The 72,089-nt window shown below is 33.7% G+C and overlaps 5 protein-coding genes and 1 long non-coding RNA gene across 25 annotated transcripts in view; 3 read left to right on the forward strand and 3 right to left on the reverse strand.

Annotated features, from left to right (window-relative positions):
* Window positions 1–2,885: 2,885 nt before the first annotated feature.
* On the reverse strand, window positions 2,886–11,463 carry LOC114264518 (uncharacterized). 19 transcript variants are annotated; one of them, XR_014333092.1, is made up of 6 exons: window positions 10,815–11,463; window positions 8,879–8,909; window positions 8,733–8,775; window positions 6,103–6,170; window positions 3,841–3,907; window positions 3,029–3,736 (listed from the first exon to the last, which is right to left on the reverse strand). XR_014333092.1 is itself a non-coding variant. In XM_082874787.1 (5 exons), the coding sequence occupies exons 1-5, from the start codon at window positions 10,928–10,930 to the stop codon at window positions 3,893–3,895; spliced, it is 276 nt and encodes a 91-aa protein (XP_082730913.1). In that variant the 5' UTR covers window positions 10,931–11,463; the 3' UTR covers window positions 2,886–3,892. The 19 variants fall into 19 exon arrangements, 5 of the variants coding, with proteins under 5 accessions (XP_082730913.1, XP_082730912.1, XP_082730910.1 ...); XR_014333091.1 differs by having other exon boundaries at window positions 8,733–8,778; XR_014333089.1 differs by adding an exon at window positions 5,566–5,684 and having other exon boundaries at window positions 3,029–3,907; window positions 8,733–8,778.
* Window positions 11,464–18,559: 7,096 nt separating this feature from the next.
* Window positions 18,560–20,674, forward strand: NDHT (Chaperone DnaJ-domain superfamily protein). The gene is made up of 3 exons (XM_082874790.1): window positions 18,560–19,057; window positions 19,343–19,647; window positions 20,281–20,674. Exons 1-3 carry the CDS (start codon window positions 18,687–18,689, stop codon window positions 20,343–20,345), a joined length of 741 nt encoding a protein of 246 aa, XP_082730916.1. The 5' UTR covers window positions 18,560–18,686; the 3' UTR covers window positions 20,346–20,674.
* On the reverse strand, window positions 20,146–43,126 carry LOC114264519 (uncharacterized protein At4g06598). Of its 2 annotated transcripts, none has more exons than XM_082874789.1 (5): window positions 42,811–43,126; window positions 22,750–23,311; window positions 22,022–22,097; window positions 21,774–21,900; window positions 20,146–20,641 (listed from the first exon to the last, which is right to left on the reverse strand). In XM_082874789.1, exons 2-5 carry the CDS (start codon window positions 23,292–23,294, stop codon window positions 20,472–20,474), a joined length of 918 nt encoding a protein of 305 aa, XP_082730915.1. In that variant the 5' UTR covers window positions 23,295–23,311; window positions 42,811–43,126; the 3' UTR covers window positions 20,146–20,471. The 2 variants fall into 2 exon arrangements, with proteins under 2 accessions (XP_082730915.1, XP_028060957.2); XM_028205156.2 differs by lacking the exon at window positions 42,811–43,126 and adding an exon at window positions 24,400–24,676.
* On the reverse strand, window positions 26,870–27,340 carry LOC145793601 (protein FAR1-RELATED SEQUENCE 5-like). The gene has a single exon (XM_082876465.1). It carries the CDS (start codon window positions 27,338–27,340, stop codon window positions 26,870–26,872), a length of 471 nt encoding a protein of 156 aa, XP_082732591.1.
* Window positions 43,127–43,220: 94 nt separating the features above from the next.
* Window positions 43,221–47,670, forward strand: LOC114264521 (late embryogenesis abundant domain-containing protein / LEA domain-containing protein). Its single transcript, XM_082874788.1, has 4 exons — window positions 43,221–44,092; window positions 45,007–45,579; window positions 46,364–46,692; window positions 47,264–47,670. Exons 1-3 carry the CDS (start codon window positions 43,352–43,354, stop codon window positions 46,682–46,684), a joined length of 1,635 nt encoding a protein of 544 aa, XP_082730914.1. The 5' UTR covers window positions 43,221–43,351; the 3' UTR covers window positions 46,685–46,692; window positions 47,264–47,670.
* Window positions 47,671–69,864: 22,194 nt separating this feature from the next.
* Window positions 69,865–72,089, forward strand: part of LOC145792912 (uncharacterized) — a 3,498-nt gene continuing 1,273 nt past the window's right edge. Inside the window, exon 1 of the long non-coding RNA XR_014333103.1 lies at window positions 69,865–70,066. This is a non-coding gene — a long non-coding RNA (uncharacterized LOC145792912). The remainder of the gene's footprint in view (window positions 70,067–72,089) is intronic.

The raw sequence follows: 72,089 nt of genomic DNA on the forward strand, positions 1-72,089 counted from the left end.
CCACATTCCTTTCTAATCTACTCCACATTCTTTCCTCAGGTCGAGCCTCGTACACGCTTCTTGTTCAAAACTGGAATTGATGCTATTACGACCACAATTGTATGCAAGTTAGTCGACATAAAACAAAAATGCACTACATAAATATTTAGTAAATAAATTCTAAGTATATGTAAAGGGTCATATATTTCTCACATCACGTCCACTGTTAGTGACAGCAACTGGGCTTGAAAGTTGCGCAGGTTGAGATGCTAAGGTAGGGACCTGATCGAACCTAGTATATGAGGTGTGAAGATGGGTTGGTTGGGCTGACACCTCGGGTGTGCTCTCTAGATGATTAGCTCTTGTTGCTAAAGGTTGTCATGGTAGAGTAAGTGTGTATCTTCATCGGTGGTATTTCTCTTCCCAAGGTGTTCATGGAGAGTAGGCAAGCTATAGACCTACTTTTTTTTCTTACCGGGACCTACTTTTTTTTTTTATCGGGACCCATATGAATATCCTGTCATAATATAAAAATGAATTATTAGTGTAAAAAAAAAAAAAAGGAAATAACACAAGTAATATAACAAGTAAAAAAATAGAGAAATGACTTTTCATTAAAGAATACAATAAAATATTATGCACATGTATTGCCTCAATAGCTTGAGAATCAAAACACTCACCATCATCACTTGAAGAACTTAGTTATTCTTCATCCTCAAGCGGTTGATAGTCCTCATCATTGTCACCTTCACCCACCTTTCTCTTTCCCACTCTAGTTCTTTAACTATTATCCGTTTGAATCGAACCAAACATTGAATGCTTGATGGGCTTTAACCCTAGAGCATCAAATCTGATTTTGTTTTTTCCAATTTTTTTTTATTTTTCTTCCTTTCCTTCTCATGTTTCATCATCTTCTAGAAACAATTTGTCATCTTTCGACATCTTTGCAAGTATATATATGGCATATAATTAAATGAAATGAAGTGTGAAATAGTTATTAACAAATAAGCAATTCATGTGAAAAAATGTGTGCTGTATAGTAGTACTCAATTGTTAAATGTTCTTGGAACATTGCTCCACACTAATCACTAACACAAAAAAGTGATGCACCTAACTGTATTTTATTCGAACTCTCCTCATATGTAATTTTTCATGTGGGATAATAAATTTTACAATTTTTTAGACACACCGCATACATGTATATTTCCTTTTGTTTCTCCTAAAATCCAACATGTGACTAATTGAAAAAATTGATATACATATGAATCAAGTCTTTACAATTTCCATAAAAGTAATTTATTATTATTACCAACAGTGGCAGAACAAGAATTACAATGGGAGTTTTTAATTTTGAAAATAAAAATTGTAATCATTGTAATTTTTTGTCACTGAAATATTTTATGTGGCAGTTTTTCCTTCAAAAAAAAAAAAAAAACATTTTGTTTGTATTTTAATATAGTGTGAATATGTTTAATAGCTCAGGTTTGACACATCTAAACTTGTGTTCAAATAAAAACTCATTTGGTTTTTAAGAAAAATCATGGGATAAGAAACTAATTTCTTGAATATACAAAAAAAGCCATATTTACCATTTTCTTTTCTTTTAATTTAGGTTCAAAGCAAAAAGTGCTTAGTATTTCAGACTTTAACTAAAACCCTTAGCCAGAGTTGTTTTTGAATTTACTTACATAATGAATTTATAATGCAAAACTAGAATTATATTTCTCGAAGGAAAGACTACGTGAGCAAAATTTTCTTATCAATCGATATAAGTTATCATATTCAAATTCAAGAATGAGAAATAAACTAGATTCAATATTACAGACATTATTTTGTGCATTTTCTAGTAAGTTGAAAATTCATAATAGAAAAAGGGAAATTTTATAACATACACCTTTAAAACGGTGTGTACCATATGCTCCAATTATGTCCGTTGTGACTTTTCATTATGACTCATTATGATGTTGGTTAACTTAGTTATAACCTATTGTGATTGTTATTTTGATTATGATCGAAAAGATCTTTGATAATATGTTGTTTTTGATTATGACATATTGTGGTGTTGGTTATGATTTGATTATAACCTATCGTGATTGTAATTTGGGTAAGACCGAAGAGGCCTTTGGTAGTTCCTCAAAGGTATTTGGTTATGATTCATTACGTTATGACATAAAGTGATTTGATAATAACACTTTTCGATGTCCCAACTAACATATGGTACACCCCTTTTTAAAAGATGCATATTATAGCTTTACCTATTAAAAAATGTAAGTTAAAATTTATTCTGCAACTTTCTAATAATCAACATTTTTAGCTTCTCGAAAAACAAAAAATGTAAGTTGTCCCTTGACATATATATACATATATATATACACACACATATATTGGTGTTTGTTATGTGTAAAGAAAGTCTCATAATTAAGGTTAATTTGATTCTTTTAATAAAATACCACAAAATCTCATAACCAACACGTATTCACCAAAAACACCACAAAGTCTCATAAGCATGTTCACTGCAAATTTGATCACTACAAAACTTTATACGAATTTGATCACTACAAAACTTTATACGTTAACCCTAGGTGATTTATAATTAGGGTGTATAATACACAGTTGTGTACCATAAAAAAAAAAAAAAAAAAATTTTACAAAATTTTCTTAATTAAAATTTATCCTTTTATATTTATAAATGGCATAAGCTAAATTTCTTAATAGCTACGGAGGTTATGTATTAAATGGAAAAAATATATAACATAAAAGCCAATGTAGAAGTGGAAATTTTAAGAGATGTCGGGCTGTTCTTTCTGTCCCAGAATTTTTTGTTCTAGTTCATGACAATCGGGTTAAAGCTCATCACATCCCTTCAAACAACATGATCAATTATCAACCCCATCAAAACACATAACTTTATACAAACAATGTATTCATATCAACAAGTTAAATTCAAAAATTAATTGAAATAAATAGAGCTGCAGTTTTTGAGGGGCAATGACTTGGGTTTAAAATAGGCAGGGTTTTGAAAATGAGTAAAAAAAAAAGATAAGAAATAGAGGCAAAATGAGATAGTGATAGAGAACCAAGACAATAAACTTATATTGGAATAAGGCAATCGACAGAACCGAAAGAATACAACAGCGGAATGCAGCAACAACAATGGAGGAGGGTTTGCGTGTGCGATTGAGAGAGAGACCTATAGGAAACCGTATTGCTACTGTGAGTAGGGAAGAGAGAGAGAGAGAGAGAGAGAGAGGCGTAGTTGGGAGGTGGATTACACTGATATGTTTCTTTATTTATTTAGCTTATAAAGATTTGGGATTTTCTTCTGTATTTTTGTTTTTTTTTTAGAACACATCAAAACGACGTAGTTGCATAATCTTCATAAGTGACTGACTTTCAGCGACACAAATTTATTTTCTCGCTAAAAGAAAAGCCCTTTATCAACGCAGAGTCATTGTCGCCAATACAAGAAGACTAACAATGACACATAATGCGTCGCCAAAACTATATAATCCTCCCTAAAACTAATTCGCTTTTGGCACACATCCCAGCTTTTGGCGCCAAGTGAATGTTTTGGACCTTTAGCAACGAGCAGGAATAACATTGCTAAACACTAACCTTTACCAACGAAATTGATCCTTGTGTTGGAAAAAATATGGCTTTTACTACGAAAAAATGACCTCGTCGCCAAAAGTAGTCTCCAAACTGCAATTTCTTGTAGTGATGCGAAGATATCATCATGTACTCCAAAGGATTGCATTTGCAAAAAGAAACCAAAAAAAAAAATCATTTACAATATAATTAATTTCAAACTTACAGAAAATGTAAAATATTGAATATTTATTTCAATAAATAAATAAATACATAAATAAGATTGTAAGATCCAATATCGATATGCGAAAATATCATCTCGTACTCAAAAGGGTTGTATCTGCAAAAAAGAAAACCCAAAAAAAAAAATCAGTTACAATATAATTAATTTCAAGCTTACAGAAAATGCAAAACATTTGATATTTATTTCAATAAACAAAAAAATACATAAATAAGATTGTAAGCTCCAATATCGATATGCGAAAAAGGGTTGTATCTACAAAAAGAAAACAAAAAAAAAAATCATTTACAATATAATTAATTTCAAGCTTACAGAAAATATAAAACATTTGATATTTATTTCAATAAATAAATAAAATAAAATAAAAAAGATTGTAACATATACATGAATCGAGCGCTACACAATGTATCTTCCAACAGCTTCTCCAGCTGTTCTTAGACCTCGTAATGTTGTTTCCAAAAGAGCGTTCGGCTTTTTCGCTTTTAAGACAGAGACTTTGTATACGTGAACTATTCAAAGAAACTTTAATTACATCCTACAATTATGATAATACTATTAAAATCAGGTAGTGATTGAACACATTGTGCTAATAATCGAATAAACAAAAAAGATGAAAAGAGTTTGTAAAGAATAAGTTTTTATAAACGGAAATTAGGCTCTAGATTCAAAATCGGGAATCGGTTTCGAGTCCCGTCTTCTCCTACAAGTCATTTGTGCCTAGTTAGTCGTGTGTGTCAAGTTTCGTTAACATCCGACGCCGTTTGAACATTTTAGTGAGTCAACCAGTTCGAAAAAGAGTTTCTAAAGAACAAGTTTTCATAAACGAAAATTAGACTCTAAATTCAAAACGGGAAATCGGTTTCGAGTTCCGTCTTCTCCTACAAGTCACTTGTGCCTAGTATGTTGTGTGTGTCAAATTTCATTGACATCCGAGCCCATTTGAGCATTTTAGTGTGTCAACCGGTTCAAAAAGAGTTTGTAAGAAATAAGTTTTTATAAATGGAAATTAGACTCTAAATACAAAACCGAGAATTGGTTTTGAGTCCCATCTTCTCCTACAAGTCATTTGCGCCTACTATGTTGTGTGTGTCAAGTTTCGTTGACATCTAAGCCCGTTTGACCATATTAGTGAGTCAACCGGTTCCGAAAAAAAGTTTGTAAAGAATAAGTTTTCATAAACGGAAATTAGGCTCTAGATTCAAAATCGGGAATCGGTTTCGAGTCCCGTCTTCTCCTACAAGTCACTTGTACCTAGTATGTTGTGTGTGTCAAGTTTCATTGACATCTGAGCTCGTTTGAGCATTTTAGTGTGTCAACCGGTTCGAAAAAAAGTTTCTAAGAACAAGTTTTCATAAACGAAAATTAGGCTCTAGATTCAAAACCGGGAATCGGTTTCGAGTTCCGTCTTCTCTTACAAGTCACTTGTGCCTAGTTAGTCGCGTGTTTCAAGTTTCGTTGACATCTGACGCCGTTTGACCATTTTAGTGAGTCAACCAAATGTAATAGCAGCTTGTAGCAATCTGAGTAGGAAACTACAAGGTACACTGCTTTTCTCATCGGGCAGCAGCCAAACTATGGTCTCAACCACCGACCGATTCTTTATGGCGTCCCCACCTTGTATGGTACCCTTGTGAAACCCTGGCAACCTTCTCAGGGCATATGCTTTTAAGGATTCTCCAATCACATCACTGAACAATTTGCTCTTTGTTTTCATCGTTGTTATGGCCCATTGTATGCATTGAGAGTCACCGTCATACCATAACAGAATTTTGCACATATTTCAAAGGCAGCAGGTCCACCGGGAATCTCATGGATGCAGATTTCATTGTTGTTTTCCTCATTTGTATCTGCAACCAACTTCTGCAAGCAGGCACTCCTGGACTAAGACGGGAAACTACGGAACATGCAGTATGTTGTTATTGGATAGCATACATATAAAACTAAAGTGCACACAAATACATAGACTAGATTTGAGAAATAATGATTGATAATTTTCAATTTCCTCCCATATCAGGTCTTTATTACTAGTCAGACATATCTAATTGGTCAAATAGGTTGAGCTGCTACCAGATACAATATGGATTACATTACCTAGAAATGATCAGACCAGAGAAAGTTAGAAATCAAAGATTTTCTATTTGGCTTTACAATTATAAATTGGTTGATGTGGTTTGTATTTTTAATTTGTTCACAGCCCTTTTGAGTTTTTACCAGCACAAATTTGACTTTAAAATGTAGTAAGCCATTTAATCAATATATAATGAACTCTACACAAGTATGCATGGATTTCATACCTTATGTAGATAAAATTGCACCTCTCCCACATTAATGACTGTCAGTTGCCAAGTCGGTTGCGACATACCTGGACACAAAAACATTCCTCCAGTTATTATATTATGTATGAACAAGCAGCACAAGGAAATCTTAATGTGATTGTTCTATAGAAAAAAATTGCAAGTCAGAATGAAGTTGGACAATTCTCCCAATTGATAAAACACAATGACAAAGTAAGGCTTCATGATATCACAAAGTTAATTAGAACTTAGAAGGAAAATGAACACAAAAACAAGGATAAGAAACAACCTTTTAATAGTACAAGAGTCCATCTCAAAGTTTGAGGGTAGTCTCATAAAAAACATTAAAAATAATTTTGGAGTACCAAAAAAATTCATTAAACTGACAGAGAACCTTGTACCGGACAGTTCCCTTTTTCAGGATAAATGGCTAATTAAATTTTTAGAAAGCTCAGAACTGCAGTGTCATTGATGTCTACCAGGTGACAGACAAGTATTGCAAGAAATAAGTGAACTAATTCCAATCACTGCAAGGGCTTCCATGGTTTAAAATTCCCCAAAACCCTTATAAACTCAATTTTTTTTATTTTTTGACAAGTCTTATAAACTCAATTTTTTGGGCACATACTTCACTTGAATAAGTAGTTTTATGTGACTCCATACCATGGACAAATTGATCAAGACGTGTGAGTATGAATAGAGAAAAATCAAAGTTGAAATTACAATCTCCAAAGGTTCTACTAAGACTGTCGTATAGAGTCATAAAACCAAACCAGCATCGTCGACCAAAGTGGATGGTTTGTCACACTACCAATCATTAGACTATCAACAGTCATTTATTACAAACTCCAAAAGGTTCTAAGAGTGATGTTTTGTCACATACTATTTTTTCCCCTGGAAACCTTTTAGATAATGAAAATGGCCACATACAGTAAATATAAAACTGGGAAGAATTTCTCAAATTCTGAACGTAAATAGAGATTTCAGAGAAGTTTGATGAGAAGGATATTTGAATAGGAATCACTAAAAGAATGGATGTCACTTCAGAATAACAGCTCACCACCATTGACACTCAATTCTCATAACAAAAATCAGTCCTTCCATTCAAATGCTAAATCAATAAAGAATAACAGCTCACCACCATTGACACTTCAATATCAGAACAAAAATCAGTCCTTCCATTCAAATGCTAAATCAATAAAATAAATTGATAATTCATAATAGTAGCAAAATAAAGCAGCAAATTTCATTCCTTCGTTGATCAATATATTCACATAGAACAATCTGCTTGCAAAGGCTACCAGTTTCAAATTGATAACTTGGAGGTGATACTAGGGCAAAAGTCAGAATCAAAGAGTGATAAGAAACATTTAATCAAAGAATAGAAGAAAAAAACAATGTCTGCTGCATAACAGTGGAGGGACCCAAATGGCATATTGTCCAAAAAAGAACATATATAGACAAATAAATCCAACTGAAAGGAAGCCGCCATTAAACAATCTTGACAGTTAAATTGGTTCTTAAATATCTGATTTTTTCTATTTTTTTATTTTTGTTGCTTACAAGAAACAAAGGTGTTCTTTCTTGCTCTATGATTTTGTTTCCAAAAAAGAACATATATGGACAAATAAATCCAACTGAACGGAAGCCCCCATTAAAAAATCTTGACAGTTGAATTGGTTCTTAAATATCTGATTTTTTTAATTTTTTTATTTTTGTTGCTTACAAGAAGCAAAGGTGTTCTTTCTCGTTCTATGATTTTGTTTCCTTGAGTATCTGTTTTAATTTTTGGGAATGAGAAGACAAAACTAGACTAGAAATTTGGTACCATAACTGATTTAGGTAAACTCTATTTTGTCTTTTGTGTGTTCTATTCGATAACTAGCCTCTAAAGCTCGTTATGCAATCTAAGAACCAATATGTTTGTTGATGGACCTTATACTAGAGTTTCAGAGACAATGCCCTTGCATGACATACTGAACGAGTTTCAAAAAGGCCTCAGCCATATGGCTGCTGTCGTGAAACAGGATAGTGACACAGTGGAGCAACCAGCCAGCAAACACACAGCCAATGGTGAGTACTGAGTTCTCTTGGTAAAATGGCTTTTGTGTATTCTTTTTGTGGTTTCTTTAAGTTGCAAAACTCTTTTAAGCTTTCTTACAACTCTTGAACTTGGCCTTTATATGAAATTTTTTTCTTCTCTAATTTCCTTAAATTTTGGCAAGTAAATTTAAATGCTTTGAAGTTATTTACTTAGCTATGGCCTTCATTCAGCTTGTACACAAGAAGTGGTCAACAAGGCCATGGAAACAGCGAAAACTGCACAAAAATTGTGGGCAAAGACCCCGCTCTGGAAGCGAGCAGAGCTCCTTCACAAGGCTACTGTTATTCTCAAAGAACACAAAGCCCCCATTGCCGAGTGTCCAGTATATATATATATATATATATATATATATATATATATATATATATTATTTGGAGCAAAGGGAGTTAAAAGGGCAAAGAAAAAGAAAATGGTTTTGTTCTTGTGATGAACTGTTTTATTCTTAATCAAAAAGAGTTTCAATCAACTGATGAGGACGGAGAACACAGGCGATAGAAGACCAAAGGAGAGCAGATGAAAGCTATACCTGGATGCTGGAGGGAGAACCGGTGAGGAAATCGTTGCCGCTGCTGCTACAGACAGTGTGTGAGGAAACGCGAGAGCGAGAGAGAGATTGTGAAGGTCTGCGTGAGCGAGAGAAAAGAAGAGAAGAGGGGAGGAGAGGAGGGTTACCTGGACGCTGCCCAAGATGCTGTTGTTGCCGCTGCAAGAGAGAGACAGAGTGACGACTGGGCGAGAGAGAGAGAGAGAGAGAGAGCAGTGAGATTAGGGTAGAATATTAAAGGTTTTTTTTTTTTTTTTTTTTTCAAGAGAATACAGAGAGTTTAGGAAAAGTGGGAAAGAGGGAGGGTGGGAGGGGTGGGTGCGAATTTAGGAATTATCATTTGCGACGATGTTAAGGCCCGTCGCAAATGAATGAGCAAAAAATAAAAATTTTGCAAAAGAGCGTCGAAAAAAAAATATATATATATATCCAAGGCCAGAAAAATTTTGCGACGTTTAACGTACCATAGCATATAATCTTACTTTTTGCCACGGGCTTAATTTCTCGACGTCATTAATTGCTGTCGAAAAAAGCTTGCTCTTTGCGACGATTTTTAAACCATCACAAACTGTTCCGTGTCCTATGCCCATTTTTCTAAGTAGTGTGACACTCATTTTTTCTTACTATAACACCCAACAAAACCCAGCTGATGTAATATGTGACATGTTTCACCACAAGAAAGGATTCCAAAAAAGCTATAGTGTACTTTTTCTTATTGTGACACTCATTTTTTCCCACTGTAACACCACAAGGAAGGGTTCTAAAAATATTATAGTATACTTTTTCTCACTGTGACACTCACTTCTTCCTACTATAGCACCCAACAAAAGATTAAATTTGTCATTGCACATATAATAAGACCAAACAGAACATAAGAAAAATCTTGGAATTATCTAGATCACAATTTCAACATTTAAAATTTATTGGTCAATCTTCCTTTTTTTATTGAGCACTATTATATATCATCAATTTTTTTTTCTATCATTTAAATTACCAATGCAAATATTCATTATTTTTTTAATGATGATTTTTAAATAAGTAACCAACAACAAATAAAATAGTTACAAAAATAATTGATATAGCATTCCTTTTATACTTCTTTTATTCTTGCATTTTAATCTTTATTTCTCTCTTATTTATTCAGTTTTCTTTTTTTCTTTTTTTTGGCTCTATTCTTTAGTCATAGGGCGGAGACAGAAAACTAAATCAGATAGAGCACTCATTAATTACAACTTCAATTTTTTTTCCATAACCAACAATAAAAAGATAATAATAATTTTTGAATTAATATTAAGTAAAAGTATTTCACATAAAATTTTATAATTAATTTCAAAGTAAAATAAAAAATAAAATATTGCGTATAACTAGTATATTATGAATAATGTAAAAAGGTCTTATATTTAAGTTTTAAAATAAATTATATAATGGTAAGATAAATTACAATTTTATAAATTATATAATGGTAAAATAAATTATAATTTTATAAAATTTGAGTAAAAATTTCATATAATAATGATATTAGGTCATCATTGACATATGATATCACCAACCAATAATAAAGCAACATATGAATGGTGAATTTCCTATGCAAATATAACTAACACTTTTCTTTTACAAGTGAGACTAATTATATTTACATATCAATAATGCTGATATTACCTTTATATTGAGATTTTTTTACAAAATTTTCATACATAAAAATATAATTTGTTGTAGTCCCTTCATTTTCAATAAAACAATCACTATTGTTCTCACAAATTTAGAAATGCCATTGACATTTTATTCTAAATATTATTTTTCTTTAAAATTTTATTTATATACATATGTAAAAAAATTAAAAATTTTAAAAAAATTAAAAAAAAAATTGTAAATCCAACGCGACCTCCCTAGCCAGGCCTCTATGTGGCTCCGCCACTCACAGTGTCTCTGTTTCCTTTCTTTAACAAATTGACACAACATTTTCCTCATATTTACCGTAATTAAAAGAGTACAAACATAAAGATCAATAACAGGGATTTATTTAATTTAATTTTTGAGGAATAATTAGGGTAAAATGGAAATTACCTAGGAAATTCAAGAGCAGAACAAAAAGCTTCCCGCGGTTCTTTGGATTGTGAAATGCACAAGAAGAAGAAGGGATAAGGAAGGTGTTGCGTCGACGCCCATTCTTCACCACCCATTCTCTGAACCACTGTCGCTGATCGACAAGGGGGTGTGGGACCAAATAAATAATTTCACTTTTATTCTTTAATCTATTTTTTTTTAGGACTAAAGCAGCTTAGAGATTGCATTAATTATCATAAGCAATTCTTACAGAAGTTGCAAGAGAATGAGGAGAGTGTACCTCGGCTCTGTCTACTTTTTCTAGGACAACATGTACAAATTTTTTAGAGCATAACAAAATATCACTCAATAGAGAGTGAAGCTGCCAATCACTATGTTGATTAGAGGTATGCAGAAGTTGCACCAAAACCAGGCAATCGGTTTGCAAGAGGAGACACTGGATACCTTGTTGGGATGCCCAACGCATTGCATGGAGAACTGAAGCAGCCTCTGCTTGTTGAGGAGAGAGCATAGGAGGCCCCAAAATGGCTTCATGCTTGACAATGTGGTTATCGGCATCCAGCCAAACCCAAGCCAACCCAGTTCTGTCCGTAACCGAGATCCAAGAACCATCGACAACAATCCGTTGTTGCGGAAAATCTGCAAGGGAAAAGGCAACATTCTGCAATACAATTTGTGTATCAGTGGGCCGAAAAGCAGCAGAAGCAGCAGATGACATGTTATGAGGAACATAAGGGTATGGTGACAGAAAGGTGAATAACAAGTCCCGAGCTGTGGCTAATGTATGCTCAATGGACACAACTTCAGACCGAAATTCAACCGAATTACGCTGTAACCAGATGGCCCATAATAAGGCAATGGAATGAACTAAAATCTCAATATTTGTAATTTGCTCCACCCAATTCTTGAACCAGGAGGAGAAGGATAAAGGGATTCCCACTCCAAAATCTAATCCCAATATAGACCCACGCCAAACCCGGTGAGAAAAGGGACAGTCAAAAAATAGATGTTCAATAGTTTCCTCAGATTCGGCGCAGCGGGAGCAGAGAGGTTCAACATTGAGCCCTCGTTTCTTGAGTTCGTGCTTAACCGGGAGAATATTGTGTAGACATTTCCACAAAAACAAGGTCCATTTGGGAGGGATATTTAAGTGCCATAATTTTCTCCAGAGTGACCAATCCGGATCAGGCCTACAACAGTCCGGGAACTGTCGCATTAAGGCCTGCTTGTAACCTGATTTAACCGAATATTGGCCGTGTTTCAATGGGCTCCAAACAAGTTTATCCTCAAGCGCCTCATGTGGAATATGAATTGATAAAATGTGAGGTATAACATGGGCAGGAAAAAACACATTTAATAAATCCAGTCGCCAAGAATAAGATGAGGGATCAATGAAATGTTCTACCCGCATTGCAGGACAAAGATCAGTCAACCCTCTTCCTCTACAAGGATTGGAGACAATCGGAATCCACTGATCTTCAAACGGGTTGATACTCCGACCATTACCCACGACCCACTGAAGCCCCGACAGTAACAACGAACGTCCCCATAATATACTCCGCCATCCCCAAGATGATGACGAAGAAGGCTGAGCCGCAAGGAAAGAACTTCGTTGACAATATTTGCCGAATAGAACTTTCGAAAACAATAAATTGGGTGAGGACAAGAGCCGCCATGCTTGCTTTGGTAGTAAAGCTTGATTGAAGCAAATAAGGTTTTGAAATCCGAGACCACCCCAAATTTTTGGAAGGCATAAAGATGTCTATTTTTTCCATGGTAAACCCGGACCCTTGGGTGAAGCCCAGAGAAACTGGCGGATTATAGCTGTAAGCTTATGTTGGAAACAGTCGGGCATGCGAAAAATAGACATGAGATACACAGGTATGGAGTGAAGCACATGTTTCACCAAAATTCCCCTACCTGCAAAATTCAAAAATTCACATTTCCAGCCTTGAAGCTTGGATTGGACTCTGCTCAAAAGAGAATTAAAGATCTCGGACTTAGAACGCCCCGAGAACCCCAAGTAAGCGCCCAAATAGATCCCAGGTTTTGGTACAACTTTAACACCAAAAAGAGAGACGAGCCAGTCCTGGGCTGAAAGTAAAAAATTTGAACTTACGAAAAGTTCCGATTTATGAAAATTTATGCGAAGCCCAGAAAAGAAGCAGAAGGCATTTAAAAACCAGTGAAGGCACCAGATATCCGCTGGGTTATAGTGTTGAAAAATAAAACAATCATCAGCGAAGAGCAAGTGAGAAATGGGGGGGGGATTTCCGGCTAATGGCAATTCCTCGACAGACATTAAGAGACGCCAAATGAGCAAAGCCTTCCGACAATACTTGCATGACTATCAAGAATAAATACGGCGAAAGGGGATCTCCTTGACGTAACCCCGCCTTTGGTTGAAAAAACAATAAAGGAACTCCATTAACGAGAACGGCAAATTGGACAGTAGAGACGCATTGGGAAATTAATTGTATCCATTTAGGTGAGAATCCCAATTTAGCCATGACAGCCTGAAGAAAAGCCCAACTAACGCGGTCATAGGCTTTATTCATATCCAACTTTAACCCAAAACTAGATAAACGCCACCGCTTATATTTTTTGATATAGTCAAGAACTTCATGGGCCAGCAAGACATTATCCGAAATAAGGCGACCCTTCAAGAAAGCACATTGATTGTTTGAAATTAAGTCCGGAAGCACCGAGCTAAGGCGATTAGCAAGAACTTTAGCGCCGATTTTATACATCACATTGCACAAACTAATAGGCCGATAATCATTCACCGTAAGAGGACTCTTTGTTTTAGGAATAAGGCAAATGAAGGTTTGGTTGAGTGGAGTAAATAAGTTGCCTGAATTAAGAAACCCCAACACCGCTTCAGAAACCGATTGTCCCACAGTCGCCCAATATGTTTGATAGAATCCTGCTATATATCCATCTGGCCCCAGGGCCTTAAATTTCCCCATTTGAAATATAGCAGATCTAATTTCCTCCAAAGAAAAAGGTTGGTCCAGAAAGGTGGAGTTGTCAAGAGATAAATGACTATTCATGACACCAATTAAATTGAAATGGGAAGGAAAAGAACATGAGTCCAGAGAGTCCATGTGCAAGTTGTCGGAGTCCGGTAAAGGTGAAAAGAGTTGCTGGAAATGCTCCACAAAAGCCCGTTGAATGTCCTGCGGATGAGTCAGCATAGTCCCATCTTTGTCCTGAATACACGAGATACGGTTTCGACTCTGCCTCCGGGAGGCCATTTGATGAAAAAATTTTGTATTGCGGTCTCCCAAATGCAGCCATTGTTGTTTAGAACGTTGAGCCCAATATAATTCCTGCTTTTGTAACAAAAAATCCAGTTGAAGTCGCAAATCCATCTCAAAGGAATGAGAGCCCGAAGATTGTAACGATCCTTGAACTTGCTGTAAGCGAGCTTGGATGTCTTCAATTTGACCCTTCATGCTTCGAAAAGACAAAGCATTCCAGTTTTTGAGATGTTGAAAGAGTATAGTTTGATGACGAAGACATGAGTCGGCACCTTGAATGGGCATCTTCCAAACTTTTTGTAAAATTTCCTGAGTTGTAGGATTTGTCAACCACACGGCCTCAAATCTATCCCATTTTTTTCCACGGAGTTCCATTCGACTAGAATCAAGAAGCAACGGACTATGATCGGATCTTTGAATAGGCAAAGTCACCAACGAAAAGGAAGTAAATTTTGTTACCCAACTGGAGGAAGCCAAAACCCGATCGAGACGCTCATAAACCATATCGGATTGCCGTCGGTTATTGCACCAAGTATACCACACCCCTTGAGAGGGGAGATCGACCAAACGATTGCGAAAGATTAAGTCATTAAAGGCCGAAGCTCCTGGAATAGTGCGGCGATGAGAGCTTATTTTTTCTGACCACCCACGGACTTGATTGAGGTCCCCCATGATAATAAAAGGCTCTTGAAGGTGATGAATACGAGCTTCTATGAGACTCCACACATTGCCCCTATTAAGAACCAAAGGTGAGCCATACATGAAAATAATAAACCATTTTCCATGCACTGAGTCAAGAACTTGTAACAAAATAAAATTCCAATCCCGCTTGCAAATGTCAACTAGAGAATCATCCCGCCACCCAACCCATAAACCCCCGGATCTGCCCGAGCTATCCACTCCACAATTATACTTGAAACCCAAAGAATACCCAATTTGATTAACATGTTGAACCGAGCGTTTGGTTTCCATCAAAAAACAAATATCTGGCTTGTACTTCTGGGTCAAATTGCGAGCTGCTTGAACTGTCAGGGGATGACCGAGGCCCCTTCAGTTCCAGCTGAAAAGTTTCATGGCGAACAAGGAGGTTGTTGTGGGACAACCTCCTGCGAAACCCACTGATTAGAGACCCGAGTTCGATCCAAATCTAAGGCCATAAAACGATGTGTTTGTTGTTGGACTCGATCGAAGTCCGGATGGACTCTGGACTGGAGACTCACATAACAAGACCCGTGGCTGTCCGAGGAGCTGGCTCCAGTATCGTAGCCCGATTCCGACGGCAATCGGGTTGAAGCAGATAGAACATTGGGAGCTGGAGAGCTTCTACGCTGTCGAGAACTCTGCCCCCGACATGAGCTTGATGGGCCCGTAGCTGCTTGGAGTTTACGCTGTCTAGACCGTAACTTCCGACGCCGACGGAGAGATGAAAACCTGGTGGACTTATCTCGGACTGCCCACGGAGGTGCATGGCCATGCACTGGAGTCGGCAGAGCAGGCCGAGCTCGCTTCAATCTGCTGAACTGATTGCGCAAAAATAACCCAACCTGTGAGGATAGCATTGTGAATCAGAAACAATCCCATTCCGATGCATGGCCAACTCGGCAGCACAGCCCTCTCCTGGGTCACGTAACTCATGTCATGATAAATTTTTTAATTTTGAAATTTTAATTGAGCTTTAATGACGCGTTAGGAAAAAAAAAAACTAAAATATCATATTAATGTTTGGAGTCCATCCTTTAGAGCTCCTTTAAAACTCTTATTTTAAAACTCTCAAACATTTTTGTATAGGCTCAATTGGAAAGTACCAAAAAAAAAAAAAAAGTCAAAAGTCAAAAGTCAGCTTTTAACTCATTTTGAATCATATCACTTCACATTTTTTACATGTTTTTCAAAAAAAATAAAAAATCAACTTTTAACCATTTTCTCAAAACACTTCCTAATATGTTCTAATTACTATATTTGGTTTTAATTTTCTAGATTCAATTTTTTAGATATTGAATTTTTTGTTTTTCGTAATTTTTTTGTTTTTAATGAACATTTTTAAAATTTTAAGTAATTTTTTAACTTTAATAAATACACAAAATACGAAAATGATTGATTTTTTTCTGGTATTTATTATTTTTTTTAAAAAAAATTCACAAATATTTTACTTTTTAAATGTATTTATGTTAAAGTATATAGGCCCAATTTGGGAAGCAAAAAAAAAGAAAAAAAGTCAACTTTTAACTCAATTTTGGTCATATCACCTCACATTTTTTACACGTTTTTCAAAAAAAATCAAAAAGTCAACTTTTAACTCTCTTTTCAAAACACCCCATAATATGTTCTAATTACAGTATTTGGTTTCAATTTTCTAGATTCAATTATTTAGATATTGAATTTTTTATTTTTTGTATTTTTTTGTTTTCAATGAATATTTTTAAAATTTTAAGTAATTTTTTAACCTTAATAAATACACAAGAATTCGAAAATGTATTAAAAAAATTTTTGGTATTTACTGATTTTTTTTAAAAAGAATTCACAAATATTTTGCTTTCTAAATGTGTTTATGTTAAGTGTATAGGCCCAATTTGGGGGGGAAAAAATAAATCAAAATTCAGCTTTTAACTCATTTGGATTCATATCATCTCATATTTTTTACACGTTTTTTTCAAAAAAAGTCAACTTTTAACCATTCTTCCAAAACACCCCATAATATGTTCTAATTACTGTATTTGATTTTAATTTTCTAGATTCAATTCTTTAGATATTGAACTTTTTTGTTTTTCGTATTTTTTTATTTTTAATGAATATTTTAAAAATTTTAAGTAGTTTTTTAACTTTAATAAATACACAAGAATGTGAAAATGTATTGAATTTTTTTTCTGGTATTTACTGATTTTTTTTTTAAAAATTCACAAATATTTTGCTCTTTAAATGTATTTATGTTAACAGTATCCAAAAAATTTTAAAAATTGCTTAAAAGCAAAAAAAAATCAATTTTCTAAAACATAACAGTCCCGTTTGGTAGCTTGAAACTAAACACGGCTCGAATGGCCCGAGTCCAAAATGACGCCCTTTTGAAATTTATTTTTTTTTGTTTCTTTCTTTCTTTCTCTCTCTTTGCCCTCTGAAACAAAAACAAAAGAGCTTAGAGGAGAAACAGAGAGGCTAGAGGGGGGAAACTAATCATTCATCAACACAACAATAACAACACATTCATCAACAACACAACATCATAATTTTTGTCGAATCTTAAAAAAAAAAAAAATTCAACCACACAACATCATACATTCATCAACAACGAACAGTGACAAAAAAAATTAAATTGAATCTGAAAAAAATAAAAAAATAAAAAAAATAAAAATAAAAAATCCAACAACACAACATCATCATCAACAACAATCATCAACATCTTCATCTTCAGATCCACTAGAAAATAAAAATAAAAATAAAAAAGTAGAGAGAATAAAGACGAGAGACCTACCGACAGATTTGTCGCCATCACCGTCTGTTGTGTGTGTATACACAAATCTGTGTATACACACACAAATCTTCCTCCTCTTCCTCCTCTTCCATCATCGTCTTCTTCTCCGCCATCACCATCTTTTCTCCTCTCTTTTCTTCTCCTCCTCTTTCTCTCGCCTCTTCTCTCTTCCTTTTCTTTTCTTCTCCTTCTCTCTTCCTCTTTTCTCCTTCTCTCTCTCTTTTCTGTCTCTCTGTATTCGAAAGCAAAAAAAAGAAGGAAAAAAAGAAGAAAAAAAAGACAGAAAAAAAAAGAAACCCAAAACGACGTCGTTTTGAGTTTCGAGCCAGTGAATTTCGAGCTACCAAGGATTATTCAAAAAATATATCCTGAATTCAGAAACCAAACAAGCTAAATAATTTTATTTGCTTGTTTAAAATTTTAGTTTCAGCTTATGCAGCCCAATTGAGAATCTGCAATCATCGTTAGCACTTAATTTGATAGTTAAAAGGCATTTTAAAATTTAAATAATTTAAATTATATAATTGAATCTTTTTATTCATTATTTTGAAATGAGCGAAGAAGAACATGAATACTTAATTGCAAGATATCTATTGTTATTTAATATACTGTGAATAAGAAGATAGGTTTTTTTTAATGATTTAATTTGTTCAAATTGTAAATAGATTTGGTTTCTACCATTACTCAGTTGGATATACCGTCTCCAATTGAATATTGGACCATATGAACTAAAATAAAAAATTGAAAGACTAAATAAATAAAATTGATAGTTTAGTGTTGAAATAGAAAGAAAAAAAAAATGACAATAATTAGGAAATAAAAGTGAAATTAACCTTATGTTTCAAATAAGCAAGCACAATCCTGCATCCAAATCATTGGTAATATAATCAAATTAAATTAAAACTTATGTCTCTGAGATCATTGCATGAATAGGAAAAAAAATTATTTATTTTAGAATGATTTGTAATAGAATCATAAAAGGCCAAATGATGCAAGGAAGTGGAGCCCTCTGTCCCTCCCCACTTGCAAATTCAATTCTCAGCCACAGAAAGAAGTGGTGATGAAACCATCTCTTCTCATCATCATGAACTTGTTAAAACCATACCAGACCATTGGCTCTCAGTCTCTCAGTCACTCACTCCCATGGCTTCTGCAGCTGCAGCTGCTCCAGCTTCTTCATTCTCTCTCCTCCGGCTGAGGGCCCGAAACAGTGGCAGCAACCAGAGGGAAGATCAGCAGCTATGGAGAACAAGGGTAGTATGGCAAACAACAAGAAGAGGAAGAAAAACAAGGCATAGTAGTTTGGGAGTTTTTGCGTCGGCGGTGCAAGGGTCAGAAGGAGGGAGACAAAGGGCACCTCCAGGCGTTGATACAAGAATTCATTGGGAGAATGAAGATGAAGGCTGGATTGGAGGAAGTAACTCACAATCAACAGCAGCAGAAGAGGACCAGAGCAGCCTCTTGGGTGAAAAGTTTTCTGAATTGCTTAACAGTTCATCTGATTCCCATTATCAGTCAGTCTCTCTCTCTCTCTCTCTCTCTCTCTCTCTCTCACCCACATGGAATCTTGACCGAAAGTACAAGGAATTGAGTGTTACAATGAAATATGAAAAAACTAAATTGAGATTTAAAATAACTTGCAAGGATACAAAATGTATGCAAGCATTATTAGAACGGTTAAAAAATATTATTAATTGATAGATATCCTGAGTCTAGTTGTGTGATCCATTTCTGTGTAAAAGATTTATTCTCATTTGAAAACTGTTTTTGGGACTGAATATTGATGGAAACCAAAACAGGTTCTTAGGAGTAGCAGTAGATGCAGACATGGAAGAGATAAAAGCAGCTTACCGTAGATTATCAAAAGAGTACCATCCAGACACAACTTCGCTGCCGCTGAAAGTAGCCTCCGACAAGTTCATGAAACTCAGAGAAGTGTATGATGTCTTGAGCCATGAACAGAAACGCAACTTCTATGACTGGACACTGGCTCAGGAAGCCGCTAGCCGGCAAGCTGAGAAGATGAGAATGAAGTTGGAGGATCCATATATGAAAGAAATAGAGAACTATGAATCAGTCCCAGATTTGGTGGATCAGCTCGGAGGTAGGAACTTGAAGCTGAGTGATCAGGCTATGACGGCTCTTACCTTTGATGTTCTCAGCATAGTTTTCGCTATTTGTTGCATCATTTATGTGATTTTCTTCAAGGAACCATATTAATAGCTAGCTAATAAAGACACTTGTATAGTTAATGAAATTGAATCGCTACAGTTTAATTTTGGAAAATGTTATATGAAGTATCCGATTTTCTTACCATTAGACACGAAATAATGGATGCCACGTGTATTTATTAAAGCAAGTCTTGCTATCTTTTGTGAGGGAGGCGAGGCAGAGAGAGGCTTGGGAGGCATAAGGGTGGGAGGGAAGGGGTTGCGGAGAGGTGGAGGGTGCTGGGAGGGTGGGGAGGGGGCTGACAGCACCGGGGAGAGGTTGGCTGACCGTAGTTAAAGGGTTACCAGTTTGGCTTCAATCTCAGCTTGTCACTTCACCTCTTTGGTTGCATAGTCACTTACACACTGGATATCAATACATCAAATTCACATTTATTTGTTAGAAATTGAATTTAATTGATTGACTTTTGCATAAAGAAACATCAATACAAATTTAGGAACCACCTCTGACAAACTTGCTTACAACATATCTAAGCCCTTTTTTTTTTTTTTTTTTTTGTGCGCAGGGATGATCGAGCCCAACACTCCAGGCAGGGGGGCGGACTATTGTTATACAATGTGTGACTTTTGAGTATAATCCATCAAGAAAATAACAAATAATGAATATAGAGAATGAGATCTAAATTAAACAAGGGTGAACCACTGACCGAACCACCACTGGACCAAGATCACCAATCATAGCAAGACCCTTCACCATTCAAGCCGTGGAGTTTTTAATAGATAGGTTAACAAAATGACCATCAAAGTCTGGACTTTTTTTTCGGTAATTTTTGGAATGTTGGTGCTTTTGCTGCTGCTGCTGCTGCTGCTGAAGCTGGTACAGCGTTTGAAGCCTTGCAATCTCTGTCTGTAACACATCCTGTTCCACTGCACCAATCAAGAACATGTTAGTTTCAAACACTTGCTGTAGGTTTTAAGAATTGTTGCAACACCATGATCCGAATCACAAGTACAAAAAATGATTTAACCATCAAATAATATAAGTAGATGCTGTCAAACCTATGAGAAATATTTTCAAGATTGTATTTGCAAAACTGGTGCATCCACACCCAAGGATAGTGTACAAATGCGAAATTTCATTACGAGTAAAACCATATGAATTAGGTAATGATATAAACAACAAGTTTCATGAGAACCTAACCAAAAAGACTATGTGATGATAAAATACATAAGATTAGGGCTGAGCAAGTGATCCGTGAAATCCGTAATCCGATCCAGTCCAGTCCAATCCGATAGGTTTGGATTGATTTTTTGAATCCGCGGTTCGGTTCCGGATTGAAGAATTAAAAATCCGTAGTTTACGGATTGGTTCCGGATTGAACCCCACGGTTCCGGATTGGAACTGATCCGAACCGTATACAAATAGTCTATATTTTTATTATACATCCCCCCCATAGTATCTTCTCTTAATTCTATATAAAATCTAAACTCAAACCTAAAATCGTATAATATTTTCTTTTATTACTCTTGTTTGTTGGTTTTTAGTTTTAAGTTGTAATGGTTTAAATACTTATAGTGAAATCAATTTTCTTATGGTTGTTTAAATTTTAGAACAGTATGTCGCTATTATAGAAATATATGTTGTTATTGTGGAACTAATATAGCGCTATGTTTATATTTTTATAAAATTAAAGTGTTATAAATATATTTTTGTTATTTAATTATGTGAATCCGTGGTCCTAAACCGATCCAATCCGTATTTAAATGGATTGATTCAGATTGGTTCCATGATTTAAACGGATTGGATTGGTTCCAATTTTTTAGGAACCGTAGATAACGGATTGGTCCTGGTTTTATCCCAATCCGGTCCAATCCGGACCATGCTCACCCCTACATAAGATTAACTCCCTAACTCGAAAAGAAGATAAAAAATGGAAAAGAAAAGTTTGTTTGAGAAACAAATTGGACAACACGAAGAATTTCTGCATAAAAAACACATAACAAGTTGCGGACCTAAAAAATAAAAATAAAAACAAACCATTAGGAAAAAGATACTTACAGTGTTTTATAAGATACACCTGAGATAAACTGTCTAATCTCTGCCTTAGTGCTCTGTTCTCCATACCTAATATAAGATTCTGCTGGTCAAGAAATTCTAGCTCAGATGAAGCTTTAGATCCTACAGCCTGTAAAACCAGAAACAGGCAAGAAAGTGTTACCATTCACATAGCATAAAGTATCAATTCTGAATATGTGGAAGCAACGGTAAATACAAAAAATACAGTGCTTTAACTTATGTTGCCTTGCCTGTAAAACTTGTATATTCCTTTCCAGATCAACTATGTACTGAAGTTTCCTGCCGCATGACCGGTAAGCCGATTGCCTACATTTTACCACATCTTACAGTTTCACAATCAAATCTAATTTTTACAAAAAATTAAAACTTTCAATATGTTTTGGCATCACACATTGGATGCGGACCACATCCATAATGGACTTTTAAGACGGCGCAAGACACTTCTATCTTGGAGGCGCCTTTTAGGCTGGGTGCCTTAAGGGGCAAACCCGTGAGGCTGACTGTTGGGTTGGACCATAAGACAATACTTTCAAGTGGGGCCAAGCCTTGCATCTTACATGGTATCAAAGCCATGGTCCCCGAGGTGGAACCTCACCTAGGTACGAAAATAGTATATAAACTCGAGAAGTATTCAGGGCAGAGAACTCTATGGATAGTTCTAGAGTAGTATAACATTAAAGACTCAAAACTGATTGGACAAAAAGCACAATTCAACTCATACTCAAAAAAATAAAAATAAAAATAAAAAGAAGAGAGAATTAAACTAAAAAAAAAAATCCAGAATGCTCGTTCTGGATGAGTTTTCTATACAAAAGTTCATTATATAGAGGGCACAAACTAAGAGCAGATTAGCTTATACTTGTTGAAATCAACAGCAAGCTAGAAATCCCATGTTATGAGCCTACGATTATTTTAAGGAATGATCATTAGTACCAACAACATGAAAACATTGCCTTACTGTTTGGCACGTTTTGCTTCTGGCTTGGACGCAGAAGGCTTAGTTTGTGGACTGTTACTTCTTTCAGCCGAACCTTCTTGGTTTTGAGAACCAGAATCCTCCTGATCACCCTTTTTAACAGCCGTAGAAGGCAACCCTTCTAATTCCTCTGGAGTAGATGATGATAGTGTGGCTTGACAGGAAATGCCATCCCTAGGATTTTTTAAGTTGTTTTCCCCATATGTGTTAAATGTCTTAGCTATCGGGCCTAAGTATGCAGAAGAGTCACTTGCTGAACGTCGGTGACTGTTTTGTACCAATGTCTCTGGCTCATTAAGAAGATCGTCAAGCCAAAATGGTTGCTCTAAGAGAAAATTTTCAGAAGAAGAGCGTTGATGATGGCGACTCTGTCCCTCCATAGGCTTTTGAATAGCTTCTGATCCTACAATGTGAGAATTGGCATAGGACCAGAAAGGATGTGTGAGGGAACCTATAGGGGGGAGCATCGTTGGTCTGCTTGGATATGGGGAAGTTCTTAAGTTTGACAATCTGTTTGAGCTATCCATTGTGTAAGTGAAGCAGCCTGTCAAAATGTTGTCAAGAGCAAAAGCATTAACAACACTTCAATAATTGTTTGAAGACTTTTCAGTCTGTGATGTTAGTTGTGGAAAGCTTAACTACACAAAGGACCAACCAAAAAGGGCACAATTTATGCTTAATTCTGAAATTCTTTTCTCATTTATGAGTTGAGACAAATGGGATTGTTCTCATCTGCCATATAGTTGATGATTTACTTTGAGTGAACTGTTAGAGGGGAAGCCAAAAAAAAAAAAAACCCACCAATATAAATTTTTTTTTTTTTTTTGTCACAAGGGAAGAAACAAAGGAACACATTAACCTCAAAAATACAGTAAAGATTCCACCGATGTGTCTTTTCAATTCAATAAAACTCCGTTTAACGCCTTGAATTTTTTATTTTTATTTTTTTAACCTTTTCCTTTAATGTGCACTCATTTCATTTATCTAATAATGATTTTAAGTAGGATACATTAAAAAAATCACATAGAAGTAAAAAAGAATAATTAATAACACCATACCCACCACCAAAAAATCCCAAAAATAAAAATTGATGACATTAGGCATTGATTCTCCAGCTTATGCAGCTGGATTGGATCTCAGCTTCAGCATCCTCTCTCCCTTTCCCTTAGGCCAGGCTCTAAACTAAACATTAGCAATTTCAAAAAATCATAATTATTATCATTTGGTTCTAAAAAGCTAAATTTTTGTCATGACTCTTTTTTTTTTTTTTTTTTTTGGGAAGAAGTATAGAAAGCCATTGAATGTAGAATGACAAATTCATTGCTTCGATTTTCATCATTGAGATAAATAAGGGAACAAAGGCAAGAAAGACCAAGATCTTCAATTATAAAATAAATAATCGTAATCATATCGCTGGTTATATGACAAAAAAATACCAGTCCGTCTACGAACACAAACTAAACATTGAAATCAACACATTACAGAATATAGATGAATGAATAAGATTTGGTGGTGGATTCACTTTTGAAAATTTTTATCTGTTCATTCATATACAATTTCTTATCCTGAATTTCCAATCGATTTCTTTTCATATACATGCAGAGAGAGAGAGAGAGAGAAAGGGATTGGTACCAGCAGCGGCAGGGACAGTGGGACGAGAGATGAATCTCATGGGTCGATCTCACCACCACCAGTCAGCCCACATTGTGGTCAAGTCTCCATATCTACACACACAGATCGGAGAGAGAGCCCAACCCCTTCATACATGGAACTCCGGAGCCAGAGAGAGAGAGAGAGAGATGAGAAAAGAGCGCAGAGACCATAGCGCGCTTTACGTAACCAAGCTCAAACTCGAACCGTAGCTTGCAATTGAGGCCTTGTTTGGGAAATTAGATATTTTAATTGGCTATTTGATTTTTTAATTATTTTAATTTGATTAAAATAGTTGCGGTTGAGAAATTGATTGGCCTCTGTTTTTAGTTAAGTTAATAATTATTAGAGGAAAAATTAAATGATTATAGATTAAATGTGAAATTTTGTCTTATGAATTATTTTAACTTATTTTATCGAGCTATTTTAACTCAACGCTCTTCTCAAATCCCCTAAATAAAATTAGGAAAAAATTACGGTTGATGTTTGATTATGGCTTGGGCTAATTGTGTTAATTATAATATTATTTTGATACAGTAGAGATTTTTTTTATTATAATTTATATAGTGTTTAATTATATTTTTTTTTCTTTTTTTTAATTATGACTCTTACATGAGTGACTATGGTAATCAAAATTTACAAATTAGTAGCATTATTCTCAAAATTAATAGATGTAAAATTGTTACATTAATTTAAAACAATTTTAAAATTCAATTTCACTTTAAAACTGTTGACCATTGACTTTTATTTTGAATAATGTATTACAATCTTATGAATTGAAATGCAGGATCATATTTAATTTTACAATTACTGTTATACCAAAGGCTAGTAACTGGTGACAATCCTCCAACATTGAGGGCATTAGTTTCTAGAGATTTAGAGGTGTCCATATATGTTCTCGTCGTATCTATATTCAACATGGATGTCAATATTTTATAATTCATATAACATTTAAAATGAATTGTAATCATACAATACAATTTTTACATAATCTTTTCACATTCTAGTTATGTGCACTTAAAACATTTTTTCAGAGAAAAAAAAAAAAACTTGTAGTCCACCTGTATGAGGAGAAATACCATTGCCACATAATTACAAAATGATGTATGTCTAACATATTTTTCCAAACTTTTTAAATTAGATACAATAAGTGTATCAGGATCCTCTGAAGTATTGCCCTTGAAGTGTGTTGATCCAATGGCTGATAATGTACCTAACTAAAACGCCGTCGTTTTGGTTAGTAATTTCAAAAAAAAAAAAAATTTGAGTTGATTCAAAATTCCCTCAGATCTGTGATACGTGAAGCATTAGAGAGGAAGGGGAGAGAGAGAGAGAGAGAGAATGGCTGAGAGAAGGAGCTTCCGATCCACCCCGACTCACCGCTGCCACGCCGCTGCCACGCCATACTCCAACAAATTGAAGGAAAAGAGCACAGGTTTTTTCATCCTCCAAAGTTAAAATATTAGGGCTTTGAATCCAAAAATTAGGGAAAATCTGAACTTGGTACACTGTCATTGTAAATGTGATCATGATGTTTATACATGAATCTTTGTGTATGTAGTGTTTTGTTAATCCAAAGTTGAATCTATGGTGACGTTTCAAATCTAATGAATATTTACGAATCTGAGTTCTTCATGTTCTTCCATACAATTTTTTATTTTATTTTAATTTCTGTTCTCTGTTTGTTTTTAGTTTAATTTTACTTGGCCTTTGGAATTTTGTTTTTTGAGATATGGTTAAAAAAAAATTTGAATTTCATATAGGATCTGACATTGGGGCAAGGGAAATGTTTTGGTAGGTCAAAATTTTCAATTGTAGTACAAAAACCGTATTGGAAAATTCTGGAATAGAACAATGATTTGTGAGAAATTAAGCAAACCTATGTGTGAATTAGAAATTGAAAGCCTAATTTTTGGTGTTTTTGGTGAACTGGGAATATTTTATTCTTCAATTTGCAATTAGATCTTTGTGGGTATGATGATGATAGTTGTTACCGGGTTAATCTTTTTATTTACCTCATTCTATTGAGGCTTTGAAATTCCCTAGACATATTAGAATTTAGAGTCTGAAAAAATATTTCCTCTTTCACATCATTTGCTACTTTGAGATGACAAAAAGTGAGTACATATTTCGTGTATTTGTTAAGGAAAAAGATTTGATAACTTATTGTTCAAGGGGACAACTCAAATTTAAATTTGGTTGTTGATTGACTTTGAGAGTTTTGTTGTGACTCATGATAAATTATAATGGATTTGAAATAACAATGCACACATTCTAATTGGGTAAAATCATAGGAAAATACTTATCTTCTAACTCAAATCTTTCTTCCCCATTAATTTTTTCAGTCTATCAATAATAATCAACTCTCCTACATTTTTAGAAAAGTTTAATCCTGATAATGCCTACTTATTCTAAAGGGTTCATGCACATATTGTAAAGGGTTCATGCATACTTATTGGGAAGGAATCTCTTTGAATTTGAGGATTTCTCTAAGGATCTTCAAACAATGACTACACAAAATGCCTTTCATTTCAAATTTCCTACAATTGCAAGTGAGTGAACCATCACACTCCACTGTCACCTTCCTCACCTTTACACCATCACTATCAAGAACCGCATAAATGGTACTCTCACCACAAATTTCAGTTTCTTCAATGTTTACGTCAAGGGACTTGACATACTCATCTTGAAATTCTTCATAAATTTTATTTGTGTAAACATCTGCAGCTTGCTCCATAATCTTCACTTTAAAATTCACCCTCGGCAACTTTTGGCATAGAGCATATTCGGCTTGTAACTCTTTGTACCTCTTCTCACAAAGAACTCGATCAAAATGCATGAAAAATTGCATTAAGTTATGATCAGATTGAATGAAATCCTTCAAGAATGCATTAAAGGATTTACTAAGTTGGGTGCTACTCATACCCGCACCTCATGCATTTCTAACATATAGCCAACCCCATTTTTCCTTGACTCCAAATGTTAACTTCAACCAATGATTATCTCGCACTTCATACTTGTCAAGCATTTCCTCCCATTTTAACGTAAAATCATCCTCATCCTCAATGTCATACATAAATTTGGATAAAACACTCTTCATCCCGTTATCCCTCACCTCCTTATCCTTGAAGATAGAATTTGCATGCCTTAATGCATTTTGCATCAAATGCCAAGTGCAAAGGCGGTGTTTTGTGTTAGGCATGACAATAGGTATTGTTGGAACAATCTTCTGTGTAAATAAAATAACTCGAAATAAATTCAAACAAAATAAATAAATAACATACCAGATTTATTTATCGAACCAAATTAAAATTAAGACCAAGTCGAGTGTGTGACACTCTGTCCTTAAGACAGATTCGCCCCGCTACGGTGCTTACGGTTGAGTGGCGTCTATCTCCCAGGATACAATGATCTTCATAAATTGTAGTGGCACTTCAAACAATTTGTTCGGCGAACCAAACCTGTGATCTATACTCTCTCTATTTTATTCTAAAACTAAATATGAAGAATAAATGCACTAGAGAAAAATTGGACAACAATGATGGAATATCATACTGAAATTTTTGGAATTTTTCCAAGTCCCAAAACTGCTAGAATAGCATCTATATATAGGCAAAAAATGAGACAAAAAAACCTGCCCGAACAGGTGCTACCTGTTAAGAATCCAAAACAGTTTCGGACCGTTAACACTATGAAACCTTATATTCAAACAAATTTGAAAAATGTTGTACGTTAGTCAACTAAAGCAACTGCTTGTAACCTTATTTATTAAAAACTATTTAGAATATATATATATATATCAAACTATTGAATATATATTAAACAAATTGAATAGTTTAATAAATAAAGTACGAGGTACAAATTTTAGGAAACCACTTAGGAACCCAAAATTTAGAATTTAAATTAAATTCCCACAATAATTTTTTATTAAAAAATTCAAATGAATTTTATCTAAAAAATTAATGTTAAACTCGAAAATGATGTCAACTTCTCATTCACTCAAAAATAGTTTTTGACGTTCCGTGTTCACCGTGTGACTTGCCACACGGCAAGGAACACGTCACCTCTTCGGACCTACCCCAAACGTTGTTTGGGCCCACTCAAATTAGGGCTCAAAAATATGCCTATATTAAACCATTTTTCCAACAATCCCCCACAAGAATGGAATTTGACGAAGAGAAAATGCAACAACATGATCTAATTACAGAGAGTACAGAAATTGAAAATATTCTGCAAATGATAGGTAGCTTTTGGCTTTGAACCTTCCCTTGTGAGACACTATCGGATTTACTAGCTAACCAGTGAACATGATGTCTTGAACTGTTCAGCCATTTGTGTAAACCAAGACAAAAGAACTCACACAGATTATCCCCAGACACAGTTTAGTTCTCACTATTGTGTTCATTTTGGCCCTGAACAACCTGGTCTTCATGAGTGCTCTAAAGACTTGTAGCTCTTCACAAATCTTATAGAACCGGCCCAGTTCACACTCACATAGGTGATTCTTATGAAGAGTATCCTGCCGTACTCCACTAGGTTTACCTAGATATAAGAATCATTAAAAGTATTACTTAACCTAAATCGCTGCAGACATCACTTATTTCATCATAGAAATGGGTAGGAGTTGGACTCCACAGTGATCCTTCTGAGTTAATCATAACTCGGTTGTCCCTTTGAACTTAGATCTTGGGATCTCCAGTCAACTAGGTTGGGTTGCCGTTGTGGTAACTCTTATTTCATAGGCTTAAGTCCCATTCCCCTCGATGAATTCTCAACTAACTCTCTTGCTAACCCTTTGGTTAGTGGATCCGCTATGTTGTCTTTAGACTTAACATATTCTATGGAAATAATTCCATTAGAGAGTAGTTGTCTCACGGTGTTATGTCGACGACGAATGTGTCGTGACTTACCGTTATACATATGACTCTGTGCTCTACCTATAGCTGATTGACTATCACAATGTATGCATATAGCAGGCACCGGTTTTAGCCAAATTGAAATATCTTCAAGGAAGTGGCGAAGCCATTCTGCCTCTTCCCCTACTTTGTCTAAAGCTATGAATTCAGATTCCATAGTAGACCTAGCAATACAAGTCTGTTTGGAAGATTTCCAAGATACAGCTGCCCCACCAAAAGTAAAGACATACCCACTGGTGGACTTCGAGTCTCTAGTATCCGATATCCAATTTGCATCACAGTATCCTTCAAGTACTGCTAGATATCTAGTATAGTTAAGCCCAATGCTACGAGTAAATCGGAGATATCTTAGAACCCTTATCATTGCTTTCCAGTGTTCTACTCCCGGATTACTCGTATATCTACTTAATTTACTTACTGCATAAGCTATATCTGGGCGGGTGCAGTTCATCAAGTACATTAAGCTTCCAATAATTTGGGCATACACTAATTGAGAAATACTTTCCTGTACATTTTTAGAAAGATATAAATTAACATCTACAGGAGTTCTAGCAAAATGATCATCATCTTTGCTGAATTTGTCAAGTATTTTCTCAATGTAATGAGATTGTGACAAAGCATATCCTTCTGATGATTTGGTAATTTTCATACCAAGAATTACATCAGCAATGCCCATGTCCTTCATGTCAAAATGTTTATTCAATATTTTCTTGGTAGTTTTAATCATATCATTATTACTACCTATGATGAGCATATCATCTACATAAAGACATACAATGACATAACCTTTATTAATATAAACACATTTGTCACACTCATTAATTTTAAATCCATTTGGCATCATTGCCTTGTCAAATTTCTCATGCCATTGCTTTGGCGCTTGTTTTAAACCATATAATGATTTAACCAATTTACACACTTTCTTTTCTTTCCCTGGAACAGAAAACCCTTCTGGTTGTTCCATGTAAATTTCTTCATTTAACTCACCATTTAAGAAAGCGGTTTTAACATCCATTTGATGAATTTCTAGATTGTATAGAGATGCAATGGCAATTAGTATTCTAATGGATGTTATTCTAGTAACTGGTGAGTATGTGTCAAAGTAATCTAGACATTCTTTTTGTCTAAAACCTTTGACTACAAGTCTTGCCTTGTATTTGTCTATTGATCCATCCGCTTTCAATTTTCTTTTGAAAATCCACTTGTACCCAAGAGGTTTACAACCTGGTGGCAAGTCCACTAATTCCCAAGTGTGATTTTGCAAGATGGATTCAACTTCACTGTTGACAGCTTCTTTCCATAAAGGAGCTTCAGGACTGGACATAGCCTCTTTAAAAGTTAAAGGCTCATTTTCTAACAAATATGTTAGAAAATCTGGACCAAAAGATTTTGAGGTTCTAGCACGTTTACTACGCCTAGGTTCTTCTTCCTCATTTTGGTCTAACTCTTGTTCTTGATCATGTTCTTGATCATTACTAGTAATAGCATCAAAAGATCTTTTCTTATTACTAGTCTCTTGTCCAGTCTTATTTGGAAATACATGTTCAAAGAAAGATGCATTCCGAGATTCTATAATAGTATTTACATGCATTTCGGAATGTTCTGATTTATGAATCAAAAACTGATATGCACTACTATTCTTAGCATAACCAATGAAAATGCAATCAATGGTCTTAGGACCTATCTTAGTCATTTTAGGACTAGGAATAGCCACTTTAGCCAAACACCCCCACACTTTTAAGTATTTGCAGGATGGTACTCTTCCATGCCACAATTCGTAAGGTGTTTGATTCACTTTCTTTCGGGGTACTTTATTAAGTATATAATTAGCAGAAAGTATTGCTTCCCCCCACAAGTTCTGAGGTAATCCAGAACTTATTAACATGGCATTCATCATTTCTTTTAAAGTCCTATTTTTCCTTTCAGCAATTCTATTTTGCTGAGATGAGTAAGGAGCGGTGGTTTGATGAATTATTCCATGTTCTTTACAAAATTCACCAAAAGGTGATTCATATTCACCACCTCTATCACTTCTAAGTTTCTTGATTTTCTTACCAAGTTGGTTTTCAACTTCATTCTTATATTTAATGAAAGTTTCCAAAGCTTCATCCTTGGTTCGAATTAAATAAACATAACTATATCTAGTATAGTCATCTATAAAAGTGATAAAATACTTTTTCCCACCTCTAGTTTGAATTGATTTAAAATCACAAATGTCACTATGAATTAATTCAAGTGGTTCCGTACTTCTTTCAATTGAATGAAAAGGAGTTTTAGATAATTTTGCCTCAACGCAAATTTCACATTTATGATTTAAATCAATGTTAAATTTAGGTAAACATTCCATATTAATTAATCTACGCAAAGATCCATAATTAACATGCCCTAGTCTACCATGCCATAAATTTGAAGACTCAAGCAAGTAAGAAGAAGATGTAGTATTATTAATAACTAAGGGTACAACGGTCATTACATTTAATTTAAAAAGACCATCAGACATGTAACCTTTTCCTACATACATCCCGTTTTTGGTAAGTACAAACTTGTCACTTTCAAAAACTAGCCTAAACCCATTCTTACTCAACAAAGATCCGGAAACTAAATTCTTGCGAATGTCCGGTACATGCAGCACATTGTTGAGAGTGAGTTCTTTTCCAGATGTCATCTTGAGTACAATCTTTCCTTGTCCTTCAACTTTGGAAGTTGAGGAGTTGCCCATAAAGAGTTGTTCACCATTGTCCACTATAGAATAAGATGTGAACATCTTTTTGTCGGCATAGATATGGCGAGTAGCACCCGTGTCCACCCACCATTCTTTAGGATTTCCGACAAGATTTTCCTCGGAAACAAATGCAGAAAGATTGATGTCATCGACACCATTGGAAATATTGTCCACTTCGGTCATATGGGCTTGAGCAGGCTTCTTGCTTGTTCTTCTTTTGCTTTTGCCTTTGCTACGGCAATCTTTGGCCCGATGTCCCTCTTTGTCACAGATGTAACATTTGTCATTAAACTTGTACTTTTTATTTTCCCCCCTTTAGAGTCTTGTGATGAACTTTCTCCACAAGACTTTCGTTTTTTGGTTTTTGAAGCATGTTCCACCACATTTGCCTTAGACTCCATAGGATTCTTACTAGCCCGCTTTTCAGAATTGCGGTTGTCCTCCTCAATCCTCAAACGCACAATTAACTCGTCCATAGAAATTTCTTTGCGCTTGTGTTTAAGGTAGTTCTTGAATTCCTTCCAGCCTTTTGGTAATTTTTCAATTAAGGCTGTAACTTGGAAGGATTCACTGAGTGACATGCCTTCTGCGTGAATGTCATGCAAAATGAGTTGGAAATCTTGAGCTTGGCTGATCACAGTTTTTGAATCAACCATTACAAAATCCAAGAATCTGCCAACCACAAATTTCTTTTAGCCGGCATCTTCCGTTTTGTACTTTTTCTCCAATGATTCCCAAAGTTTCTTTGCTGTCTTGATTGGACTGTAGACGTTGTATAATGTATTGTCAAGTCCGTTCAACACGTAATTCCGGCAAAGGAAATCGGTATGTTTCCAGGCATCAACCGCAGCAACCACTTGCCGGTCGGTTTCATCCTCTTTCAGGATAGGAGCATCTTCACGGAGAAAACAAGTCAGGTTCAGAGTTGTAAGATAGAACAACATTTTCTGTTGCCATCTTTTAAAGTCAGTTCCTAAGAACTTCTCTGGCTTTTCACCGTGATTTATTGGTACTGTTACAACAGGAGAGGGGGTTGGCGTCATTGCAGCCACCACAGTAGAACTTGTTTGGGCATTTGTTTCAGTAGCCATCAATTCTAATATATAAAACAAAATTATAATTAGAATTTATACTACACAGAAAATTAAACCAAATTCACAGAATTAAATTCTGTAAAAATAAAAGAAACAAGAATGTAACTTTTATTTTCCAATTAATTTGAAAATAAAATAAAATTTTATTTAAACAAATTAATTCCACACAGAAAATTAAATTCTGTAAAATAAAAGAAATAAAAACTATAAATTTTATTTTTCAATTAATTTGGAAATAAAATAAAATTTTATTTAACCAAAATAATTCCACACAAGAAATTAAATTCTGTAAAAATAAAAGAAATAAAAACTATAACTTTTATTTTTCAATTAATTTGGAAATAAAATAAAATTTTATTTAAACAAATTAATTCCACACAAGAAAATTAATTTCAGTAACACTTCAATAATTAAAATACTGAAACAGAATTTTATTTAATGAAAACTCAAAAAATAATTTCTAAAACCCAAAATTAATTTCTGAAAAAATTTCACAAAAATATATTCTGAATTGTTAATGACACCAGTATCGTACTACTAGTTGTTGTCAAAGAAAAGAGACAGTATATTACTACTATCTGTCAAATAGCATATAATCACTATTTGTTTTTTCAACCAGAATATTATTTTGTAAATCCACAGAAAATAATTTTCTTCCGAAATTATTTACGAAGAATGAAAAAGGAAAACAAACGAAAAATTCTGTAAACAGAATAATTCGAATCTGTCTTAAGATTGTTGGAACAATCTTCTGTGTAAATAAAATAACTCGAAATAAATTCAAACAAAATAAATAAATAACATACCGGATTTATTTATCGAACCCAATTAAAATTAAGACCAAGTCGAGTGTGTGACACTCTGTCCTTAAGACAGATTCGCCCCGCTACGGTGCTTACGGTTGAGTGGCGTCTATCTCCCAGGATACAATGATCTTCATAAATTGTAGTAGCACTTCAAACAACTTGTTCGGCGAACCAAACCTGTGATCTATACTCTCTCTATTTTATTCTAAAACTAAATATGAAGAATAAATGCACTAGAGAAAAATTGGACAACAATGATGGAATATCATACTGAAATTTGCGGAATTTTTCCAAGTCCCAAAACTGCTGGAATAGCATCTATATATAGGCAAAAAATGAGACAAAAAAACCTGCCCGAGCAGGTGCTACCTGTTAAGAATCCAAAACAGTTTCGGACCGCTAACACTATGAAACCTTATATTCAAACAAATTTGAAAAAGGTTGTACGATGGTCAACTAAAGCAACTGCTTGTAACCTTATTCATTAAAAACTATTTAGAATATATATATATTAAACAAATTGAATAGTTTAATAAATAAAGTACGAGGTACAAATTTTAGGAAACCACTTAGGAACCCAAAATTTAGAATTTAAATTAAATTCCCACAATAATTTTTTATTAAAAAATTCAAATGAATTTTATCTAAAAAATTAATGTTAAACCCGAAAACGACGTCAACTTCTCATTCACTCAAAAATAGTTTTTGACGTTCCGTCTTCACCGTGTGACTTGCCACGCGGCAAGGAACACGTCACCTCTTCGGACCTACCCCAAACGTTGTTTGGGCCCACTCAAATTAGGGCTCAAAAATATGCCTATATTAAACCATTTTTCCAATAAGTATGGCCTTAGCCATTGCAGCATCCTGATCCGTAAAAATTGTTTTCGGAGCCTTACTTAACATTGCCTCTAAGAATCTTCTAAAAAGCCATATAAAAAGAATCAGCAGTCTCATCATACATCAAAGCTGCGCCAAATATAACAGTTTCCCTATGATGGCTAAATCCAACGAAAGACGCAAATGGTCTATGTGCACTATTTAACTTGTAAGTAGTGTCAAAAGTAACAACATCACCAAATTGCCCATAATCCATAATCATCTAAGCATCGGCCCAAAATATGTTTGTAATCTGCTCCTCACTATCTAATTGGACCGAGTAAAAAAAAGATGGATTCTCCAATGTCTTCTCATGAAAATATTGCAAAATGCTACCTGCCTCCCCATATGCTAAACTCTTTTGCCTCTTCGTTCTCAAATAATTTTTTGGTCCACTTTTGTGAACCCAAGCGACTCCTTTCCACCAGCTTCATTACCCATGAGCTCAAATGCAGCATTAAGCCGAATTCCAGATTTTTCGACTAAATCTATTTCGGTTGCCTGTGATGTAGATATCTTCCTTTGGGATGGTAACATATGCGTACATTCTGTTGGTACCAAAATATGGTTATGTTGTTCAACAAACTCACCAACAAAAAATTTATGAATATTCCTATCCCACTTAATGATAAGTTGGGTTTGACAACCAGTCCTCACTTCTTGCCTATGATTTTTTGTTAATGGATCTCACTTGTCTATACCCCAAAACCCCTCCTTATTACAAACAAATAGCCTTGAAGTGATTTGCCCCTCCTTGTTCTTGTTTACATAACCCCTTCTAATACTAAACTCCATCCTTCCTCCATAAGCATTATAGAAATTACATGCTTCTTGTTCTATATTAAATGTCATGTGAACTCTAGGCTTCCAATCACAATCACCCCCGTCATTCTCAACATTGTTAGGTTCCATATCACTGTGCCAAGTCACTTAAAAAAATAAAAAAAAAGTGCTCAATATTAGCATTTTGGTTAGTAAATTATGTTTGCAAAATAATTCAAACAAATGGGACATTGCACAATATTGATCAAGATAATAGCTAAATTACTACAATTGCACAATATTGAGAAAGGGGTAAGAAAATCAAACTGTAAATTAATACAAACTATAAATTAATACAAACTGTAATTGTAGTAATTTAGCTATTAATACAAACTATAAATTAATACAAACTGCAATTGATCAATATTAGCTAAATTAATACAAACCGTAAATTAAGAAAGGGGTAAGAAAATCAACCAAATGGCTATAACATACAATTGCACAATATTGATCAAGATAATAGCTAAATTACTAATATGAAATAAATAAATAAATAAGGTTTGCCCAAAAGCACATCCTATAAATGATGTGCAAAAAGCATAGAAGGGTTATAAACTTATTTAAACAATACATATACTGAATTGATGACAGCCACGATCAACTCAAAAAATGATCTTCATTTTCTTTACAAAGTAATCGTCAAGCTCATCTTTCTCAATCTGAGTAAGGGCTAGTTCTCTTGCTAAGCCAGAACAATGCAAAAAAAAAAAAAACAAAAAAAATACTGAATTTCAAATTTAATAACAGAATGAGGTACCAGAAACAATCAACTCTACAAGTTTGGAGCTAATCAATAAATCTTTATATTGTAAAATTAACAAGATTTTCAAATGGTGATTAAAAGAAGATCAGCGCTCTAAACACAAGATTTTCAAATGGTGATTAAAAGAAGATCAATGCCGACTAAAAGTTTGGAGCAAATCAATAGTTTGGAGCTAATCAATAATCAATAAATATTTGGGCCCTACTACACTACAACAGAACTCATAATAAATTCAATCTTCCATGAAGTAACACAATGGCAACCACACAAAAACCTCAAAAGTACATAAAAATTTGAGTCCAAAAAATTCTGGGGATTGTGCAGAGATTGGGGTATATATGTATAGATTTGTACAATGTTAAAAGGGATGAATGAAATGTTCCCACACCTCAGCGATGGCGGCGATGACTGGACGACGGCGGTGACGACTGGACGGCGGCAACGGTGGCAATGGCTGGACGACACCCCCGCCTCTTTTCTCTCTCTGTCTTCTTCTCTCTTTTTTGCATTCCTGCCACATAGCTTTGCTTACTGGAGGGAATGATTTGTGAATTTTGAATCAACTAAATTTTTTTTTTTTTTTTTTTTTTTTTTGAAATTACTAACCAAAACGACGTCGTTTTGGTTAGTTACATTCTTGATACACAATAAGTTCCATAACATTTGAACAAACTTCAAAAGGGAAGAAAACAGCAAAATGGCAGGACAAACACAGAACACATCAAAGAACATTACTAGCATCACCGCCGCCGCGGCCACCACCGGATTGATCAGACCAGGCATCAATGACATGACCATCCTCCATTTTCGGTTCATCGGCTGTTTCATTGTCGCCGATCTTCACACCATCATAAGTGAACCGAACAGCATCTATTTCCAATCCAAGACGGACAAAATAAGCAAGCTTGAGTTCACGAAGTGGCAGATCACGTTTGATCCTTAAAAATACGTCCAATACATGTTGTCTCTGCACTTTCAGAGTTACATGTGTACTTTCTTTCTTCCCAAACATGGTTGGTTGTTTTGTTTTAGAAACCAAAATTAACTGACACAAGTTGAGAAGAAGTGGGGATATATACATATACAAGATGAAGATTGGAGGCATGATTCTTTGGGATTCCAAGGACTTTTGGGTTGAGATAGGGAACTGTAATGGGCACTCCACGGTTGATTGTTTAATAAAGTCCAATTATTAAAGACTATCAATACGTCATAAAAACAAAGCAAATTCTTTATCTACATCCTTTCACTCGAGAGTATTGTTAAGAGACCTAAAAATTCTACTAAAATTTTTATTAAAGGTCTCACATAGGTGTAGGATTCACACAATGTAGGTCTCATGTAAATCCCACACCCAAGTAAGACATTTAATAAAATTTTTGATAAATTTTTTAAAATTTCTGATAAATTTTTTAAAATTTCTAACATTTTTGTTCACTCAATGTATACATGTCCAGCTTCCCAATTTTTAAAGAGTAATGATATCTAGAAAATTCATATAAAAAATATTACGAAAAAAATGTGACAATGCTATTTTTTCAATAAAAAACTATTTTTATGAATAATTTATTTTAAAATAAAAAGTTTTAAGTTCTGTCATTTTGTATAAAAATTATAAAATAAAAAAAAATTATATATCATAGTTCGTATTTAAATTATAAAAAAAATATTAATGACAATCTTTAGACTACCAATAGTGTCGGTAAATATGTAAATATATATATATATATAAATAATAAAATGTGTAAAAATTATATTAAGAGTCTAATTTTTATTTTTATTTTTTGGAGAAAAATTTCAAAAAAATTGAGAATAAAAAAAAGGAAAATGACTTGGACCCCCACAAGGGGCACCCCCATGACCCCTTCTCTCTCTGATTGGCCAGTTAAATTTTTTTTTTCTTTCTTTCTCCTCCAATCACCAGCCCCATGTATGTGGGGGAATCCGGATCCTCGGTGGCACTTTCCTGCCACGCATCCCTGTCGCCCTCCAAAACGACGTCGTTTTGGAAGTTTTTTTTTTTTTCTTTGCTTCTTCTTTCTTATTTTACTTTTTGTCGCGCCCCAAGCTCCGTGACAACGCCACACACTCATTTAAGTGAACATGTAAGGCTAAGAGTCCAACACATAACCAACAACGTAAAATACTCAAATTAAATGCTTAAATATCATAATGCTAAAATCCATAAAAATAGATAATTCTTATCATATGAAATTGTCCACCAAGTCCACTAATATAATCCACTAACCAACATAATAAACCAAGTACTTAAATCATAGTCCTACTTTCAGCACTCCCCCCGAGTAAAAACCCCGAGCAGCTCTATTCCTCAGAATCTGAAAAAAATAAATAAAATAAGGGTAAGTTAGACAGCCTAGTAAATAACCAACCATCACTGCTAGCTGGATCAAGTATACAAAAAAATAAATAGTCAATAACCAATAAATATAATTTTTGTTACAATTCAATAAATGAACAATTATTTGTAAGATGGTTTCATAGCTAAAAATAAACAATGTACAATACATTTTAATTGAAAAGACAACAAGATAATTCAAAGTAAATTCGTCGTTCAAATCGATAGTTCAATATTCAGATGGTTCAATGATTTGATTCATAAAACCCAAGTCTTGGTGACTACGGTCACTTAGCCTATGACAAGGCCCAAAACCACACATAGGCCGGTGGTAAAGCCCCAAAAGAAACTAGTTTCTGTGCCAATAAATAACCCCCATTGACTAGGGTCTAAATCATAGGCAGACTAGAATAATGTTCAAATATTCAAACAATACACAACTTTAAAATAAAATATTCGATATTTTCAGAATAAACATTTGGTACAATTTTCAGAATAGTTTCACAAAATATTCAAATAACTTTCATAATAATATTCGATGTTGTTTTATACTTGACCTATATTATATTTTAAGAAAACATGAAGGCTATAAATAAATATTTATAATTTTAATCGATTCAATAGGAATAAAAATGAACCAACAGTGATAGAAGGTTACTTACTCCAAACGCTTAGAAATAATATTCCAACACTAACTCTAAACACCCAGCTCCACCACTTCAATCACACAAAACTAATAAACAAAACCTCAAATAAATTAATATTTTTATGTGTTACATACACCTACAAAAGTCTCACCATATTAGATTAATGTATTGCTTTAATATCCAAGTGATTAAACCATTCAACCCAACTTTATAGCCAAACACACCCTTACCCATGATACAAAACTCCATTGTTTCTATTACCCAACCAAAGTTACACTTACACATTGCACCTAATTCTCAAAACCTAAGTAGGCACCTATAGATCTTCTAAATCCCCTTAATGCATTAATTGTTAAATTCCTCAACATAAACTTAATAATTAACAGTAATGACAGATTTTACCTTAACCAATGGGTGTCCCAAAATCACCAACGTGCTGCCTCCAATCCCTATTGCAGCCTCACTTGAACCTCTCTTCTCTTTTTCTTTTCTTTTTTCTTTTACCTTCTCAAACCCTAGCCGCCTATGGAGCAATTCCCAGCCTTTGTTTTGTTTGTTTTCCAAGACTTAAAGCCACAACAGGTGAGCTTATTAACCTAATTTCTCAAAGTTACAAAATTACCCATCTAAGTAATAGAAAATATAATGTCATCTCATAACTAATTCTTTGATATTAATAAATGACCCATATAAATTAATTTAATTACTCTATCCAATAAAATAGTCCTATACACAATTTGGGTTTTACACTTTTCCCTTCTCATTTTTGAACCCTCGCCTCTGAGACAGAGAGGCAAATCTGGAGACGATGAGAATCCTAAGGAACTTGAGCATGAACGACTGAAGATGAAGAAGAGGGCCGTGGTGGCGGCAAGGCCACAACAACAACAAAAAAATCAAAAAAGAAAATAAAATTGAATCAGTTCTCAATCATTTTTACCCCACCACACACACACACACACATACATATATATATATATATATAGAGAGAGAGAGAGAGAGAGAGAGAGAGCGAAGTAGATCAAAGAAGAAGAAGATAAGAGGATTGCTGGGTTTTCTCTTGATTGGGTTTCGTTTCTAGGTTTTAATTGGTTTTTTCAGGTTATCAATGCAAATCGGTGGTGTTGTTAGCTTTAGAAAATTGATGTGTTGGTTTATCTCTTGATTCAAATTGATGTTCAAAATGCCAAAGTTTGTGTGTTTAGTTTACAAGTTCAAAAAATCCAACCAAATGAAAGATCAAAACAAAAATCTGAGATTATTTTCTTTGTTTCAAAAATCTAAGATTCCAAGTTCTATTCATCAATTTTCACCAATATCAAACCAAAAAGGAAAAAGAAAGTAAACCCAAAATCACAAACAAAAAATCAGTAGAGATTATTGGGAAACTTCCTTAACGCGGTAGAGGAAATCGAACCTCTTGGTTTAGAGGCTCTCAGAAAAGTTACCAAACTTCCTATTTGGACTATTGGGCCTCTTCTCGCTCCAACCATGCTTAAGCTCTTCTTCTTCTTCTTCCAATATAAAATCATTAATATTAGGTCAACACAGTGGGAAAGAATGTGAAATATCTCCAAAAAAATAGCTTGAATGGCTAGACTTGCATTTACAGGGCTCTGTCCTCGACATAACTTTGCAAACTTTCTTACAAGAAAGAGAGAGAGAGAGAGAGAGAGAGAGAGGGAGGGAGGGCAACATACCAGTGTTGGAAAGAAAGAAAGAAAGAGAAAGAGAGAGAGGAAAGAAAGAAAGAATGAAAAAAAAAAAACCCTCTAAAATGACGGCGACAAGAATGCGCGGCAGAAAAGTGCGATCGAGGATCCGGATTTGTGTGTGTTGGGGGTGGTGAGGGTGGTAATTGGTGGGTTTCAATCACTTCCTAAAAAAATAAAATAATGGAGATATAGTACTTATTTAAACAATTAATACATGAATCACTTGTCCTTTATTATTATTTTTAATTTTTTTATTTCATATTCTTTTTGCATAAAAATCAAAGACATACAGTGCTCACATTCTCATGTCATTATTGCAAGGCAACGATCAAGATTCAACCAGTTACTTAATATCTTTTTTTTGTGATCGCAACACTAGCATGATATAAGATTATGATTGTGTTTTTTTTTCTAAATCAATCGCAACAAATTTTTCAATTCCCTCATCTAATTTAACATAAAATCGAATCTCACAATCAGTTATAATTTCAATTCTAAGATTTTTTGCCAATAGATCTTGCTTGTCAACCTTCCGAAATCCCTCCTTGTTGCAAACCAAAAGTCTACAAATAAATTGGTTAGTGAACTTGTTCTTCTTAGAATAATCCCTTCTTATGCTAAACCTCATTCTTCCTCTATATGCATTATAAAAATCATACGCACCTTGTTCTGAATCAAATGTCATTTTCTATTTTGGCTTCCAAGCACAGTCATTCTTAAGTTCCATATTCATATCAAAATGAAACTGAAAAGTCATATAAATCAAATCTTAGCTACAGAAAAAAAAAAACAACAAAAAAACAAAAACAAAACAAAACAAAACAATTCCATCCTCATTGATGTGAGAGAACCTTAAACACAGCAGCAGATTGGAGAAGTCGTAAAACACAATTAATTTACATTATTAATTTCCTTTACCATTGTTTTCGTTGCAGCCAAACAAATCATTAGATATTTGTAAACACACAACTTTTCAAAATAAAAACAACAATTCCAGAAACAAAAAATTACAAAGACAAACACTTAAAACAACAATTCCATAGACAAAAAAAATTCTAAAGACAACAAAGACATAGTACCAAACCTTTAAACTTAAATAATCTTTGAAAAGATGGGTACGTTTGGTTTGTGTTTGAGAGATGTGTTTTAGAGATAAAAAGTACGAAAAGTTGTTTGGTTTAGTTTTTTTCAAAAGATGTTTTGGAAAATCATTTTGAGAGAGAGTTTTGAAAAAAGTGATTGATTTGATGGGTGTGGGAGAGAGATTTGTTTGGAAAACTTGTTTGGTTTACAAGTTTTGAGAAATTTTTTGAGAAAATTTGTTTGGTTTGATTATTTTTAAAAACTTATTTGTAAAAAAAATTTCCTAAATTTTTTTCAGAAATACAAACCAAACGAACCCAATGGGCGCAAAGCAATTGATCCGAATGTCTGTAATTTTATTTTTTATTTTTTATTTTTTTATTTTTTTCTATTTTCAATAGAGGAAATCCATATAGGCCTCAGTGAATTGAATCTTAAACACACATAGTAGCAGACTTGCAAAATCTAACAAAAAAAAGAAAGTCTTTACATGGATAAATAAATAAAAAAAGAAATGTCTTTACAAAGCTTCAAGACAAAAAAAAAAAAAAATGCAAAGACAAATTTCAGTTTCAAAAATGAAGACTAACCTGTGGATGGATGATTGACGTCGGACTGATTTGCTCACAACGGAGCAATGGGTTCGCGATGTGAGGGCAGAGAGAATGAGAGCCAAGCAATGACTTCGGTTTGGGGAGTGGGTCGCTGTGGAGAGGGTCGCTGGTGGGACGGGTTCGGTGAGGTAGAGGAGAAGAGCGTGAGGGCTCTGGTTTGAGAAGCAGACACCTCGATCGGTTGGGTTTGAGGAGTGGGTCGTTGTCGTCGGGAGTGGGTCGCCGTCAATAGTAGGTGGCCGCCGAGATTGGATCGCTGATGAGAGTGGATTCGGTGGAGAAGAAGGGGAGTGTGAGGCCGAGTGAGAGTGTATAACCTGTATGGCTGTATAGCCTATATGGCTTTTAGGCGGGAAATTGGTTGATTTTAATTTCATAATTTTTTTTTTATAGCCGTTCGATTTAGGTTGATGAATCTCAACCGTCGGACGGAGGAAACGAAGGAGAGAAGTTAAGGAGGGATAACTCTACCACGTCGTTATGCAGCATCACACGTGTTGCTTCCTGCAACCGCACCATGACACAATGCCACGCGTCCACTCAACGAACAACTCCAGGCCCATTTCCATTCCAATCCCCCCAACTTTCGTTAACCAACACCTCCATCGAAATTCCAACGATCTTCAAAGAGAGTGACAGAGAGAGAGAGAGAGAGAATATGATGAACGCTTTGGCCCTGTGTCTGGTTTTGATTTCACTAGTAACAGCACCGACTCCAAGCCCAGTAAAGGGGAACAACCCAACCAAAGAAGAAGATGTCATAGTCAAAGAAGGCCACCGAGTCGTAGCTGTGGAGTTCGATAAACAAGATGGCAACACCAAAGTCTCAATCTCGCCCCACGAATCTCAGTATCAGCCTCACCTCTCTGAGAGTCATGGTCAGGGCCAGAGTCCCAGAGAGCTCGTCTGCAACGCTTTAGGCAACTGCAAGCACAAAGTTGCCACTGCACTCGGCAAAACCAAAGTTCTGGTCTCCGATAAGGCCCACGATGTCGAAGAACAAGCGGCCGAGACTGTTTCTGATGCTTTGGGTGAAGCGAAAGAGGCGGTGTCGCATAAAACTAGTCAGATCTCCGATAAGGCTCGCGAGGTCGAACAAGCTGCGAAAGAAGCCGTCGGAGAAGTATCGGCAAAAGCGAAAGAGGCGGTTTCGGATAAAGCTCGACAAGTAGAAGGAGGTGTGAAAGAGATGGCTGCGAAAGCTAAGGGTGGTGCACACAATGTTTTTGAGTCGGCAAAAGAACAGGCCAAAGAGAAGGTACCGGTAGAAAATATTTTTATTTTACTTTAGAATTATTTGTTTGGAAAAATTGTACTTGGGGATTTGTTAATTCTGTGAATTTTTCACATTTTTAGTTCAATTATAACATTTAATTTCTCTATTAAGAAATTAGACAAAATCAAGAGTAAAATGGTCCGTTTCACATTTTTAGTTTAACTATAATATCTAATTTATCTATGAAGAAATTAGACAAAATTCTAGGTAAAATAGACAATTGATAAGGGAATTGATCATTTTAAATTGGGCATCAATCTCTTAATTATTTTGAAGATATAGTGAATGAATTATTTTATCTTTTGATTTCCGTATAATTTTTAAAGATACATTATCCATTGGTTTTGACACATTTTGAAAAATTTACAGATAAAATTGATATATTTAAAATTATAATGATTAAATTAACACAAAAAGATAAATTATAGAGTTAATTTTCCATATTTGTTTCTCCATGTAGTAGTGAAGTTAGTGGTAATGGTGATATAGCATGTGACAATATTAGACAATGTTGATTTGCAGTAGGAATAACAATGCAAAAATGCTAGAGGCCTAAAAATTTTATCAAATATTTGATCAAATGTGGTGTGAGTGGTGTGGGTGTGAGTCCCTCGCTCATTTGATGAACCTGTGAGTTTAAACTCATGTGAGATATTTGGTCAAAAATTTGATAATATTTTTGATATCCCTAACATAACTCGTAACAATATTGTTGAAATGTTTTTGTAGAACACAGAGTTGACCACTTAATGCATTATATGGCCGGTAACATGTACACTCAAGTGTATTGACCTCACCAGGGTAGATCTTATTGTTTTAGACCAATTAAGTAGTGTATTTTATTTACACATTTTTAAAATGTGCGAATAAATATATAGCCTTCTTATTTCCAACAGGCACAACAAGGTGGCGAAATGGCAGAGCAAGCAACAGAGACAGTGAAGAGCGGTGCGAAAAGGCTCAAAGAGGAAGGAGAAAGGGAGTTAAATGAGATTCTCCAACAAGCCCATGAAGTGGGTGAAAAGGCAGAGCAAGCAAAAGAGACGGTGAAGACCGGTGCGAAGAAAGTTAAGGAGGGAGGAGAAAAGGAGATGAATAACATTCTCCGGCGAGGCCGAGAAGTGAGCCACGATGTGTTAATATATTTACAATCAATGATGAGTGTGGTTCATCTGCTTGGATTTGCAACAGCTTATGGGATGTGCATGTGGGTGACCTTTCTGTCAAGCTATGTTTTGGCTGGAGCTTTGCCGAGGCAGCAATTCAGTGTGGTGCAGAGCAAGATATACCCCGTGTATTTCAGGGCCATGGCCTATAGCATACTAGTAGCCTTGCTTGGGCATTTGTTGGGGAAAAGGAAGAGATTGTTGTTGTTCAGCGTGGCCGAAATGTTTGTGGTCTATCATCTTGTGGCCTCGCTTGTCATGATTTTGGTTAATTTGCTCTACTTGGAGCCTCGAGCCACCAAGGTAAATTTACAATTTTTCCTTCCCCTGTTCCTTTTCATCAAATTAAAGCACGGTTTTCAAATAATTATACGAACATAGAAATTGATTACAAAACTAGACACCATCTGATAATATCATTCGGTTTCTATGATATGCTTCACTGCTCGTGCACGGTTTTCACAGAGCCATTGCCATCTCAAGTAGTCATAAGCTAAAGCTAAGTAGGTAATTAACCATATTGTAACTGTCATATGGTAGGAAGAGAAAATACAATAATGAAATAGAGAAAAGAAAAAATAATAATAATAAATTTACATTTTTGCTCTAAAAATGCCTTGTTTGATGGACATATGACAATCTCTCTTAGCCAATTTAATATCAAACCAATGGAAGGGCCACGTTGTTTGATTCTTTACAGTTGAAAACCGAAGTATTAAAGTAGGATTTGGTGTAAATAATTTGTCCAATCTATGAATCATCTTAATGTGGGATATAGAATTTTTTTTTTTTTTAAGTTTCACTTACGTTATATACTTCTTTCAATCTAAATAATAGAATTAGATTCACTTCAGAAAGTTCTTTTATTTTTTTTTAATTATTTTTTTTTTAAATAGAATGCTTTTGATAATCCATTTTTTTTTTCGTTCACATATTTAGAAACTTTGTTCTTTCTTTTAAAACTTACAGAACTACAAAATACTTTTTCCTTTTTTCAAAAAACAATTTCAAGTTTCTTGTACATGTAAGAGATTGCAGACAAGTTCAATACATTTGAAGCTTATTTAAAAAATTGTATCATATGAAGGTGATGATCGAGAGGATGAAGATCGAGAAGGAAGAAGGGCGAGTCAGTTTAAACATCAACACTAGCAGCAGAGCAGCAGACCGTGTTGTGGAGCCTACAGTGACACCTGCCCCTGGTGCAGACATCACCTCAACTCCACCTAGCATGACTAGAATGCCAGAAAGAGCAGAGCAAGAGGTAGTGAAGTCTCGAGTTGTGGTACTTAACGTAAGGCTGAAGAAACTAAATACCTATTCTTCCTTTCTCAACGTACTCACACTTATGGTTCTATCTTGGCACCTTGTCTACCTCGGCCAACTTCTTTATGTGGCGGCCTGCTAATGCTGCAGGTAAGATCTTTTCTTGCTGCTTTAGTCCATCTAGCAGTGTTCTTTATGAAATAGATGTTCTGTTCCATGATGCTTGTAATGTTTTAATGTGTAATTTAGATAGAGAGTGCTTGAATTGTGTTTCAAATCCAAGGCAATGCATGTGAAATCGTGATTTATAAGTTGGATATGTTTTGTGAAAAAAAAGAAGAAAAAAAAAAAAGATCGTAACAAGCTATGCATCTTATCCTTATTTGGCATGGGAAAGCTTGCTGAAGTAGTAATAAGCAAATAGAAAAATCGGTAACACACAAATCAAATACAAAATCAGACACTTTAAACGCATGGATGGACAGGTTTTTTTCAAGATTCCCACTTCGAAAATATCCCGTCCATCTATGAGTTTTTAGTGCTTGGTTCATGGTTTAGTTGATATTTTGTTGTAAGAATTTTATACATCACTTGGTTTGGTTGATATCATAATTTACAAATATATTAAAGCTACATCGTTCTCCATTCAATTTTTTATTTTATTTTTTAAAAATTGGTGGTTTTATCATTTTTCTTACAAAATTAACTTGTCGGACTACAGGTGCAGTGCAGCTTAGAAAAGGGAAGGAGTAGGTGCTAAAAGTGGAGAAGTTTTGATGCAGCAAAATGCGAAATTCTGGAAACAACGTAGTCATGTTCTTCACTTGTAAAAAGTGTAGTAGTTAGTACTAGGGGAGAAAACAACAATGCTAACTAATATTATATGCAGTTCAGATTGCGAGTAAAGGGCTTTGATGCAGCAAAATGCGAAATTCTGGAACATGGTCATGTTCTTGGCTTGTAAAGAGTGTAGTAGATAGTACTGGGGGAGAAAACAACAATGCTAACTAATACTATATGCAGTTCAGATTGCAAGAAAAGGGTTGTGTTTAGGATTTACAATGTAAATGTTGGTTCGGAGACAGTATTTACTTTGGTATCAATCAAAATCTCTTGTTGTACCCCCAACCCAAACGAGGGTGATCATGAAATTCTTTCTATCTCTAGTTTCAACATCATGTAGCATGAATATTAGTGAACTGAGACACAGAAAGTGCAATTGGAAAGAACTACTCACTTTTGGAGAGGTCTTTAAATTTAGAAAATTAATAATGTTGTGTCTGCTCTACTACTACTATTTGGGGGTCGTCTAATACTATTTGGGGGGCTTGAGTTTGATTTGTGTGTTTGGCCACTTTATTCGTGGAATTTAAGTGGCTGTGTTACTATTGTATATTTCTACAGGAGCTTTGTTGTCGTCTCGTGCTCTCATCACGTCTTTAGGAATTACCCACGTCTTTAGGAAGGACAAATCGGTTTTCACCTAAAATTTTAATAGTAATATTAGGTACTTAGAATTTTACTTAAAATGTGTCATAGCCCTGTTTGGTAGGACTTATTTCTAACTTATTTCAGCTTTTAGTTTAATTTAAGTTATTTTTATGTGTTTGGTTCAGTTTAACAATACAACTTATAGCTTTTTGTAAGTCAAAAATCAACTTATTCTTTGAGTGGGGAGGAGAAAATTAATTTATAAGTCAAAAATTAACTTATGTTCACAGTTATAAGCTATAAGCTGTTAAGTCATGTTTGTTTGGGTGGACATGAGCTTGAGATTGGACTAATAGTCCAATAAAATTATTAATCCGATATTTGGTTAAACAATTGAAGTACGGACTAATTATTTTAAACTTGATTATTAGTTAAGATAGGATACATAATCCAACGGATTCGTGGTCCTAGGACTATTAGTCATGAGAATGCTAATCCAGTCCGCCCAAACAAACATGACCTTAAGGTATAAGGTATAATCACTTTCCCACAACTCTATCAAACTGGGCCATAGTTATATTATTCTTGTCTACTTAAAGTCGTTTTTATTATTGACTCATGTTGTTTTGTTGTTGACTACCCTTATATTTTAGATAGAGGTGTTGTGCGGTGCTACCTTTTCTATTTAAAAATAATAATAGGTTTTTTAAAAAAATAATAATATTAATCTCGTGATGATTGTATTATTTTATTTTATTACATATTATTTATCAGTTCATATGTATAAGTTTGACAACATATGATAATGTGATAATGGTAATATTATTTATCAATTCTTGTGTATAAGTTTGACACTATCCCATTATACTACCAAATCCGACGAATTGAAGAGCCTTTTCTTAACCAACAAGTGAGCACTTCCCTTGTGAAAATGATATATATACTGCCCATGTAGAAACCATTCAGGTTCACCTTGATCAATTTAGCACCAATGTTTTGAAAATCGAATCGGTGGGCGAACTGAAAAAGAGATTTGGGGGACGGATCACCGGTTTAACCGTTAAGTCAAAGCAGTCGAACCGTGACGTTATAATTAATATTATATAATTAAAAAATATAATTAAAAATTATAAATAAATAAAAATATATATAAATACTTAAATAAAAATAAAAATTATTGTATAATATTTATTAATAATATTTAATAAAGTCATAATGGATAAAAAAAAAAGGTCACTTGTTTTAAAGAAATTAAGTTTTTTAAACATTCCCTCCAAACAAATTGATTGAATATTAGGTTTAATTTTGGAAGGAAATGAAATTTTCAACTCTCCTTCCAATCAATATAATTCAAATAATTTGATTGAATCCTACATAGAATTTTATAGGTTCTTTTTGAAATTTTTTTTCCTATAAATAGGAATAGACTTTCATATTCTTCTCCAACTTCCGATGAAACTCTTCCTTATGAGAGGAGACTTTTGAAGTAAGAATTTTTAGTCAAAATTTTAAAATATATTTATAATATATATATATATATATAAGAAAGAAAGAGAAAAGAAAGAAAATAAAAAATCACCAGTTCGACCACCGAGTCTCCTGGTTTTCCATTTCTAGGCCAATTTTTCTCCTACTCCGGTTCTACGGGGTTGACCGAACCGGAACAAAGCCCGGTCCAACCAGTTTGACCGGCCGATTCAGTCCGGATTTCACAACATTATTTAGCACAAATTCACCATGTAATCACACAAATATACATATAATTTTTTTTATATACGAAAAAAAATCTTGTGCCGGTGATTCAAAATTTTAAAAATATTATTATTACATTATTTAAATAAATTATTTTTATAAAAAAAATTTCTGTTTGCCCACCTTTTTTCTCTCAGTCATAATGGAAATCGAATGGCCACTGTTTTTTGTTTTTTCCTCCTTCTTTTTGAACAGCCAGCCAGCCAATGTTCAATTCCTTCATTAGTAAGGCTAGTACAGGCTTTTTTTTTTTAAGGAATTTTTTAACTTTTTAATTAAAATATGATGTAAAAAAAATTAATATATTTAGAATAATTTTTTAATTTGTAAAAAATAAATAAAAAAATTTACTTTTTAAATAAATTATTCACTTTTAAAAAAAAAATTAACTCTTAAACTAAAAAATAATAGATTAATGATTTGTCCCCCTAATTTCCTCCCCCGAATCCCCCTAATTTCAGAAGAGAGAGAGAGAGAGAGAAAGAAGAGAGGGAAGAGGAGGAGTTCAGAAGAGAGGGAAGAGAGGGAAGAGGAGGAGCTCGATCGTCATCCTCTGCCCGATCGTCGTCTCCGGCAGCCCCCGCCTCTGCCCGATCGTCGTCTCTGGCAGCCCCTGCCTCTGCCTCGCCTCCGCCTCCTCCTCCCCGTGGTTATGGCCCCCTCCAGTCCTTCTCCTTCCTCCTCCTCCTCCTCTTTCCTTCTCTTCTCTTCTCTTCTCCTTCTTCCTTCTTCTTCTCCCTCATTTCTGATTGAACCAGGAAAAAAAAAAAATGCAGAAACGACGTCGTTTCTGGGATTAGGGGGATTCGGGGGACTTTTTTCGAGCGACGTAGCATTACCGAAAATAATATTATCAAACCAACCTAATAGTCAAACAACGCTGCTGCAGACCTCTAATTAGAGGTGCAGCCGTACAGCTCTAGTGAGCTGTCAAGCAATAAAAAAAAAAAAATAGTAAAGTAGAAGATAAAAGAAGGGGAAGAAAAAGACAAATTAAAACTCTATTAATGGTCTTTTTTTAGAGGTCTGAATCATTTTTCAATAGTCAAATACACAAATCAATCCAAAACCTTTAAAGCAACCACCCTATGCTCAGTGGCCTCTGACATAGACCTATATTGGCCCACACCCATGTCCTCCTCAATCTTACGGACCACCCACCTCATGTTACAGTTACAGATTTACCCTTTCTATTATAATTCTAATTAACAATATTACTTATTCAAAAAAATTACTCATAAAACTAAATTAATGTACAACATTCATTATAATTTGTGAGTATAATTTATATTTCATTATTTTTAATTTACATCATACGCGTCATTTTTAGAGTAAGTTTAGGAATGGTAATAGGACGAGTTTGTTGTCTCCTACTCTCGTCTCGTATCATATAAGGGACAAAATAAATAAAAAAGATGATATGATGAGTTAATTTTGTCAATTTAAAAATAGAAAAACTCATAAAATAGTAATTGTATATAACATATATAAATATATTTAATAAATAAAATCAAGGTGAGGGAGCAAAACCCATATCTATCCCACTTCTTTGTTGGGGTCAGAAAAATATACGCAAGGCAAGAGATGAATGAGCACAGTAGGACGGAAAAAAATTGTTATTCTTAAATTTTAGAATAATTTTTAAAGTATATGAGTTTTGTGAATTCTAAATAGCTTACCCATCTTATAAATCTAATTTAATATAATATGAATCATATTTAAAATAAATTTGATTTTTATATTTTATTTTAAAATATTTTTAACATACTTTTTGTAAGTGTAGAATATTGCTTTAAAGAAAACCAAGGCCTCTATGATAAGGCCAAGTTTATGTTTAACAAGTTGTCTTTTTTCAATTAATCAAATCTAGGCAATGATAAATCAATAGGTGTCATCTTTTTATCAACAAAACTAAAAAATAAGTCCACATGCATGAATTACAAAACTCAAGCAGAATGGGGAAAACATGGATCAAAGGCGGTATTATGACTACTTTTGACAAAAAGTTTTATTTGATTGAAGGAAACTCTATAGGTATACGTGGACATTCATCTCAACCAATAAATAAGAGGCTTATGAATAATTACATGGGCGGTCATGTCAATATAACATTCTTCAAAGTAATTATGTTCCCAAAATTTATGTTAGATTGTATGATTAGGTTGGGTTTAGGTTAGAAGGAAATTACAAATAAAAATAAAATTTGGTAGAGTTATGAGCAATGATGGATCTAGCAGGGGTTGGGGCGGCTTCACTCCTAAAAATTTTAAAAATATTATATGTTATATTAGAAATTTTTAAATAATTTAAAATTATAGAAGTTCGCACCCTCAAATTTTTTATAAATAATTTTAAAATTATATAGAGTAGTCTCTAATTTTTTAAACTATAGAATAGCCTCCCAAAGACATAATTCTGGATCCGTCCTTGATTATGAGTATAAAAATATTGAGTAATAAGGATTGTTTGGGGTGTCTTAAATAAGTGCACTTTTTGTCTTTTTAGATTAAAAAGTTGAAGAAAAAAAATGGATGTTTGGGTTAACTCTTTGACTTTTTACGAAAAATGTGTATTAAAAAATTATATAAATAAGTGTATAGGAGAAATTATTGGGTAGTCCATACAGTACCTAAGCAGTGTAATCGGTTGGTAAGAGATGGAAAATGGTTGCCTCCTTTACGGACTTAAATTGGACGGTGTTGTTCAACCCGTATGGGCCTACCACGGGTCCCGTTTTGCTAATCGAAACCGTTCAATATGTAGAAATCGTTTAATACTATATGTTTATAAAAAATCACGTTGATCGGATATCGATAGTTATCTAATCGTGCTAGTTTTTTTGTCAACCGTTAACTATAACACCATCTATTTTTTATACAAAACTAATTTAATCATGTAGCTATCCATATCCGATTAACGTGATTTTTTACAGACATATAGTACTCGACGAGTTCTACACATTAAACGGTTCGGATTATCAAAATAGGACCCGTGGTGAGCCCTCACTGGCCCAACATTACCCTCCAATTTAATAAATATATATACCTAATTTTTTTTTCCTTTGACAGCCTTTCCATCAATTTGCAGTACCGGTCACGTCTTTGTATTAAAATATGTAATAAATTAATTTTTTTATATTTTTAATTTGTGAATAGTGATAATTTTTTAACTTTTTTAGTAACTTTTTGACTTTTTGAATTTTTTTAGAGATGTCAAACTAGGCCTAAAGTCTTCATTTGACATGTTAGATTTTTTGATTGACTATTTTAGTCACAAAAAGAAAAAATATGTTTTTTAGCCTAATAAAACAAAATATCATATCCAAATCGTAATAATTTCATTTTTTCTCTATCAAAAGTCAAAAAAATCAAAAAATCTATCTCAAACGAGACTTTTTAGCCTCAAGCTAAAATAGCTAAAAAATTAAAAAGCCAAAAAATAAACCCATATCCCAAACGAACCCTAATAGGATTATCAGTGTAACAATATTAAGTTAGACATGTAAAATAAATTATATTTATTTGTGCATTAGTGTTATGATATTAATTAATTGAAATTACATTTATAAAATTATATAAAGATTCTTATTATAAACTGGGGCAAAATAAATATTTCCCCCCTCCAATCTCATGGGATTAAATTAACAATCCACCTCTCACATTAGCAATTGAGTATTAATAGTCTCATGACATTTTCTTCAACGAAACACAACCCACAGAATTACTAACCTAGTCCCAGGGTCTATGACCCAATGGAGTTTAGGACCACCAATATTCAACGTGTCATCCGGTGTTTTTTATAGATGACAACAATAATGTATGGAAAGTATAGGCATGGTGTAGAGTTTAAAATTTAAACACACACACACACAAAAATAAATAAATAAAAATAAATAAATATATATCAATGATTAGTGAATTTTTCCTGTTGACAACCCTTGTTATTATTATTTTATTTTGGATTAGTTTTGAATCTCACAAATTTAACATAATTACATTGATATTTTTAAAAAAATTTAATTAAAGTAACACTTAAGCTCATTTTCATTAGTAATTGTTTAGTTATTATATGGATAAAAAAAATATTGTTGATACTTTTATATATTGAAATATATATTTTATTTTATTTATCCTTATATTTTTACACATCTCCACTAATTCTGGTCATTTTAATTTTATAAAAAAATAACAATGTAATAATACTATTTTATAGTGCTTATTGTGCTTTTACTCGACCACAGCAAATGGTCAGACTAATTTACCCTCTGTTTTTGGTCATTTCCATTCTATTATTTTATCGAACTCTTGAATTAGATGGATGCAAAATATAATAGTTTTCCATCATTTTACTCACAAACAAAAAAAAATAAATAAAAATTGCCAATCAACACTTTTTCTAGATTGTTCCATTACCAGATGGAAAGTGGATGGACCACGAGGCCTCACTGTCATTCCGCATAGCTTTCCATGGTATTGTAGACAAAAACACAAAACAAAAAAAGACACACAAGGAAAAATGGAATTTTTTAATTTTTTTTTATTTTTTCATATAACTTTATTTAAGATCTATTAACACGTGAATTAGCCATTTCAGCATAGAATCAATAGGACTCAATGGGAAGAAGTTACACAAATTCATGTCTAAAAAACAACTAAATGGGAAGGAGGTATCAAAAAATGGAGCTCTTCCTTTGAATTTGCTCAACTCTAAACTAGGTTTAAAATGTTCTAAAGCCAAAACCCTAGTTGAATAAATTAACTTTGAGAATTAGTTGCACAAACTAGGCCAAATATCTTATCCAAAAAAGTTTTATTTAAAAATAAAAAAATAAAAAAATAAAATAGAAACAAAGGAAAGGGAGAACATAAAAAACAAAACTTTGGATTTATGGTGGAGCAAGCATCTAGGGGAGAGTATGCTAATGATTTCATGACCATTCATTTTTAATTAGTAGTTAGGAAAAAAATATGTATAAATGAAAAGCTTTGCGAGATTAAGATAAGAGAATAAACTTTTGCATCAAATTGATATATTATTTTTTAACATAACATTGAAATATTATTTTCCCTTTTAAGTTTACAAATTTTACCTTAATTTTTTGTTTTAACCCAATTATAAAGTTATTTAGCAGCCCTTTTTTTTTTTAACATTTGAAACCATTTTAGATAACAAAGAATAGGGTAAATTACATTGACCTCTCTTAAAGTTTGAAGAAAATATAATAAGTCTCACAAATTTAGTATAATTACACTAGTCCCCTAAAGTTTTAAATAACACTTGGTTTTAATTTTTTTTCAAAATTCAATAGTCGTATGAATGAAAAAACAATATTATCATCTTTTTATATTAAAATATATATTTTACTTTTTGTCTCTCTATATTTTTGTACTATCTGTATTAGTTTTGATATCTTTCTATAAAAGTAAAAATAAAAAAGAACGATATAATTATATTAAAATTATAAAATTTACTATGATCTCTTTAGGCAAAGAGGTTAAAAGCAGCTTTTTAGTTTTTAACATCTTTTAGATCATATCACTTCTCTATTTTTTTACACATTTTTTTTAAAAAAAGTCAAAAAAAACTAAAAAATTATTTTTAACCGACTTTCTAAAACAACTCATATCTATATATTATATAAGGAAAATGAGGTTTTTAATGGGAAACTTTATAGGAGTTCTAAACCCTTATTCTAAAATTATTAAATTTTCAATTTACAAAATAGATTAAAAAACAAATTATTGACTAATATATTTAGGAGAATTTTTTAAGGTCTATGGTACTAAGATTTCAAAGGATAAAAGGCATACAATATTTTCATAATGATTGGAGTGCCTCAATATTTTTCCAAAGAATTTCAAAACACAGACAAATTTTACAAACACATTTCTCTAGGTTAAAATTTCTCTAGTTTGCTCACAAATATCTCTGTTTGACCAATTTTCTCTGATTTCCTTACAATTTTCTCTGATTTATTTATAATTTTCTCTGCGTTCAACAACAACAACCATCTCGCTTTAAGTAAATCCAAGTCCAAATATATAGATGACAAGAAAAAAATAGAAATAGAATCATAATAAGTTCCTCAGGAATCCACAATTAGGAGTGTAAAAATGGCCCGTGACTCATGGACGGCCCGAAGCCTGCCCACAGCCCGAAACGGGCCTGGCCCATTTTGTAACGCCCTCAAAATAATAACATTAAACCCATCAATATAGACATGCATTGATATATAAAAGCTCCACATTCTTCTATTCATCAAAGTTCCATTACCAAAAAGTATTACATGTTAATGACAAGAGCAAATGCCCTAAAGGCTTACAGCTTTCCAAGTTAACACTTGGTTACAACAAAAGAGTGCTAACTCATTTACACATTAAGCCTTTGGCTTGAATATACATGTAACACATTAAAGAAACTAAACAACAAAAGTCTGTCCACCCCTAGCCTCCCAAGCTATGTCCTTGGAGGTGGCATGCTACCTGTACCTGAAAATGATATTCCCATATAGGGTGAGCCACAGCCCAGTAGAAATACACTAAACCAAATATGAACAATGACTAAAAGATTAGCAGTTGATAGATGACCAACACTGATACTTTCCCTTATCACACTTTACGGTTTCATGACATACAAGTCTATGTTACAATCCATTTTCCAATTCTTTTCGATTCTTAATTTATAACCATGGCTCAGAACCTGGCCAAACAACTTATATGAGACAGTAACTCATATTAAACTTCTTCCCAATTCATATTAGATAAGCGTACTAGCTATATCAACACATCAACAGACAAGCATATAAGCTATATCATCACTTCCATAGATATGCATAAGAGCACTATCACACTTCCAAGACAAGCATATGAGCTATGTCAACACATTACTAGATAAGCATATGAGCTCTATCTATGGAGTCCATCCCCTATCTTCTCCCAACAACATCCGGTTTAGAGGTCCATCCCCTATCATCCCCTAAACCGTGGAGTACATCCCCTATCTCCTCCAACACGACCCAATGCATATAAACAATAATTATACACATCATCACACAACACGTAAATTTAATGTATTCTTTCAACCGTCATACTCAATGACACATTCCAGTGATTAGTTTCAGTTTGCCTAATCATCATGCATTGTCTACAACAATCAAGATTATCCTCCACCGATAGCCCAAAACCGTTATTTCTATACAGAAAATAAATGCAACAATGGATATATAATCAACATGTCAACTAGGTGAGTGATAAATAATCCAACTACACCCTTTAATTCCATACATTTCCAAATCAATTTCTCATTTCTCATAATTAATTATGCAAATTAATTAACCAATGTAATTAGGGCATTTTTCATAATTAACATTACAATCCTTAGATTCCATTTTCATTAATGTTTTAACATTAATTTCACTTTCCCATGCCAAACACGTATCTAGGTTTTATATAGCTAAAACCCCAACTTTTGTAAATTTACACAAAAGCCCTAAACTTTCACAAAATTACCAAACCAACCCCAACATCTCAAAATGCTGAAATTTAAAGACAAAACCCATAGTGAGGAGTAGGTTATCCCTACCTCAAAGAATGACACCCAACCAAGAAGATGATGGAAACGAAAATGCTCCAAACCAAGAACTTTTCGGATCAAAAGATAGCCCTCGACGATCAACAACTTTTTTGTAAAGGCCAAAGGTGAGGAAATCACTCCTACTAGATCAATACCTAGAGAGAAGGTAGAGCTCTAAAGTGAGAAGTTCAACAATGGTGTTTTTTTTTGGAAAAGTAAGAGAGAGAAAGAATGGGAAAAGTGATTTAAAAATGTCCCACAGCCAACTGATATACGACATTCCCGCTCGAGCGGAAAACATAATGCTCGAGCATTAAGAACAAAAACTAGGTCCGCTCGAGCGCAGAAAGCCCCGCTCGAGGGCCAAGACACAAGAATAAAGCACATCCGCTCGAGCACGAAAACCAGTCCGCTCGAGCGTAGATTTTCCCCTCCCAGAACTTACACCGAAAAGGTACTACCCGCTCGAACGCCAAAGTATCCGCTCGAGCGCCACCGCTCAAGCGTAAACAAACCCGCTCGAGCGTAAAAATCACACCTGCAGAAGTTTTGCAGGGACACGAAAAACTGGGAGCACGTAATCTCCGCTCGAGCGTAAGAAGACCCGCTCGAGCGGACCTCCTAAAAACTGGGCAACAAGGAATTGAAATCAAAGCCTAACCAACCTGTAACAACTCTGCCCTATACATCCTAAAACTCAATCAAGTGGAATTAAAGGATGACAACAAGGTGTACCACCACCAACATCACGGAACCGAGTCCGAAATACAACAGAACAGTAAAAGGACAACCGGGATCGCTATAAGTTGGACCCAGGCCTGAGCCTAGCACAAACCCCTAGGCCTGGGCCATCATTTTGATGCCCGGCCCGACCTCGTAAATCAGGTCCACTTGGCCCAGCCCATTGACCCCCTTAAGGCCCACTCAAAGCTCGGCCTGGCTTGTCCGGGGCCTAGTGTCTTTTTCAGTGAAAAATAATAAAATTTTGATAAAAAAAATTTAAAAAAAAAACAAAAAAATTTGGTAAGGCCCGCCTAAGGCCTAAATGCTCTTGGGCCTGGGCCTAATTTTTTGGCCAGTGGGCTAGCCCGACCCAACCAGAATTTTGGTGGGAGCCCACGAGACCTGACATGGGTTAAACCAGGCTAAATTTACACCCTTATCCACAATCAATTCCCATATTATCTTCTTCTCAAATCCAAATCCCCCAACATTTGTGGATACACACACACACACACACACACACACACACTCTCTCTCTCTCTCTCTCTCTCTCTCTCTTATATGTACACACACACACAGAGATTCCAATTACATATAAAGTGAAACAATCAATGTCTGAATTTGTTGAGAGAAATATGAATATGATTCCTACATTACGCTACCCTCTTCTGTTACCTAAAATCAATAGAATCAACGCAACTTTCATTCACCTTCCATTCCCATCTACATAGGAATCAACGCAACTTTCATTCACCTTCCATTCCCATCTACATAGAGAGAGAGAGAGAGAGAGAGAGAGAGAGAGAGAGAGAGAGAGAGAGAGTAGGGAGAATCATACATGGAAGCACAAAACTTCAGTTCAAAAGATAAAGAAATCAAATCAATGCATCAAAATGATCGCTTCTTAGTTATCAAGGTCTTTGTCAGAAGATCATAGCTTGGGCATCGGCAATAAATGCAATATGTGGAGGAGGAGGCTATAGGGGGAAGAGGAAAAGAGAGAGGAGATAGTAGGTGTCATATATGGGTATGGATGAGGGACCTTAGGCTATAAAAATAAATATTATGGATTTCTTCTATTACTAAAAGTTGGAGGGGGATGTTAGATTAAATATTCCATATATTTAATTAATTATTAATTATTTTTAAAATAATAATTATTTCTTAATTTATGTGAAAAATCTAGAAATCCCCTAGATGTTGATTTGTGATTATGTATCAATTTTAAGCAGTAAATAACAATCCCAATCAAACAATCAAGACAAATCGACACAACGATTTTACGTGAAAAAAACCACAATTGGACACCTCCAATTATGATAAAAAAATCACGGACAAAAGTCACAAAACAATCCACTAGAAAGATATAAAGGAATTATATAGGTATACTCTCAATTACCTAGCGAATCCACACCCGAATTGAACCAACCCCTATGTGCCTCTTCCAACCCCGTCTTCACATCGGAATTGTCTTGACGATGAGCCACTTCAGAATCCACCAAAGCTTCAGGCTCGAATTCTTCAGAATCCACCGAAGAACAACTCTCTCTTTTGTGTAGAACAAACAAATAATCCTTTGATGTATACTCTTTAAACCATGAGTTGAATACTAAATCAAAACATCAAAGAAAACTAGCAAAATATCCCCAGATATAAACCTTAATATCCAAGAAGAAGATCTGGAGGAGTAATCCTAGTTTTGGACTGAAACAAATACTTATAGAAATTTGGGACTGGGACTGCGAAGCTCGCTTGAGCGAAGACTCTCTCGCTCGAGCGAGGAACCAAAAACGTGTGTTTTTCATAAGTGGCTTCGCTCGAGCCACGCACCCTTCGCTCGAGCGTACATTCATCTCTTTCAGGTTTTTACATAGACGCAGCCTTCGCTCGAGGGAGAACTCCTTCGCTCGAGCGAGCAAGGGCAGACATGCAACTTTGAACGTAATTTTTCATTTTGCTTCGGGGGCGCTGCCCTGGACCCGCCAAGGGACGCTGCCCCTTAGACTCCCGCGAGCTGACCGGGCAGCTCGATCCCTGTGATACCCCGGTTCCGTGGTATGCTAATTGGTCATTAATTTGAGTATGATTATGTGATTAATATGATTGTGTGCACCATTATGTGAAAATATGTGGTTTTGAATTTCTATCTGTTCACCGTAGGAATATCTGTTTGATTACCTGCCTTGGAAATTAAATTGAAGGCCTTATCGGCCACAGAACCCGAAATTGATTGCGCCATTATGATTAGCGTAATTTTTGGAGCCTACGGTGAAATTTAATTGAAAATTGATTCGAGTCAGATTAAATTGATTTAATTAATGGTTTAGTGCCTAATTATTTGATATTTATATTTTTGGCTAGTGGGACTTATTTTAAATGGGCATTCTACACTCAATTCCCTTTTTATATTCATTTGGGCTGATTTCAACTCTAAGATAAGAGAGGGGAGGGTCGGCTATAGAAGGAAAAAGGGGAGAGTTGTGCAATTTTGGTTCAAGGCTTGAATTTCTTGAAGATCTAGCTCTAGATTTGGCTAGAGCTTGAGTGTTGAAGCTCTTAGGTGAGTGGATTCATGGACTCTTGTTTGTAATTTGTAAGTTCAAAGTTGAAAATGTTAAAGAACATGAATTGAGTTGGTTTTGTTAAATTTGAAGTCTTAGAACACATGCATGTAGGAAATTGTTATGAATTTTCATATTTGAACACAATGTGCGTGTAATTGCTTTAAATATTGCATGTTTGAGCTCAAAGGGGTGAAATCCATGTAAATTAGTAGTTGAAGCTCATGTAAAATCACCATTGGTATCATCTAAGTTGAGAATGGGAGCTAGACATCACATGCATGTACAATCTATGAAGATAAGAGCTTTGAATGCATAAATGTGTATGTTAGAATTGAGTTTGGTGTCAATTTGAGCCATGGATGTGTTAAATCTTTGAAATTGAGCTCCATGATGATGTGTTTTGGTGTTTATACCATGTTAGTACAAGTATGTGTGGAATTGGAGCTATAAAATGCATGAATTGTTAGTTGAAAGTCGAAATGAAACTCAAGAACACAATCTGAGAAACCCAGAATTTTGATGTCCGCTCGAGCGGGGTAATGGCCACTCGAGCGGGAAATACGTGCTCCCAGTACTTTTTGCAGACTTGGTGTCCGCTCGAGCGGGGACCCTGTCTTCTGAGATTTTGTTTTCGCATTCTGTGTTTCGTTTTCCATTCTCTTTCACTTGCAAGCACTCTTAGGCATGTGTTAAACATTGTAAATGAGTTAAAGAGATAAGAATAAAGCCTAAAGAGGAAAATGTGAATTTAGAACGGATTGGATTGTTAGTGACCCTTTTGTGTTCATGGAATGTGTAAGGTCGAGCTCCAGGGCAAATTCGCAAACCAATCACTGTGAGTAATATCTGAAATATGTTATTGTCCAATTGCTTACTTCTACGTAAGTTTTGTAAAGTTTATTAATGTTGAAAGGTGGACAAAGTTTGATATGACAAGTCTGAAAGGCTTAAATGCCAGTTTGAAATGAAAGTCTGAAAGGCTTAAATGCCAGTTTGATATGACAAGTCTGAAAGGCTTAAATGCCAGTTTGAAATGAAAGTTTGATAAGGCCAAAAGGCCAGTCTGATATGAATGTTCGAAAAGGCCAAAGGCCAGTTTGACATGAATGAATTAGGCCCGAGGCCGTCTGATGCATAATGTTCCAATGTATTTGCTTTATTTGATATTATTCACTGGGCTTTCGCTCACGCTCATTCATGTGTTTGTAGGTGAGCCAAGAGAGGTCCAAACCCAGCCCTAGTGAAGTTCGTATGGAATAACCAAGTTTTGGAAAGTCAACCTATGTGTCTCACGCATGAGACTCACCTTCGCCTTTTGCCATTTTGTTCTAAGTTGTTATGTTGGCGAAGTATTTGTATATGTCTGTATATAGTTTACATGGGTTGACTTAATTCTGGATGATCCTGTCTGTACAGAACTTTATGGTACTGTGTATCTATTGTGAGTTATTAATGTATATGTGTATGGTTTGTTTTAATGTGCCATATAAGCACAGCTCTAAGGACAAAGTTTTAAGTTGCTTCCGTTTGGCCCCCATTAACTCTGTTAAAATACGTTGTTTTGGTTTGAGGCCGTAGGTATGATTACTGGCCGGTTATGTCCTTAACCCACGGTGGCGGGAAGGGGTCATGACAATCCCTGTCATAATCAGCGAAGTGGCAATCTTGAAAGAATTAACATCACAAACTTCTCTGCACGGTACAATTCAGGTTGGATTCGCATCTAACAAACTCATAGCCTTACTGAAATAAAAGTGCGAAAGCAAGTACAACTAAAAGGAGTTTTGTCAAACGGGATTGCCAAGAATAAAAACCTAACATTATGGATTTTAAACGGAAAAATAACAAAATATTCCATAATCTCCCCATCATATTCTCTTTCACCAATTTTCAGAAAATTAAAACATTTTTTCCTACTCTTACTCTTCTTTCCCCAAACTAATCTCTTTGATAAAAAAATTACCTACCTTACATAGTTCCAATATTTTTTTTAAAATATCATATGTAACTTGCTTATTCTTAAAGAGGTTATATCATGCAAGAGAATATGACACCATTTTTATTATTTTTTTCTAAGATTGTTAAAGGTTAGTCAATATTTAATTTTTTTCTTACTCATTACATTTTTATTTTTCAACAATACTATTTTTCCATTCTTTTACACCACATCACATTCAATCTCTTTTTTTTTTTTTGCTTGAAGACCTATAATATATATATCTATATCTATATTATATATATATATATATATATCCAAATGTAGTTGTTAAGTCAAAAAGTTTCAAAACTTGAATCATAAATTCTCATAATTTTGAAAGAAATTTTTTTTTATGTGGCACTGTCTTTTACCTCTGTTTTCCCTCTTCATGCCTTTTCACTCTCTCTCCCCCTATATAAAATATAAAATATTAAAATATTCATCCATATCCATCATCCATATCTATCACCAACAATAATATTTATCGCCAAATAATAAAATATTCATCCATATCCATCACTTACAATAATATCTATCTCACTCTCAATCTCAATTTAATTAAAAAAAAAAAAAAACCCCGGAACTCCTATAACTTTCACACACACACACCTCTATTCAATTTATTCCAATCAAATTCAATCATTTTCTCATCTATCCATCTTTTATTTCTCATAATAACTCATATTCTTCATTGTTACATTTTGCAAGTTTGATGATCTAAAAAAAATCATTACAAGGTCAGTGTAATATTATTTCTTATTTTATATGTATTTTTTTAGTGTTTGTTACTTTGTGTGTATATATTTCTTTTTCTTAATATTTTTCAATTCATCTACACATCTTTTCATATTCTCCATTTTTATGCTCCTAATATTATTTTTTATTTTATATGCATTTTTTTAGTGTTTATTATTTTTGTATGTATATATATATAAATATATATTGCCAATATTTTTCAGTTTATCTACATATCTTTTCATCTTCTCCATTATTACATTCAATCATTCTCTCATCTACCTATCTTTTCTCAAAATCACTCATCTTCTCGTTTGTTATATTTTGCAAGTTTGATGATCTGTGAAAATCATTACAAGGTCAGTGCAATATTATTTTTTGCTTTCTATGTATTTTTTTAGTGTTTGTTACTTTGTGTGCATATATATTTTTTCTAATATTTTTCAACTCATCTACACATCTTTTCATTTTCTCCATTTTTATGATCCTAATATTATTTCCTACTTTATATATATTTTTCCAATGTCTATTACTTTTATGTGTGTATATTTTTCCCTACTATTTTTCAATTCATTTACACATCTTTTCATCATCTTCATTATTACATTTTACATGATTTGGGCTTGCTTTTTTTAAAAATAAAAAATTAAAAATTGTGAATTGCGTTTGTTCTTCAATTTAATCAGATTTGAAACTCATCAAATCTTGAATTTAATTTATTTTTTTTAATTTTATCTCATATCTATCACACCATCACACCCATTAATAGTTTCAGATAAACTCTAAAAATCAATAAGATCAGCTATGCATAGAGTTAATCTCACATTTGTTCTTTCAAGCTCTCTCAATCGTCTACAACCAATATACATCCAGTTAAATACACACACAAAAAATAGCTTCAAAACCTTAAACACAATTTCTCAATTTTAAAATTTTTAAAAATAAAAAATATATTTGGCTTAAAGTGATAGGTACATCCAACAATATTTAATTTTAAAATTTTAAAATGTTTAAATTCTATCTAAGCATACCTAATTTAAATTTTTGAATTTTTTTTAATAATATTAAAAAAAATGGTTCAAATCTATTAGTGTATTATCTAAATTTTAAATTAACCCACATGGCATAATCTTACTGGATTTAACATTTAAATTTTAAAATTAACTAAAATGTCTAATTATATGATCAGAGGAATTCCAATACTTTGTTTTGAATTTTTCATTTTTTTTAAAATTTTTGCAAAATTTAATGCTAAGTGTTGATTTTTTATTGGCTATCCATGATTTTATCCAAAGTTCTTTTTGTAGGCTATAATGATAACAATTGACTACCATCAATTTTAAATTTTTCTATCAATGGTTTTTTTTTTTTTTTTTTTTGTTGAAAAAATCATCATCAAGCATGCAATTTAAAAATTAAATATATTTTATTCTATTACAACTTTATTAAAAAAGTAAATTTATTTTTCTACTATTCAATAAAATATATATGCCTTTATTTTGATATAACAAGCAAAATTAAATTATCTGTTACTCATACGTAATCTCTCATAAATATTTTATATTTTTAAAATTTTGATTATCAACAACCGAATTCCCACATTTTTCTCTTCTTTTTTTTGTAGGATGTTTATTTTACTTTTATCTTTGCTTTTTAAATTAGATTTGATGTCTATCTTTTTACCTATGTATATATCTATACTATATATATAAGCAAATATAGTGTGTTCTCTAAAATTTTTAAAGTCTCTATACTCAATTCTTAAGCAGAGTTAAGATTTTATTTCCTACATGTTGCTCTCTCAAAGTTATGATTTTAATTTTTCATCCTTATTTTTCTACAATAAGAAATATTTTTTTTCTCTTACTATTGTTTTTATTTTAAATTTTTAACTTTTAAAATCTTTTTATTATCGAAGATTCCTTATATCTTTTTATTGATTTTTTATTTATCTTATTCTTCTCCAATATTTTCATTTTTCTTTATTTCTTATTTCTTCCTTTTTAATTTTTTTTTTATCCCCAATCCTATAATTATCTCCAACTTTATTTTTATTATATTTTTCGTATGATCCTTTTTTTTTAATTTATTTTATTCTCTAATCTAATAATTATCTTTAAATTCATTTCTATCTTATTTTTCAAATGCTTCACACTTTTGCTATATATTTTAACATGCCATCGAGTTTTTTTAGTGTTTGCATATTGGGTATAAAGTTTTGTTCAAACTCTACGTTTAAGATTCGAGTTACATTCAACCATCGACAACGTTATAATTGGTTAGGCAATTGTAGGATTTTAGGATTTTGATGAATTTTAGTCTCATTGTATACCTATATGTATATGTAGTGGGGGCATTTTTTTTGTTGTTTTCTTTAAAGGGGCCTTTGAACATTTTTACATTATTTGTAGCAGTATTCATTTTTACATTTTTATATTATTTGTAATGGTATCCACTTTTACATTATTTGTTTTTAAAGATAGAATAATGTTCGATATAAATATAGTTCATGTTGCTAAATGACCTACTTGGGCTAAGATAATTTTATAATCAATGTTTCAAATGACAAATTGATGGAAAAAATGAATGTATGAACTTAGGTATTAGATAGTTATCATATTCAAAATATTTGTTAGTTATAACTCCCTATTATATTTTAAATTTATAAGAATTTTATATTTTATAATACAAAAATTAGTATAATAAATTATTTAACTTATACATTCCTGATTTCCGTGCACAGCACGGGTTACCGCTAGTATATATATAAGCAAATGTAGTGAGTGTACTCTTAGGCCTCCAAATCTTTATTCTTAATTTCCTAATATTTTAATAAATTATGTGGCACTTAAGTTTCAAACTTACTCTTCTCCCATTACTTCCATTTAAAATAAAAATTATTTTTTTAATTATTTAATAATATATGCTCTTAGAATAATAGTTATCCAAATACAAATTTATCAACAAGAAAAAAAGAAAGAAGAGAAAGCCATCACAAAATTCAAAAATATTTGAATTGAAAATCTATATAAAGATAATCTATATCTATCAACAAATTTCAAAATAAAGATAATTTGAATTTGAATTTGAATATATAATAAAGATAATCTATATTTATCTATCCAATTTCACATCTCTCTCCTTCTATATAAACATTTATATTTCAATTGATTATAAACACATACAAAATGATTATATTGTTCTTTCTCTTTCCCCTCTCTCTCTTTCTCTATAGATATATAATTTTATACCGTTATAGGTATAGCTGAAAAGTTTTACACATTTGCATTACCCCCTCTCTTTCTCTCTCTCTATAATTTTATATTGTTATAGGTATGGCTGAAATGCTCCACACATTTATATTTTTTGTCTGAATTTTAATTTTTTTTGCAGGTGACATCATAAATATAATACCAAACTTGACGGCTAGAGAGTTTTTGAATTTCTTTATTGCATCAATGTTGAATATTATGTACCAAAAAAAAAAAAAAAAGTGTAAGAAAATTATTTATGTGTATCATTCTCATAATAACTTTCCCACCAAACTAAAAAACTCTTTTCTATTTGAGAATTTCAAAGTAATTTATCTTGGCTATTGAGTATCTACTATATTCTTTTGCTTAAAATTTTATCTTTTGAGAATATTTTGGTGATGGATTCATATAGTTTGTATGTTTTTATGTAATATTTAATTTTGCTCCTTTACATTTGATATCAAATTAATTTTTTTAATAAGGAACTTGAATAATTTAGTCTTTTATTTTGTTTTGTTTGTGGGTTGGCAGTAGTAGAATATTATTTTTATCATAGGAAAACATAGTTCTCAATGATATGATACGTATTGATGTTTCACTATAGTTATTTTTTATTTATTTGTTTGTTTGTTTAATCGAATTAATTTTTATGTTTTTGATTATCAAAATCTCATCAAAAATAAATAATTAAAAGACAATCAATGCGAATGATATTAAACCTAAATTATAACACATCATATATTTTATAATTTTATTTTTAAATTATTAATTTTAAATTATATAGAGTGCTACTATTAGCACCTACCTCTTTACTTTGGACCACCCAATTCTTTGAACCCCCACCTAACAAAATGAATCCCCACCATTTTCTCTTTAAACCTCCACCTTAATACCAACTATATCCCTATCCTCAAATCCAAACCTAAACCCTAGCCCCATTCCCAACCACCACCTCCAGCACCACTACCTTATCTCCGGCAGCCCACATTCTTCTTATTCCTTTTTCTTTTCTTTACTTTACCATTCATCTCCACAACACGAATCAAAGCCCTAAAACCTAACCCCTCTCAAACCTCCCCCAACTGTTCTTCCAAGATTCCCCCTCCAATGGCCTCTCACTACCACCACCCACCACCACCTGTTGTTATTGCCACTATTCCACCTAATGTACGCCTCATCCAACACTACCACCCTCCTCTATAGTCCCAATTCCACTCTCTCTATCTCCACCATCCTCACAAAACCTTCCTTCACCAACAACCATCGCCGACCCACCAACGCAAATACCAAGAAAAGTTTTAACTCCACCAGCAAACCCAAACGCAAACCCAACCCATTGTGTCCTCTCTTCTCTGCCGCCTCGCCACCCTCGAATCCTCTTTCCGCCGCCAATACTCTGCTAATTTTGCTTCCAATTCTCTCCGCGATGTTGCTGCCTCTACCATCCAAACCCACTTTAGAGTTTTCCTGGTTTGCAGATCACGAACACTCCGTCAGCTCAAAGACCTCACCGAAGATAGAAGGGGAGGTCACCGGCGACAATGGCAGTGGTGGTCGCCGATGGAGATAGTGGTGAAAAGGTTAGTGAGTTAGGGTTTGAGAAATTAGGGTTAGGGTTAGGGTTTGGGTTTGGGAAATTAGGGTTAGAATGTTAGGGACGAGAGTAAAAATGTAACTTTATATTTGGGCAAAATTGGAATTAAAAGAATAAAAAAAAGAGGGGTCCAAAGAAAAAAGATAAGTGCTAATAGTAGCACTCATTATATATAACTATGCATCGTACGAATTACCACCTTTTTATTTTTTTATTTTTTTTACAGGAAAATCCTTCCACTCACCCGCAGCTCTAAAGTGTAAGATAATCTTAACAATGGCAATGCATCAAAGTTCCCATGAGGGTGTTTAATCATGCAGAAGAACACAATCTGGAAGAGGAAAAACAGAGAGAAATTCAAGTGAATTGAACCCACGTTCTGTCCATATATTTATAGTATATATGGTGGCTATTGATCAATGGTTATAACCATTAAAATCAAACTCAATAGTCACCATATATCTAAACATTGTATCTCTTCATTTAAAATTCAAACTTCAAACTTCCAGTTGCTTCTTCCTGAGGGAAGATTGTATCACCATATAAAGATTTAATTCAGTGTGAGAGGGTCCACCATATTATGGTGTGATCACCTCTCATACCTTCATCTCCCACTTGATCACATTATAATATTGGTGATAAAACCTGAGTTGGACATGTTTACCTTGGTACCAAAATTTTGCCTCATGCCAACTTTCATCTATGAAATTACCTCATAGATCGACGTCTGATTGTGACTTGGCCATACGTGCGCTCGTTTTTCCATCAATCTGACCACACTCGTACGAATGTGTTCTCCTATTGACAACACATTCCAGATGACTTCAATTCACTATATTTTAAATGAATAGCATCAATTTTCAGTGCTGGGTTCATAGTCCATACCCAATCACCATTGACAACTTCAGTCGCACATATTCCTCATGTGTTGACCTGCGCCGAAATTTTTGTTAATGTAACGACCCCATCACGTATAATGATTAGTACTTGATTAATTACGATGATTGAAATTTAATTGCCGGGTATTGTAATTTAATTTGAGATTTATGAGGATTGTGGGATCTGATCCGTATATGATTCTATTAGAGATTTATTTTGAAATTAGAAATTAAGGGTCCAAATGGCTTAAGGAAGTGAAGTTAAGAAGTTGAATCAATTTAATATTAATTATGGACCCATTTGGGAGTTTAATTAAATATTCGTTTCAGTTAGTAAAATTGAGATTCGATTAATTAGATCCGAATTGGAGAAAATTAAGTTAATTAAATTATAAGGATTGAGAATTGTGACTATTACGAATTAAATTTATTTATGGGGTGTTCAATTTGAATATGTAATTTATTGACAAAGATTTGGTGTCTGATCAAAAATTGAAGGGCTAAATGATTTGGGGAATCAAAATTGAGGATGAAAACAAGTTTAATTTAATATTTGGAACCTTTTAGGAGTTCGATTAAAAATCTGATTCAGATTGATCAATTTAATTATATTTAATTAGGCCCTAATGGAAGTCAATTAGACTAATTAAATTATATGAGATTTGAGATTAGTTATAATTAACTAATTTTGTGTTAATTAAAATTTATTAAGTTTAAGTGATGCTTAATTAAATTATTCCTAGACAAATTGAATTATGGACTAGATTGGTATTGGGGGGTGTAAATGGGTGTGGGTGTATTGAGAAATCTGTGTATGTGTGTGTATGTGATGTGTTGGAAAGCAAAGGAGAGTGCACGTGTGCTATGTAGAGGTCAAGAAGAAGTGGTATGTATTGTTTAGTTCATCAATTTGCCCGGCTGGAGACAAAACCGAGAGAGGGAAAACACTTTGATGGAAATTTTGGAAGGAAAAAGAGCAACTCAAGTCTTGTGTGGAAATGGGAAGAAGTGAACTCAAGAGATTCAACCATGGAAGGCTTAAGGTAAGGAATTGAAGCTTAATTTTTTGTAGACAAATCACCTAAAAGCTGAAATTAAAAGATGGTTGGATTCAATCTCATGTAATTAATAGGAATTAGCAAGAAGATGAAGAAAATTGGAATTATGTTTATAGATTATGGAGATAAATTGGAAATTAATTAGTTAGAGTTGGATTTCTATTATTCTTCACAAATTGAAACTCATCCTTGCATGCATGTTGGAATTTCAAGGTTTTAGATTTAATTCATGTGTAAAAGATTGATAAGTTTAAATTTGGGTTAGATATGAAGGAAATTAATAAAAATCTAAATTAGAGCAATTGAAGAATGAAATTATGATTTGATTTTGAATATAGAAAATTAGTTGGTTTTAATCTTAATTTCATACCTACAAATACTTTCCTAAGAGTCATATAACTTCAATTAGGGGTGTGCATAATACCGCCAAAACCGCCGAAACCGCCAAAACCGCACCGAACCGCACCGCCAAGGCAAATTCATTATTATTTGTCAATCGAACCGCCGGTTTTTGGTAAGAAAAATGGCAAATTCTAATGACATTTTTATCAATCCGCCGGTTTCTATTTTTCTTTCAAACCGCACCGACCCGCACCGCTATTAAATCATGTTTTATAGGATTCTAAAAATTCTTTTTTACTTAAGTTTGCTTGTTGTTCTATACCTTAGAATATAGTATTACATTAATGCTCGAGGGGAATTTTATGTATTGTATTTGATCATTGCAGCTTCTACAGATACTTGTAATGAACTGATGGCATAGTCGTTGATATTATCATGTTGTTGCTACACTTGCTGCATCAGAAGAAAGCTTCGCAAGATGCTTAACATCACGATGTCTCTCGTCTTTTTTTTACTCTTTGATTTAAGTTTTGTAATTTGAATTATATTTTTTATAAACCACCAATCCGCCCGAACCGCCAAGGCAAATCCGCCATTATTTGCCAACCGAACCGCCGGTTTTTGATAAGGAAAATGGCAAATTCTAGTGACACTTTTATCAATCCGCCACCCGCCATACGGTTTCTATTTTTCTCTCAAACCGCACCGACCCGCACTGCGCACACCCCTAACTTCAATTTCATGTAAATTAAAAGGAATTAGTAAAAGGGTGATGAAATTGAATTCGATTCAAAATTATAGAAGTTAATTTGAAATGGGTTGCATGCATGTGGATGGTTATGGAAAATAAATTAGAAATTAATTATTTTGGGTTTGATGATGTGATTTTGCATGAAATTAAGCTTCATTGTTACATGCATGAATAAATTTTACAAGTCTAATACTCTAATTATACATGCATCATGGATTTTGAAGGATTTGGATTAATTCAATCTCATATTTTGAAGAGAAAAAAAAAAAAGAAATATTTTATGAACATCAAGTTTATGGAAAATTAGAATTAATCCTAATGCTAGATAAAACTTTGATTTTATAATTAGATTTTTAATCCATGCATGTAATGTAATTTAAGATTTATTTTGATTACAAATTAAGTTGAGTTTAAGATTATGGAAATTAGTTGGAAAATTTATAAGAAGTTTCATGACTCCAATTTCATGATTTCAAGGAAATTAGAAAGAACTTGACGCCAATTTTATGTAATTAAAGAGAAAATGAGAAATTGAAGCTATGATCAAACGTACGAGAATTAATTTAGAAATTAATTACTATGGGTGGAATTTATTTGTCCTAACATGAAATTGAGTTCCAATTGTATGTACATTATGAATTTTTCAAGAGTTTTGAAAGTTTAATTCGTGTTTTAAAATTTGTGGGCTTGAAATTGGGTTTGATATGGGGAAGATGAGTTAAAACTAAATTTGAACAATTGGAGCATGATTTTGAATGAATGATTTCTAATTGAAAGTGTGTATTTAAGTATACAATGGTTTTCCATTTTTGTGTACCAAAAGTACATGTTTTGAGGCTTTGAATACCAAATTTGAACTTCAATTGCAATTTTGGAATTTCAGAATTTGCGTTGTCCGCTCGAGCGAGGAAAGTC

The sequence above is a fragment of the Camellia sinensis genome, chromosome 6, assembly GCF_055761805.1.
Source record: "Camellia sinensis isolate YWXY chromosome 6, ASM5576180v1, whole genome shotgun sequence".
Taxonomy (NCBI): domain Eukaryota; kingdom Viridiplantae; phylum Streptophyta; class Magnoliopsida; order Ericales; family Theaceae; genus Camellia; species Camellia sinensis.

Bases quoted from the DNA above. Each gene is read 5' to 3' on its own strand.
- NDHT (XM_082874790.1), top strand. From the start codon at position 18,687: ATGGCTTCTGCAGCTGCAGCTGCTCCAGCTTCTTCATTCTCTCTCCTC. The intron at 19,058-19,342 runs GTCAGTCTCTCT...AAACCAAAACAG, and splicing joins TCATCTGATTCCCATTATCA to GTTCTTAGGAGTAGCAGTAG. The intron at 19,648-20,280 runs GTAGGAACTTGA...TTTTGTGCGCAG, and splicing joins TTTGGTGGATCAGCTCGGAG to GGATGATCGAGCCCAACACT.
- LOC145793601 (XM_082876465.1), bottom strand. From the start codon at position 27,340: ATGAGTAGCACCCAACTTAGTAAATCCTTTAATGCATTCTTGAAGGAT.
- LOC114264518 (XM_082874783.1), bottom strand. From the start codon at position 10,930: ATGGGTGGTGAAGAATGGGCGTCGACGCAACACCTTCCTTATCCCTTC. The intron at 8,779-8,878 runs GTAACCCTCCTC...CACTGTCTGTAG, and splicing joins GCATCTTGGGCAGCGTCCAG to CAGCAGCGGCAACGATTTCC. The intron at 5,703-6,102 runs GTATGAAATCCA...CATGTTCCGTAG, and splicing joins TGCAATTTTATCTACATAAG to TTTCCCGTCTTAGTCCAGGA.
- LOC114264521 (XM_082874788.1), top strand. From the start codon at position 43,352: ATGACACAATGCCACGCGTCCACTCAACGAACAACTCCAGGCCCATTT. The intron at 44,093-45,006 runs GTACCGGTAGAA...TATTTCCAACAG, and splicing joins AAGAACAGGCCAAAGAGAAG to GCACAACAAGGTGGCGAAAT. The intron at 45,580-46,363 runs GTAAATTTACAA...TATCATATGAAG, and splicing joins TGGAGCCTCGAGCCACCAAG to GTGATGATCGAGAGGATGAA.
- LOC114264519 (XM_028205156.2), bottom strand. From the start codon at position 24,439: ATGAGATTCATCTCTCGTCCCACTGTCCCTGCCGCTGCTG. The intron at 22,098-22,749 runs GTAAGGCAATGT...GGTAAAATGTAG, and splicing joins GAAGCAAAACGTGCCAAACA to GCAATCGGCTTACCGGTCAT. The intron at 21,901-22,021 runs GCAAGGCAACAT...CTGGTTTTACAG, and splicing joins GGAATATACAAGTTTTACAG to GCTGTAGGATCTAAAGCTTC.